This window comes from Hypanus sabinus, chromosome 13, assembly GCF_030144855.1.
Source record: "Hypanus sabinus isolate sHypSab1 chromosome 13, sHypSab1.hap1, whole genome shotgun sequence".
NCBI classification, from domain to species: domain Eukaryota; kingdom Metazoa; phylum Chordata; class Chondrichthyes; order Myliobatiformes; family Dasyatidae; genus Hypanus; species Hypanus sabinus.
Window position 1 is genome coordinate 48375948 of NC_082718.1, and position 72089 is coordinate 48448036.

Sequence of the window (72089 nt, forward strand, 5' to 3'; positions counted from 1 at the left end):
ACATCTCGACATCTTGATTGTGATATATCATAGGGAAAAATGTTCATTTTTAAAAAATATATAAGCTGCCTATTTACAAAGCAATCCGTAACCTGCCGTATAAAACCATCTCTCCATTTTGTTGCAGCCGGATATGTGGTTAAGCAGGGTCCGATAACAGACCGTGAGGTCGCGAAGCAACGGCAGCCGGCATTTCTCAAATGTCTAATATCATGTACCTCGCGCTATTAAATGGGCATCTCTGGTAATCCAATGGTCTTAAAATGTTATGGTTTTCCTCTCTGCGAACCAAAAATCGCGTTTTTTGAAATGGCCTTGTTTAGGGTGGACCTGTTGATAAAAAAGATCCCAGGCGAAGTTTGATTACTTCCAGGAGATAAACGAACACTTCTGGGCTCCGGGGCAGTAAAGAATTAAATTACCGACACGCCTGCCAAATCACACTGCTACTGTTATATTGATGAACGTCCAAAATTGCTTTGCACCAACGAAGCGGTGATTTAATGACATGCTGACTATGTATGCAGGCAAAAACTGGCTCAAGTTACCTAGAGTTGAAATATCTGATTCCAGGTGAAAATGGGGACAGGTCATTTCTAATTATCGCAGGATATGCCCGCATAAACTCCTCGGGCCAAACGCGTTTATTCTTCCTGTCCTGCACTGAAATAAAGTGATTCTTTCGGTAGTGACCTCTGCATGCAGAACGAAGTGCGCTGCACGGTAGCGACAGCCGAAGGTGTGTGTAAGTTAAGCGGTAGTTGTTGAAAACCCATTACTTCGTGTACATCTGAGGATGAGTGAGAGGGTGGAATAGGCCGACAGGCAGAAGGAAAGACGGCAACTGTCAGTGATTTGGGAAGCGGTGGGTAAGGGCGGCGTGGGAGAGAGTGATGCTTGGGGCCAAAATGAATCGAGAGCAAGCACGAAAGTAGAAGAGAGCAAAATTGAGTCAGAGAAGTTGAGGATCGGGACAGTTTTTTTAAAATAAAAAAACTAATTGGGAGGGAGGAAGTCACAGGTTGGGAGCAGCTGGAGGCGAGAAGGGCGAGACGGCGAGGGAAAGGCAACCAGGAAGGGGCAAAACCGGATGGAGCAGGAATAGGAAGGAGGGACACAGAAAGTGGGGCGGTAGAGAAAGAGGGGGAGGTACAAAGTGAGACGGGACATAGAGAAAGAGGGGCAGAGGGAGAGAGGAGGAACAGGGACAGAGTTGCAGGGGAGAAAGAAAGTGAAGAGGGATAGAGGCAGAGGGGCAGAAGCAGGGTATAGAGAAAGAGAGGGAGGGAGGGAGGGAGAGAGAGAGAGGGAGGGAGAGAGAGAGAGAGAGAGAGAGAAATGCAACAAAGCAAATAGATAGTAGTGTTAATGTTTGGCTCAAACCCTGTAGCCCGCAGCGCTGAAGTATAAAGTTAATGACGCAAGGCTTCGACTGTTCTCACACGGCGGCCTGTTGACAGGAGTTTGCTGGCGTCTTTCGAGCTAAATCCGTTTGCTGAAAAATGAGAATTTCTAAAGCCTTCAAAAGGAACGCCGCTTAACTCTGCACCTCCCCACCTCCAGAAACCCGCGGCCCTGGCGGACTGACGGTTCTTAGCCTCGGAGGAATCGCGTCCGAGTTACGTGTCCGAGTTCCTACTGCGCCGGATCTGGGATGATTAAATGTTTCTCCTTAAGGAAGTGGCCGTTCGCTTTTGAAGAGGACAGTGCGGCGGATCAGTACCCAGGACAGCGGTTGGCGGCAGTCTGCCACTGGCCCTTGCGGCGGAGTTAAAGTTAAAGGTCACGGCAGTTTGTGTGTTAATATCGGAACAGAACCATTTGACTGGTTGCTGGTGAGCGGCGCATTTCCGAGATATCTCTCTCTCTCTCTCTCTCTCTGTCTCTCTGTCTCTCTCTCTCTCTCTCTCTCTCTCTCTCTCTCTCTCTCTCTCTCTCTCTCTCTTTCTCTCTTTCTCTCTCTCTCTCTCCTCTCTCTTTCTCTCTCCCTCTCTCCCCCCCTCTCTCTCCCCCTCTCTCCCTCTCTCTTTCTTTCTCTCTCTCTCCCTCTTTCTCTCCCTCCTCTCACACTCACTCCTCTCACAACTCATCCACAAGATGAGCTGTCACCAGCTGCGGTCGGACACTAGCTCAGAGAACTGAAGCCAACGCTTTCATAAGACACCTTCATGCCCACGCACATCCACGGATATATACGGATGCCATGGTCAGTTCTGTTACGGTAAGGAGTTTACTGTTCGTAGTATTATGCATGCTTTAGTGTTGCAAAGTTGGAAGGGGAGAAAAGGGTTTAATTGCGCTGCGTGAGCAAATGTTACTTATTGTGCAGAGGAATTTGGTTTATCCGATATATATTCTAAATACTTGGAGACGTCTGGAATGCATGCAAGGCGGTCCGTGCAGAATACATACGGTTTGGATTAAGGGCGCAGTTTCTCTTAAGGTTGCAGGGCTTGTGGCGGGGGGGGGGGGGGGTGACTGCAAAACCAATTCCCACACCTCCAGAAGTGGAAAAAGTCCTTCAGTACATGGATAGGGCGAGGGCAAGGGCGGCCTGGGCTAGAGAGAGGGGTGTGAGTGAGTCCCAGGGGCTGTGTGCACGGTGCGTTAAGTTAGAAAGGTGGAACTAGGGCTGGAGTGAAGCAGACCGCAGTCTGCTATCCATCGCTGCGGGTCTGGTGGGCTGAAGAACCGGCTTTATATCACACTAAATCCATCAGCCTACTCTCTGGGTTCGATGGCGCTGATGAAATGCAAATATAAAATACCTACTTGACACGTTTGGCAAAGCGAAGGAATGAGGCACAAACCTCCGATGGGGAAGGTCCTGTGAAAAGAAGCGAACCCCTTTTCGCTTCCCAGTTAAGTTATTTTAAATAAGTTTCGCTTGAAAATAAAACAACCTTCAGAATAACGTGCCGAAGAGCGGCGGAGAATTCCAAGAAAACCAAGTAAGAGTTCAATTCGCTCCACGACCTAGTTTGTTTTAAAGAGTAGTGTTTGGTTTATAATGGGACAGCGGATCAGCGCACTCTGCCGACCACCCCCGCCCCTTTCATGTTGGTGTAAAGTAATTTCAGCATTGGATTAGAAGTCCGGAAACGACCTGCAAGGGCAGGAGTCAGGCAGGGACGCCGAGCTCCCGAGCTGGGCGTGCAGTAACAAGGTCCATGTGTCCCGCAGACGCGGTAGGACTGATCGATGTAATCAGTTCTCGGAACTCCGCATCAAAGAACCCGCAGCCATTGTCAACAACCCATTTTTCTTCCACCTTTAACAGATAAGCCATAAATGTTTATTTTATTCTTACGTGACGTTACGCCTTGCTAGGAACATTAACAAAGAGATACGTTCTGTGCATAGTGCTCGTTCAGAGAACGAATCTGGCTAAAAAGTCAGGTCAAGAGCCCTCCACGCTTTTAACTAAGTTTATTTTAAAAACGCTGGTGTTTGAAAATGTCCTCGATTGCAACGAGATCACGAGTCGCATTTGGTAGTCGAATCCTACACTTTTACTTTCAGGGTAATTCCATATCCTGTTTCTGGTCATTAATCCTACATTAGACATGCTTGGCCAGGTTTGAACATGACATCCCTTTGAGCGTAGTTTAAATTTTAACATACCGTGACAATCCTAATTTGCAGTTTGGGTTACTGCATGGTATGAGTTCAGTCCTCGGCAGTCAAGGGTGAGATCAATTTTTAGAGCCTCTTCCTCCGACTTTAAGACACAGCTGCCCAGCGGCGGTTTAGAAAGAGACTGGAGCTCAGTGAGGTTACGATTGCACTTTCTGGGTTGTGTAGTTGACGCCGAATCTGGGCAGGTCCCCGACTAACACCATGGACCTTTCCTCCTTGCTGGCAGTCCTGTCAGTGAGAGTGTTTGGGTCGGCGCACGAAAAGTCAGTCTCCCAAAATTCTAATTACCAGATATTCTGCAGACGCTGTAAATTCGGAGTAGCACACACGAAATGCTTCAGGAATTCAGCAGGTACCGATGAAGGATCTTGCCCCTTATTCCGTTCCATGGAGGCTGCCTGACCTGCTGAGTTCCTCCAGCAGTTGGTACTCCAAAAGTTCTAATCGTGAACATACCACAGGGGAGAATATCACTTTCCCCACTCCATTAAAATCAAATCCATCACAAATATGTCCTGACACCTGGAGCAGCCCCTGAGTGAAGTCCGTGTTGCAGGCCACTGTCTGCGACTGCTGATGTGGCGCCGCACATACCGGGACAGGACTCGCAGCTCCTGCAACACACATACACTGATACTTGTAGAGTGCAATGGAGCACGCAGCCCGGAGTGACCAGAGCAGGAACAACCTGCATCTGCTACTTACCTGATGGCTCTTTCAACCACCCAGCCTTCCCGGGGGAAAGGACTATTCCCCACCCGCACCGCTGTGTTGGTGGCAAAGAACCCAATGTTTGAGTATACACCGGAAAATCAGCATGAAATCTCTGTGTAGGTATCATCCAAGTAAAAGAGACCCTCTGAGAAATCCTCCAACACACTTGAAAGATTAATTAAGGTTTCAGCGCTACCAATCACCAAGGCAAACGGAGACATAATCCAAATGTCGATAAATGTACGCAGTAGATTAACGAGGATGTTGCCTGGATTGGGGAGCATGCCTTATGAGAATAGGTTGAGTGAACTCGGCCTTTTCTCCTTGGAGTGAAGGAGGATAAGGGGTGACCTGATAGAGGTGCACAAGATGATGAGAGGCATTGATCGTGTGGATAGGCAGAGGCTTTTTTCCAGGGCTGAGATGGCTAGCACGAGAGGGCACAGTTTTAAGGTGCTTGGAAGTAAGTACAGAGGAGATGTTGGGGGTAAGTTTTTTACACAGAGAGCGGTGACTGCATGGAATGTGTGATGGTGGTGGAAGCAGATACGATAGGGTCTTTTAAGAGACTCCTGGACAGGTACATGGAGCTCAGAAAAATAGAGGGCTATGGGTAACCCTAGGTAATTTCTCAGGTAAGGACATGTTCAGCACAGCTTTGTGGGCCGAAGGACCTGTATTGTGCTGTAGGTTTTCTATGTTTGTATCGTGTGTCGAGGGCTGGACATGGTGAACCGAAGGAAGCCACCAGAGATTGTAGATAAACTCTAAGTATTCCACGGATGCGAGAAATCTTGAGCAATATACACAAAGTGCTGGAGGAACTCAGCAAATCAGGCAGCATCTATGGAGGGGAATAAACAGTCATTGTTTCAGACTATGAGCCTTCATAGAATTGGAAAGGAAGGGAGAAGAAATCAAAATAGGATGGGGGGGGGGGTAATGAATTGAGACGGCAGATGCTGGAATCTGGAACAACAAAACTTCCTGGAGGAACTCAAGCGGTTGAGCAGCATCTGAGAGGCGAAAAAAATTTCCGTGATCCAGGGTTCCAACCAGAAACGCCCACAGTTCCTTCCCTCTCCCCCACCCCCCAACAGATGCTGCTCAACCCACTGTGTTCCTCCAGCAAATTGCCAGCAGGACCGGCCTGTTTTTGTAATGGAGACTCTGCAGCTCAGTTTATACTTCGGGAAGTACTGGGGAATGGGGCAGGATTTTCCTGATTGAGTGGACTGACTTACGTGTCAGGGTTCTAGTCTCTGGGACCCCCCCCCCCATTCGAAGCTCAGTACATCAGGATGTTTTACTTATGGGGGAGGGTGGAGGTCAAAAAACATATGCACGGAGTACCGACAACTCTAACTTTTATAGCCGCCTCCCCTGGGAATCTCTGCAGTGGGAGAGCTTTTGAGAGAAGTGTCCAGTAATGTAAATTGTGCAGCAAACCACACCTGATGTATAACCATAATCATTCCCCGTCCATACTCAGTTAAATCTAACTGAGTTTCTGTTGTTTAACGCCCCCTACCCCCACTTCCCGCACGCACATATCCTTTTAAATCTGCCAAAGAAGTATTAAAAGCATCAGAGACAGCTCGTTGCCTAGAATATTTGCTTTGTCTCCGTCTGCCACACGGACAGAGCAAGCAGTCTGAGAAATTACTTAAAGGGAGAGCAAAAGGTCAAAGCGAATAAAAACAGGTATTAGGCCCCACAGGCCAAAACAACACACGCACAACTGTTTTTTTTTTGTTATGAGTGAACCTATGAAAATGCCTCTCTCTTCTCCAGTTCACATCATACAGAATGACTGGGATAAACATTAAACAAAACAAAAACATGAATCATATCCATGTTCTGTGGAAGTGGAACACCAGAGGTTTCAGCATGCAGCCGTGGGTGAAACGCGGATCAGCTCATCGGGGTCACTGAGTTCAGTGAACATAATTCACAGTGGCCAAAACGCCGTAAAACTTTACACAAAATACTTTAATCCCGTTGGCAAATCCAAAGATCGCCAGGTTGCTAACCGGACGCTAGTGTGCAGCGATATGGCTATCTCGGGGAATTAAGTTTCAAGTTCTCTCCGACAGAACTCAATGTGATCTTCCCCCGGTTTTTGGCGGATTTCAAAGATTTAGTTAGCGAACTAGGAATCCATTACCATCAATCCCCATGCCAAGTGTGAATCGTTGTAATTATAATCTTCATAACATTATGCATTGTATTTTTAACTGAAACTGTTAATGAACGAGTGAGGGAGACCATTGGAAATTCGAGGATCTCTCAAGACTTGTTAGTTTCTCAGAAGGCGAGTCAGATGAATATTTTCAAACTATACCTGTTTCTGTTTAAAGTTTGAGTGGTGCTGTAAAGTTGTTTCAGGTCGGTCAGGATCAAATAGCCTACAGGGAGCTGTGCGCCACCGCCGTTCGGCGTCGTTTCTCTTTCGCAGGCACGTTTGTGTAAAGGTGACCGCTGAGACTAAACCGTCCCACTAAAATGTCTTTTAGTGGTACTTCGTCGCTATTTGCAGAGTGCAGTTTGAATGGACGAGAGAGGATGGCGGGGTTTTTGTCTCAAGAGAGGATTCTCTCGGGAAAAGGAAGTTTTTTATAAAAAAGGAAAAATTATTTCACTGGGAAAGAGCGACACCTTTCGACGAATCGGCTTAAGTCTAGTACCTCAGATCAGATGCTAAACCGACCAAAATATTTTTACACCTGCTAAGTAGTTATGTATGTCTAATTTCTTCGAAACAGAAAAATAGCGCTGCTTCCCTTTAAATGTGACGTCATCACAGTCTAATTATGTACATATAGCCTTCCCGACGTTATGTGAGTGCACTCCGAACCAGCTGTGTTAAAGTTACCGCCCCACCTATCCTTTTGTCTCTGCCACTTTACTTCATAATTTAATCCGTCTCCTAACACATTAGCGTCATAGAAGTACAGGTAACACACACAGGTCGCCACACAGAGAGGGAAAATGTGGGGGAACTTTTTTAATTTTTAAGACAAACAATTAAGATCAGCCCTTGGGGTGTCAACAGAAGTTCTGTTTATAAAGAGGGTGGATGCAAAGATTAATATTGTGCCCAAGTTTCTGATTCATAAATCTGTAGGATCATATGATTGAATTGTTATTGAATACATATGTTTTGTGTGAGATCAGAGCATAATTGGTGCCATGTTTGATAAGGGTAATTGTCTTTCTTGAGAATCTCCACCATCAGTGCATGGTGAACATCAATTATACTGTGTGTAAAAATGCCTATGTAGCTTATTCTACACATTTTTATGCACAGTATAATTTGGCTGTTGTGCAGAAAAATGAAGGGGTCGCATAGCAGATTGACTTCAACTTCGCAGATTGACTTCAACTTCACAGGATGCAAAAAGTGAGAAGATTTCTGTCCTGGGGTGTTCAAGGACATCGTCAATTTCCACTGTTGCAGTACAAGGTCTCCACCAGCTTCAGAAGGACATCAATCATACCAGTGTACAAAAAGAGCAGAGTAAGCTGTCTCAATGACTGTTGCCCAGTAGCACTCACACTGTGCTGAAATGCTTTGAGAGGTTGGTCATGTCTGCGTGAGCGGAGACCTGAAATTTGCTTACCACCACAACAGGTCTGCAGTGGACACAATCTCACTGACTCTCCTCTCTGCTTTGGAGAACCTAAACAGCAGCAAGAGATACATCAGGCTGCTGTTTACTGATCACAGCACAGCATTCAGCACCATCATCCCAGTACTAATCAATGTTGGACTCTGTAACTGAATCCTTGACTTACTCATAGTTACCTAGTGCAGATCAGTGATAGCATCTCCTCCTCGCTGACAATCTATACAGGTGAACCTTAAGGATGTGTGCTTAGCCACTGCTCTACTCTCTCTCTCAACACTTATGACTGTGTGGTTTGGCTCAGCTCAGACACCATCTCTAAGTTTGTCAATGTCACGACTGTTACTGGCAGAATTTCTGACAGCAACGAGGAGGCATAGAGGAATGAGGCAGATTGCCTGAGTTGAGTAGTGTTTCAATAATACTTGGCACTCGACATCAGTAAGACCAAGGAATTGATTGTGGACTTCAGAAAGGGGAGGTTGGGAGAACACACAATGGCTCTCTTTTAGGGGATCAATGTAGGAGGGTAGAGCACCTTAAAGTTCCTGTGTGTCAACATCTCAGGGGATTTATCCTAATCCCAACTGTCATGATGTGCGCTGACAATGTTGGAATGCAAGTGCAGAGGAAAGACAAACTCCAATGTAAAGACAACTGGAGCTTATTCATAAGAATTCCAACAGAACATTGGTGGTTCAGCCAAGCAGCACCGCAAGATGCAACATTCTCAGAAGGAGGACCCCGCGATTAGTCCTAATTGGGTAGCTGCTTAAATAATACAAGTAACATGGAATCCTCAAGCCTACCAAAATAAACTTTACAAGCTTAAACAGAAAGCACCAGGAGTCGCTTGAGAAAACACAAGGAAATCTGAACGATTAAGAACTCTTATTAAACAACAATTAACCAATTCAGGTGCTCTAAAACCCTCAGAGCCCAACACTCTCCAGCTCCCCACACAAGCCTGAAGAGTTCATTACACCAACACATTAATGCAATCACAAGGAAGACACACTCAGGTATGCTTCATTAGAAGTTCGAGGAGATATGTCACCAAAGACTCCTGCAAATTTCTATAGATATATAGTGGAGAACTTTATGATTAATTGCATCACAGCATGGTATGGGGCCTCCAATGCATAAGATCACAGAGGGTTGTAGGCTCAGCCAGCCCATCATGGGCAGAACTGTCCCCACCGACAAAGGCATCTTCAGAAACAATGCCTGAAGAAGAAGGCATCCTTAGTTGAAGATCCTCACTATCCTAGACATGTTCTCTTCTTATACTACCTTCATGAACTACACTCAACATGTCGATAACAGCTTCTTCCCCTCTGCCATCATATCTGAATAATCCATGAACCCATGAACACCACTTTGCTTCTCATCTATGCACTATATTTTTTGTAACTTGAAGTGATTTTTATGTCTTGCTCTGTGCTGCGCCACAAAGCGACACATTTCATGGTAAATGTCAGTGATAATAAATCCAAGTTTGATTCTGCAGAGAGTTTGGAGGAATTGGGATTGTAATCTGAAAAGCAATTTAAAAGCAAAGTGTAGTTTCTAATGTTGATGACTCGAATTGATAGAAACTCATAGGAAGATTGACATTTGAGGAAATTGTTAAAGCATCTCATTGAGAGTAAAGAGAAGTAAACAAACTTTTCACAGTAAATTGAACTTACATTGTATTTGAGATGAAAAGTTATTCTCCAGGCCATCAGAAAAGACCAGGGATAGGCATTAGTTGGATTGTTTGTTTGTTATATGCTGTGAGATACGTCTCTACCAAAGGAGTGTAAGGTGCTCCTTCCCTCCGCTAGCCTGCAGGCCACCATTGGGCAAGATGTTGCACCTGCTTAGCCACCCCTTCCCCCACCCCAACAATGGTCATACAAGCAGCTGGTGCATATAACAAGTGCTGGTTATGTGACCATTGACAGACCAGGCTGACAAACTCTGCAGAGTATTGATAAGGGTTGAGGTCACCCATCTTGTGAAGACACTGCCAAGAAGAAGGCAATGGCAAACTACTTCTGTAGAAAAATTTGGAAAGACCATGATTACCTAGGTCATTAGTTGGACATTGCTTTCAAAAAGCCAGGTGAGGCAAAATTGAACCTTCCTAGCTACTGAGTTATTCTGCAGAGGTAAGGAGTTAACATTATTTGGCATAAATCCACAATTACAGATTGTGCACTGATACTTCCTTGATTAGCATTAGTGGTCTATCATAACCTTAAATAAAGCCTATCGTACTCTGACATAAACAGTAGTTGCATAACATTATCATAGTTACCCCATTTCATAGACAGGAAATCAATCCTGAACAGCAGTATGTAAAATAAGATCAGAGTGGACAAGAACGACTCAGCAGGTCAGACAGTATCTAAAGAGAAAGCAATTGTGGTAATCACTTATTTAGTTAATTGCCTAGAAAAAAAAACAAAATCAGATTTTTTCTCAAATTCTAATAAAACTATTTACTTCATTTAATTGTCATGCAATTCAGTTTTTGTTTCAGATCAATGACTTTCAATAGAAAGGGCTGATGGAGAGATCTGGATCTGGAATTGAATGCCTGAAATGTTCAGATCATTAAGTCCAAGGATGGAATGCAATGACTGCAGGATAAAGGAGGGACATTTTGAATCATTTAATTAATAAAGAGTAGTGCGATTTCCATCAGTCCTGGCCAATATTTGCCTGCTGGCCTTCAACACTGAACTAGATTAGCTGACTGTTTATGAGATCTTACTATTTATAGATTACTTACCACAGTTACCTCTAAAATAATAGTGAATACACATCCAGGGCAATGGAGAATGAATGCAGCAACTCTGAAATAAAATTAGAAAATGTTGGAAGCAGCTTTGCCAATAATCGTACAAAATAAATGGTATAAATACTTCAAGTCAATATTCTTTCAAAAGAAATGTTCCAAAGAAGCTGACAGACCTGAAATTTTGACTCTGTTTTGATTTCCAGTGCTGATGCCTGACCTGCTGAGCATTTCTGGGTATATTTTTCTTCTTCGGCATGTTGCAATGTGTTGACAGTGATGGCAATGTGTTCACAAAGATTGTTTGTTTTCCACTCTCATTGAAAGAACAAAACAAAGCAGACTTTGAGGCAAAACTAGTGGAAAGATGATGCCAGATTAAGCTGCTTGTTCTACAAAGTTTAAAGTAAATTTATTAGCAAAGCACACATATATATCACCATATACAACCCTGAGATGAATCAGGCGAGACATGATGACATTTTGCAAGCACCAAGCAAAACTACAAACTATCCTGTTAATTATACTTCTTCTGGACTATAGTCACTGCAACCTGCAGCCTGTAATTTCCCTTTGAGAGTTGTGCCTTTGAACCATCTGTATAATCTGTCGTTTTTGCGGTATCCTGAAGGAATCAGTGGAGTGGACTCTCGAGAATGCAAGTACCACTGTTGCAGCCATTGCTGGAGTGGACCAGGGGCTGGATTGAAAATTTGGACCTAAATGAAGCAGTGGGACCTGGGCCCAAGTGTGGAAAATGAATCAATGCTTAGATGATTTAAGCACTGAACCAGATTTTAAAAGATTGAGGCGCTGAGGCTGAGGATAAAGGATGAACTGGTGCTCAGCTCCTATTGCAAGAGGCTTTACTTACCTCAGTACTGAACTGGTTCTGTGGCTGTGACCTGCAGCCATGAGGCTTCTGGGCAGCTGCAGCACAGAACTGGCTCTATGGCTGTGGACTCACTTCTGGGGACTCTATGGTTCATGTTCTGTGTGTTATTCATTTACTATTTTTATTGTTTGCATGATTTGTTCTTTTTTTTGCACAGTGGACGTTTCATGGTCTTTGTTGGTTTTTTAATGGATTCTATTCTGCTAGTTTTGTGGCTACCTGCAAGAAGCTGAATCTCAAGATTGAACATGGTACATATACTTTGATAATAAATACTTTGATACATTATCTTGCAGGCATTCACAGTAAATACAGAAAAACACAATAGGATCAATGAAAGGCAACACCCAACAAGATGGACAAACACCAATGTGCAAAAAATAACAAACTGAGCAAATATAAAAATATTTAAAAATAAATATGGAGAACAAGAGGCAAAGCGAGTTCATAGTTTGTGGGAACAGTTCAGCAATGGTGTGAGTGTAGTTGAGTGAAGTTAGTCCCTTTGGTTCAGGAGCCTGATGGTTGAGGGTTAATAACTCTTCCTGAACCTGCTGGTGTGGTTCTTGAGGATCCTGTACCTCTTCCCTGATGGCAGCTGCAAGAAGAGAGCAAGGCCTGGATGGTGGGGGTCCTAGATGATGGATGCTGCTTTTCTGTGACAGTGCTACATGTAGATATGCCCAATTATTCCGAGGTCATTACCCGTGATGGACTGGGCTACATCCATTACTTTTTGTAGGCTTTTCCGTTCAAGAGTGTTGGCGCTTCCATATCAGGCTGTAGTGCAATCAGTCACAGACTCTCCACTGCATATCTATGGAAGTTTGTCAAAGTTTTAGATGACATGCCAAATAATTGCAAATTTCAAAGAAAGGAGAAGTTCTGCTGTGCTTTCCTTGTAATGGCCCTTGCATGAAAGACCCTGGACACATCCTCTGAATGATAGCACCAAGGAATTTAAGCTTCTGACCCTCTCCTCCTCCAATCCCTCAGTGAGTACTGGTTCATGGTCCTTTGGTTTCCTCCTTCTGTAGTCAATAATTAGCTCCTGGGTCTTGCAGACATTGAATGTGAGGTTGTTGCTAGGGCACCATTCTCTCTCCTATATGCTGATTCATCACCACCCAATGACAGTGGTGTCATCAGCTAACTTAAATATGACATTGGAGCCATACTAAGCCTCACAATCATAAGTATAAAGCATGTAGAGCAGGGCACCCGTACTGATGGAGAAGCGGATGACGTGTTGTTGCACATCTGAACTGACTGGAACCTGTGAGGAAATTGAGGATCCAGTTGCACAAGAGATATTGAAGCCAAGGTCTTGAAGCTTATTGATTAGTTTTGATGGGATGATAGTATTGAATGCCAAGTTGTAATCAGTGAGGATGCATATATCAATGAAGAACATACTGAGGTATGCATTTTCACTGTCCAGATGTTCCAGAGTTGATTGAAGAGCCAATGAAATGACATCTGCTGTTGACCTGTTGTGATGCTAGGCAGAATGAAGTGAATCCAAGTCACTACTCAGGCAGGTGTTAATATGTTTCATCACCAAACTCACAAAACACGTCATCACAGTGGAGTAAGTGCTATTGATCAGTAGTTATTGAGGCAAGTTACTGTGTTTATCTTATGCCCTGGTATAACTGAAGCCTATTTGAAGCAGCTGGGTCCCTCAGACTGCTGAAGTGAGAGGTTAACACTCCAGCCAGTTGATCAGCACAGGTCTTTAGCATTCTGCCAGATACCCAGTCTGGGCCAAATGATTCACCCTCCTGAAGGATGCTCTCATGTCAGCCTCAGAGACTGAAATCACAGGGTCGTCGGGGCTGTGGGATTTCGTGAACTTGTTTTGGTGGTCAAAGCAAGCACAGTGAAGCATCACCTGTGTGTTTGCTCTGAAGTAGGTTAGGAAGCCAAAAGACTTTATGCAGCTATAAGTAATTGCCCCATGTTTTCCTTGTTCAGTTGCCTTGGAATAACTTTGTTCTGCTTGTTAACTGAGCAATATCCAGGAATTTGCATCTCTTGCATGATACAATCATTCTGTCCCTGCAGTAAGTTTATAATCCAGAATTTGGAAGTCAAATTTATTGGTGATATCACCAAGATCAGACATGCATTGTGTACCATGATATGAAAAACCATGCCTGTATTTGGAGCACCTGATGTGGGATATTCATATTACACTCCTTTTATTATTTTCTTTTTGTGCTAGTATAAAGTGATTACATTTTAGCACGTGAAATGATGAAATATTTCGCCATTGCTTTTCTGTGGACCTCATGATTGGTTTTATCAGTTCCTCCTATCTGTAGTGGATCAATCAGTCAGTCATTGTACCAAGAATGACACCAACTCTTCCTGTTTTGGTGTTTGAATTAAAATCATGGAATCATAGAAAACCAATTTTTGGTCACAGAATGAAGCCCATCATGGGGCGGCTCAGTAGCGAAGTGGTTAACACAGTGCATTACAGCACCAACAACTCAGGTTCAATTCCCACTGCTGCCTGTAAGGAATTTGTATGTTCTCCCTGTTATCGTGTGGGTTTCCTCTGGGTGCTCCAGTTTCCGCCCACAGTGCTGGCTCAGTTGCAAAGATTTTGGGTGACACTCAACTGTGGTATAAGCTGATATGAGGAACATTTGGATCCCTCTGACACCTTACCATCTTTCTTTTATACCATAACTGTATCCTATTTGTGGAAATGGCAGAACATAGTCATTTGGCCGAAGGGCCTGTTTTCATGGTGAATGACTACAATTCTAAGTCTCTGCAACTCTAAGGCTGTTAATAATACCTCTGCTTTGACAAAGGCAGAGCGTGGTCACAGTTAGGGGAAATCATAAATACATATTTGTATCTAACCTGTGCATTCATTTTAAATGCATTCATATTCACCAAAACTGATGCACTCTCAATTTTAGCACAGAGTCGTAAGGCCAGGAATCAGGCCCCACAGCCTAACTGATCCATGCTGACCTTGTTGCCAGCAAGCTTGTCACATTTGCCTGTGTTTGACCCACTAAACCCCTGCTATCCACGTACTTACAGTACATAGATAGATTTGAATGTTGCTAATGTACCTATATCAACCAGAATTTCTGGCAGCACAATCCAAATATGCACTACACTTTGCGTGAAGAAGCTGTCCCTAAAGTCCCTTTTAAATCTCTCACCTCTGATCTTAAACCTGTGTTCTCATGTTTTTAGCAAACCCCCTCTGAGAAAAAAGACTACCTGCTTTCACCCTATCTATGCCCCTCTTGTGATCTTATATACCTCGATCAGGTTGCCTCCCAACCCTCCGAATCTCTTATGTTCCAGGAAATCAAGTCCTAGTTCATGTAGCCTGCCCTTGTGACTTGGGCGTCCAAGTCCTGGCAGCATCCAAGTAAAACTTTTCTGCACTCTTTCTAGTTGGATAACATCTTTCCTGCAACAAGGTGTCTAAAACTGTACACAATACCTCAAGTACACCCTCACTAATATCTAGTGGATAACTTCACTCACCTCAGTGCTGAGTTGACAGCACAACCTATAAACTCACTTTCAAGGACTCAACAATTTATGTTCTCAGTATTATTATTTACTTTTTAAATTATTTATACAATTTGCCTTTTGTACCTTGGTTTTTCGTTAGTCTTTATTTGTGTATGTCTTTTCTATTGTATTTCTTTATTTTTCTTTACATGCTTGCAAGAAAAAAATGAACCTCAAGGTAGTATATGATGATATATATATATATATTGCTTTGTATTTGAATTTAATGTAACTGCAATATAATTTACCAACTCCTCAATACCATGTTCAGTTTCTGAAGGCTGTGAACTATCTCCTGGCTAAGATCTCAAATCTGACCTAATTATTGAATATGCAATGCTTCACATAAAGCATGTTGTATTCAGGATCATATTAAATGAAGTAATTATTAAATGAAATATTAAATGAAATAATTCTATATATACCCTTTTCATTGAAGGAGCCATGATGAAGATAATAAGGGGGCTGGTACTAGAGTTTATGTTTTTACAGGTAGAGGAGATTGGAATGTGATGTGTTCTGCCAGGTGAAATTCAGAAAAAGCTAGTGAATGGCCACAGGCAATCAGCAATTTTTCCAGCTGCTTCTTCTCCTGTCTGTATTTGTACTCTGCTGTAACCCTGGTCAAATGTCCTCACTACCTGGCTGATATACAGCATGCTGATCAGGTATGAGAAATCAGTCTTTTCAAAACCCTTGAGGTCCTGCCAAATGGGTGAGGAGTGAAGCACAAAAATACTTTAAATATCCATCATATTTTAGGATTGAGAAATCAATGTAAAGTGATATATTTATTGTGGAGGTCACCATAAAGATACAGAGGAATGGGGGGGGGGGGCACAGGAATTGAAGATTTGCTTTAATATGGCAATGCTATACCTCTCCCCAGATGCCTTGCACTTACCGTGGAAGCATAGCGACTCCTGGAAGCACAGCAGTCAATATGTGACATTGTCCAAATGATCACATTAACCTCCGCTGGCTGCCATTATCAGTTACAGTCTGTTGGTGTGAAACTGTTAAGAGAATTAAGGGGTAACACACACTAAATGCTGGAGGAACTTGGCAGGTCAAGCAGCTTCTATAGTAGTGGCTCCCAAGCTTTTATTATGCCATGGGCCCCTACCATTAACTGAGGGGTCTGTGGACCCCAGGTTGTGAATCCTTGATCTATGGAAATTAATAAATAGTTGACGTTTTGGGCCAATATTCCTCATCGGGTATGAGTCCTGATGAAGAGTCTTGGCCTGAAGCCTGGACTGCTTACTCCTCTCCATACATGCTGCCTGACCTGCTGAGTTCCTCCAGCATTTTGTGTGTGTTATACTAGATGCAACCTTAATCTATATGAACCCTGGATTAAATGCTCTGGGCCAAGACCTTTCATCAGGACTAGGGAATTATGGAACTGAACTGATAACATCCCGATTCTGCTTTGAAATATTGCAATGTGATCTGTTGCATGCGCTGAGAAGGGAGATATGGAGTTGATTTATTGACTCATCCCAGCAGACAACACTCTCTGCCAACTTTACAGGAGGGTTAGGCTCAACATTGTTGCAAACTGCAGGCTGAAGGAGACAGCCTGTCCTGGGGTTAGAGGACTTTGTGTGTGGGTGGGCGGAAGGGATGACCGAGTTTTGCTTTGCTGTTGTTGCTTGGTATGTTCTGTTGTGATTTGTGTTGTTCTGCTGAACATTGTGGGCATGCTATCTTGGCACCTGAATAGAAACATAGAAACATAGAAAACCCACAGCACAATACAGGCCCTTCTGCCCACACAGCTATGCCGTACATATCCCTACCTGAGAAATTACCCAGGGTTACCCATAGCCCTCTATTTTTCTGAGCTCCATATACCTGTCCAGGAGTCCCTAAAAAGACCCGATCATATCTGCTGCCACCACTGTCACCGGCAATCCATTCTATGCACTCACCACTCTCTGCGTAAAATACTTACTCCTGACATCTCCTCTGTACCTACTTCCAAGCACGTTAAATTGTGTCCTCTCGTGCTAGCCATTTCAGCCCTGGGGAAAAGCCTCTGACTATCCACATGATCAAGGCCTCTCATCATCTTATACACCTCTATCTGGTCACCTCTCATCCTCCTTTGCTCCAAGGAAAAATGGCTGAGTTCATTCAACCTATTCTCACAAGGCATGCTCCCCAATCCAATCAACATCCTTGTAAATCTCTTCCGCATCCTTTCTATGGTTTCCACATCCTTCCTATAGTGAGGTGACCAAAAATAAACACAGTACTCCAAGTGAGGTCTGACCAGGGCCCTATATATAGCTGTAACATTACCTCTTGGCTCCTGAGTTCAATCCCATGATTGATGAAGGCCAATGCATCGTATGCTTCCTTAACTACAGAGTCAATCTCCACAGTAGCTTTGAGTGTCCTATGGATTTGGACCCCAAGATCCATCTGATCCTCCACACTGCCAAGAGTCTTGCCATTAATACTATATTCTGTCATCATATTTGACCTATCAAAATGAACTACCTCACACTTATCTGGGTTGAACTCCATCTGCCACTTCTCAGCCCAGTTTTGCATCCTATCAGTGTCTTGCTGCAATCTCTCAGCCCTCCACAGAATCCACAACACCTCCAACTTATGTGTCATCAGCAAATTTACTAACCCATCCCTCCACTTCTTCATCCAGGTCATTTATAAAAATTACAAAGAGGAGGGGCCCCTGAGGCACTCCACTGGTGACCGACCTCCGTGCAGAATATGACCCGTGTACAACCACTATTTGCCTTCTGTGGGCAAGCCAGTTCTGGATCCACAAAGCAATGTTCCCTTGGATCCCATGCCTCCTTACTTTCTCAATAAATCTTGCATGGGGTACTTTGTCAAATGCCTTGCTGAAATCCATATACACTACATCTACTGCTCTTCGTTCATCAATGTGTTTAGTCACATCCTCAAAAAATTCATTCAGGCTCGTAAGGCACAACCTATCTTTCACAAAGCCATGCTGACTATTCCTAATCATATTACGCCTTTCCAAATGTTCATAAATCCTGCCTCTCAGGATCTTCTCCATCAACTTACCGACCACTGAAGTAAGACTCACTGGTCTATAATTTCCTGGGCTACCTCTACACCCTTTCTTGAATAGTGGAACAATATCCACAACCCTCCAATCCTCCAGAACCTCTCTTGTCCCCATTGATAATGCAAAGATCATGGCCAGAAGCTCAGCAATCTCCTCCCTCGCCTCCCATAGTAGCTTGGGGTACGTCTCATTTGGTCCCGGTGACTTATCCAACTTGATGCTTTCCAAAAGCTCCAGCACATTCTCTTTCATCCTCTACATGCTCAAGCTTTTCATTCCAATGTAAGTCACCCGACAATCGCCAAGATCCTTTTCCGTAGTGATCACTGGGCAAAGTACTCATTACGTACCTCTGCTATCTCCTCCAGTTCCATACACACTTTTCCATTGTCACACTCGTTTGGGCCTATCCTCTCACATCTTATCCTCTTGCTCTTCACATACTTGTAGAATGCCTTGGGGTGTTCCTTAATCCTGTCCGCCAAGGCCTTCTCATGGCCCCTTCTGGCCCTCCTAATTTCTTTCTTAATTTAGCTCCTTCCTGCTAGCCTTATAATCTTCTAGATCTCTATCATTACTTACCTTTTGAACCTTTCATAAGCTCTTCTTTTGCACTGTTACGTGTTGGCTGTTTGCTCAAACTACTGCATTTCACTGTATGTTTCGATGTACATGTGATAAATAAATCTGAATCTGATCAGTTGAGTGGGACTTGTGTTCTGAGCCTTCCGAATCTGAGACAAAAGTGCTAACAACTGAGGCTAACAAGTAAGAGAAGGTGGTTCAGTCATGAGTGAATAGTAGGAATTTGAGTATCAGGAACTTGTCATTAGTGCGGGAGAAAACCTGGGGGATGGGGGGGGGGGGTAATATTAACCACAATTAGTCCTGATCTAGTTTGGAGTTAATGGAAAGAGAGATACATAATGTTAAATAAAATGCAGAGAAAAATAATAGTCTTTGATTGACCTATTCAAAAAGGGCTTGTCAGCAATGATGCTCTGCACCTAAGCTCACCAACGGTTATTATAGAGTCTTTGGCTGTCAGAATTGTGTTCAAATTGAATAATCATGATTAGCATTTATAATCCCTACAGTCAAATCCCCCATACAGAACATAAAAGATAAAAATACACTTTAAAGAAATTAAACTGTTTTTAAGTACTGAGACATAAAAAGTGCACTTAAAGATACAACTGAATATTTAAATTAAGTGAATTAAATGAAATTAATCAGACTTTCTACCATTCTGCTGGTAACTGTTTCTGCCTATTCATTTCAATGGAGCCTTTGTCCTTGGGCAGGTTGAACCTGACACAAGTTCAGTGGGAAGATTTTCCTGTCTTAAAGCTTCTAAATATGTGGCTTTGGTGCTGTTCAGAGAGTCCACAAGCCCAGTGTCAGGTGGAGGGAGAGGCTGTTAGATGGAGTAGCAAACTGCGCTTCAGCCTGGAGCTCCGATTCCTGAGCTCCTTAATGCCTGATTAAGTTAATTAATTTAAATGCATTCAATTATTTTTGTCAGTGTTCATTAATATTTGATTTAAAATATAGTGTTAAAAGCTCACAGATCCAAGCAGATCTGCTGGATTGTAAGTGGAGCTTTTTTTTATTGTAGCTGGATAGGCATTGTCCTAACAACTCTGTTTTTAAGTGATTATCATGTTATGCCCTTTAGTCAGCTTTGAACTAATATTTCCTTATTTGTTAATAAAAATGCAGTCTAGTTTTAAACTAAGATATTTGATACTCATGAGCAGAATTTCAGTTTTCTTATCTACCATCTATAGTTAACAAGATTTTGTGTATGGAAGTGTCTGACCAATTTTATAGAGTATTTCTAGGAGGTTACCAGGAAAACTGATGAAGGAAAGGCTGTGGACATTGTCTACATGGACTTTAGCAAGGTCTTTGTCACAGCCCCACATAGGAGGCTGGTCCAGAAGGTTCATTTATTTGCCATTCAGGATGAAGTTCTAGTAAATGGATTCAACATTGGCTTAACAGGAGAAGCGAGAGAGTGCATATGGTTGCTTCTCTGACTGGAACTATGACTAGTGGTGTACAGGGTCTGCTGTTATTTGTCATCAATATTAATGATTTGGATAATGATATGGCAAACTGGATCAGCAAATTTAGAGCCAACACAAGACTGGGGGCCTAGTGGACAGCAAGGACGATCTATCAAAACTTGCTGCGGGATCTGGACCAGCTGGAAAAAATGGGCTGAAAATGGCAGATAAAATTCAATTCAGTAAGTTTGAGTTTTTACACTTTGGAAAGAGAGACCAGGGCAGGATTCATATAGTGAACAGTAGGACACTAAAAATTGTAGTAGAGCCAAGGGATCTAGAAATACAGATCCATAATTTCTTGAATATTGCCTCACAGGTACTGTAGACAGGGTTATAAAGAGAGCTTTTGGGCACGTTGGTCTTCATAATTCAGAGTACTGAGTACAGAAATTGGGATGTTGTGTGGGAGTTGTATAAGATGGTGGTGTGGCCAAATTTGGAGAGTTGTGGATAGTTCTGGTTACTTACTTACAGGAAAGATATCAATAAGATTGAAAGAGTACAGAGAAAATTTACAAAGGTGTTGCCAGGACTTGAAGACCTGAGTTGTCGGGAAAAATTGAATAGTTTAGGACTTTAGGAGTATCAGGAGAAGAATGAGAGGATTTTTGATAGAGATATACAAATTATGAGGGAAATACATCAGATAAACACATGCAGGCCTTGAGTCGATATTAAAATAGTAATGAAATTAATATAAACACAAGAGATTTTACAGATGCTGGAAATCCAGTGCAAAACACAAAATGTTGGAGGAACTCATATAGAGGAATAAACAGTCAGTCCTAATGAGGGCCTTAATCTGAAATGTTTACTGAAATTACTACTGATTGTTGTAATTTATGTGCAAATGGAAATGTAACTTTAGATATGCCAATGAACCCAGTCTAAATGTGCATTATGTCAACATTAGTTACACAAAAATGTCATGTCGCAGTATCCAAATTAAAATTGGTCTGCAGTTGCTGCATCCATGCATTAGATTTAAACTAAATTTACTTCAGTGACCCCTCAGCCTTTGTATAGTTAGCACTGTGATATATGTACGTTCTCTGTTTGTGAAAATTAACTATTATAAAGTATAGAAATATTCCTTTATTTTACTTGATAAAAATTGCAAAACTGTAGAACTTTACATTTTTAAAGGAAATGTTTTCTGTTCTGGTTTTAATTTTTCCTTTAATCCCAGTATTCCCTTCCTTTTGTTATGTTGTCCTTGCATACTGAAAAGACATTGAAATGACTCAGTTCTGATTTGATTGGTTAAAGAGATAAATTTAGATCTTAGTCATGCCCATTCCAAATTCCCTGTTCCCTCACTGCACCATTGTTACTTTGCTCTTTCAACAATAGGTGTACAAAAACATCAGTGAGTGAGACGTGTTCTTGTGTGCCCCCATAGTAAATTGAAAATATGCACTCTAACTCTGGCCAAATCACTGAATCGCACTTTTCAACACTAATTTTTTTGCTCCCATACCTCACTGCCACTTATGAAGCCTAGGCTTTACAAACTCATCTGCCTTAATTCTTCTAGTCTATCTTATTATATTTGTTTGTGTGTAGTTTTGCATTATTTCTTTGTTCTACTGTGAATTCCTGAAAACAAATGAATCTCAGGGTTGTATATGTACTTTGATAACAGTTTTACTTTGTACTTTGAACTTAAACACTCCATTCCACTCCCTTGCCCTTATCCCCACCACCTTCATTTTCCTGTTAATTGTTATTATCTTAAATATCTGTGCCAATTTTTTTATATAATCTTCTCACCTTACTATAAAGTAGCTCACCCTCTTCTTCATAAGTAATCTCACTTTATATTCATATTTGTTGTTTTTGGACTCTGTACTTAAGCACAACTATAAAACTCCAGGGTGTCAGACTGAAACATTGACTGTCTGTTGTTCTGTATTAATTCTCTGTGCTATCTTTATTGGCCGCGATATAATGTGTCATTCCTTTCACATTTTGTACTTCAGTTTTATCACCAAATAATATTTCTGTCACCATAAAGTACTTTTTGTCAAAATCCCTATGAACAATAAGCACGGTTATATTATCAGAGATCTATTGCACTTGTTGGACATGCCAAGGCCATTGGCAATATATGCTTGTTATTCTAACTGGAGTATGTCTTCCCGATAGACAACTACAATTATCTTACAATCTCTGGTAGTTTATTAATTGTAACTGTTTATTTTGTGGTGTTATTGGCAACACCTGTGTTTATTGCCCCTTCCCATTTTCTCTAAATTGACAAGACATTAACAGCCACTTAACAGGACTTAAAATCCATGTCTGGAAAGCTTCTCTCCTTAAAGGACATTAGCTAACCAGATGGGTTTTTAACGAAAATCCAGTAGTTCCTTGATTATTGCTCCTGAGATTGTATTTTTTAAATTCTAGTTTTTTTAACTACTAGAATTTTATAATGCTATGGTATGATTCAAACTAATATTGCTAGGCTAAAGGCTTAATGGTGCAGAACGCTAGTTCTCATTTTATAACCTAACCACTACCCTGTTAAGTCCACTATCACTCATCTCCTACTGAATGCCATTTTTCCATTTATGATATTCATTAGTGCCCTTAAAATATTAATGTTAGTTATGGTCATTGCTTCTCATCTTTTATTTCTTCTAATTTTCCTCATCTGTCTCACTGCATTCTTCAGTTCATGCTGTTGTGTCTTGTTTTCAGTCATTGTTAATTATCCTTAATTGTTTTCATTCCAGTTTTGCTTGTACCTTGTTATTTCTTCATCTAAATTCTTTGGCACAAACTGAAGGAAAATATATTTCTTCAGCATCATAGAAATCACATCATGACCCAAAATTTGTTTCTTTACTATCTTGAAAGTACCCCTTTTTTCAATTAATCTTAACATTAAGTGTTCATAAAATTTGTCACCCATTGTAATTATGTTATTTCTGTCATTTTAAATCTTGTTAATTTAATTGCTCTGTGTTTAGTCATCTTTATATCAATTTTTACAAATAATATATCAGCCCCTCAAAGAAGTTCCGTACTTTTGCTGCACTGAAGTTTTATCGTGTTACCTGATCATCCATTGGATTGATTCTCGTTGCTTATAATCTGTCTTGTTGCCACGTTGTTTTAAGTAATTATCTAGCTCATCTTCTTAATTGAATTTAGCCTTCTTACAGCCACTAAAATAATTCCTTATCAATTTTTGTATCACATTCAGGTATAAAAACCTAATTAATTCCTTTGACCTCCTTTTACTGCCTGTCCAGGACTGTGGCTTCAGCGACGGCAGGTAGTGACAATGTAGTGTTGTGCAGCTGTGGCCAAAAGGCACAGCTTCGGTCTGTACACAGCCATGCCCCAAATCAGGGACAGAAGTTTTGCAAGTCCAGGAACTAATCCAGAATTACAGGCTTTGTTTGACATTTGTGGATAACTTCACTCACCGCAACTCTGAACTGATTCCACTTCCAAAGAATTTACAACTCATGTTCTCAGTATTATTTATTTGCACTTTAGTTGTCTGTGAGTCTTTGTTTATGCATAGTATTTCATAAATTCTATTGTACTTCTTATGCCTTAACATATACATACTTCAATAATAAATTTATTTTGAACATTGATATGCAATCCAAGAAATTAATCCTTCAGTGCTACCTTCTGTGCTTCCTTTTTTATTCCCTTATCAAATCCACATTTAATGATTAAAGACGCAACTTGGCTTGCACCAGAACTGCAACTACTGTTGATTAAAAAGAGCAAGATATCCAAATGAAAGATCTTTAATTGCTCTTTGAGGGTCAGATTGGGGCTTCCATTGGTCATTTAAGTACAGTTTCGATGCATGTTTCAAAATTTTCTTGAGTTTTAAACTGCCACTGACAGACGAACAGCAGATGTCGGTTCATCTCGTCTTAAAGCACCATGAATGTATATATTTACATTAAAGCACTTTTGGGAAATGAATAGTAAGCAATATGCTAACCAGGCATCTGTGCCAGAAACCTCTTTCAATAATGGCTAACATCTCCGTCAAAATTTAGGAAAAATACCTCCTCGGTCCATGCATGGCAATAAATAGGAATGATCATTGAAATGACTTTTAGCTTTACAACTTAACGATAAAATTACTCAATTATCAGGTATAATGTGCTCATAGCCCATTGTTCGTTATGTGCTTAGATAATCATAGATAATTATGGCCTTTCCATGACCATGATTGTTCCTGGCAAATTTTTTTCAGAAATAGTTTGCCTTTGCCTTCTTCTGGGCAGTGCCTTTACAAGACAGGTGACCTTAGTATTGACCTTATCAATACTTTTCATAGGTAGTCTGCCTGGTGTCAATGGGCGCACAACCAGGACTTGTGATATGTACCAGCTGCTCATACAACCATTTAACATCTGCTCCCATGACTTCACACGACCTTGATCAGTGGGGGGAGCTAAGCAGGTGCTACACTTTACCCAAGAGTGACCTGCAGCCTAGTTGAGGGATGTAGTGCCTTACATCTCCTATGATAGAAACATATGTCCATGCCACCACCCACTCATTGCAGTACCGGCTCTATAACTGCTAAACTATGGATTCAAAACAGAATTATCTTGTTTCCCAGACACTGGGCTGAGGGCTGAGTAGCAGGGGAATGGGGATTACAGGTTGGTGGTGGTTGGGGATTGGTGGTGAAGGATTTGGGAAGGCTGAGTCTTAGTAGATAGAACTTTGTCATAAAGTTGATCATCCAATGTTAACAGAGCTTGTCAGAGGATTGAGGGGAACAGAATGAATATTAAATTTGATTGAAGAGATTTTGACACAATTCTTTCTTTTCATTGAATTATCATCTAAACACTAGTCATCATTAAGTTAATGGAATATGCATTGAGTCCAAAATTTAATGAATTAAATGAGACTTTTTCATTTATAATTATTCCTAGCTTGGAAAATGTTTTGAAATATATGAGAGAATTTTCATAAAGATGGATTTCTGTAACTCAGGTCATTGATGCCCTTCTGTATTTAACTGAAGAACTCAGTTCAGAAATAAAAATGTTGGGTTCAAGCTCTTGTTATAAACATTTCCAAATAAAATTTCTTCTTTTGTAACTGTACGTGTTGGTTTGAAGTTAAAATTATGATCTCACCTGGTTGTCTTATAGACAATAGACAATAGGTGCAGAAGTAGACAATTTGGCCCTTCGAGCCTGCACCGCCATTTTGAGATCATGGCTGATCATCTACTATCAATACCCGGTTCCTGCCTTGTCCCCATATCCCTTGATTCCCCTATCCATAAGATACCTATCTAGCTCCTTCTTGAAAGCATCCAGAGAATTGGCCTCCACTACCTTCTGAGGCAGTGCATCCCAGACCCCCACAACTCTCTGGAAGAAGAAGTTTTTCCTTAACTCTGTCCCAAATGACCTACCCCTTTTTCTCAAACCATGCCCTCTGGTACTGGACTCTCCCAGCATCTGGAACATATTTCCTGCCTCTATCTTGTCCAATCCCATAATAATCTTATATGTTGCAATCAGATCCCCTCTCAATCTCTTTAATTCCAATGTGTACAAGCCCAGTCTCTCTAACCTCTCTGCGTAAGACAGTCCTGCTATCCCAAGAAGTAACCTTGTGAATCTATGCTGCACTTCCTCTACAGCCAGGATGTCCTTCCTTAACCCTGGAGACCAAAACTGTACACAATACTCCAGGTTTGGTCTCACCAGGGCCCTGTGCAAATGCAAGAGGATCTCCTTGCTCGTGTATTCAATTCCTTTTGTAATAAAGGCCAACATTCCATTAGCCTTCTTCACTGCCTGCTGCACTTGCTCATTCACCTTCAGTGACTGATGAACAAGGACTCCTAGATCTCTTTGTATTTCTCCTTTACCTAACTCTACACTGTTCAGATAATAATCTGCCTTCCTGCTCTTACCCCCAAAGTGGATAACCTCACACTTATTCACATTAAATGTCATCTGCCAAGTATCTGCCCATTCACCCAGCCTATCCAAGTCACCCTGAATTCTCCTAACATCCTCATCACAGCACACTGCCATCCAGCTTAGTATCATCAGCAAACTTGCTGATGTTATGCTCAATCTAAGTCATTGATGTAAATCGTAAACAGCTGTGGTCCCAATACCGAGTCCTGTGGCACCCCACTAGTCACCACCTGCCATTTCGAGAAACACCCATTCACCGCTACCCTTTGCTTTCTATCTGCCAACCAGTTTTCTATCCATGTCAATATCTTCCCCCCAATGCCATGAGCACTGATTTTACCCACCAATCTCCGATGTGGGACCTTATCAAATGGCTTCTGAAAATCGAGGTACACTACATCCACTGGATCTCCCCTGTCTAACTTCCTGGTTACATCCTCGAAAAACTCCAATAGATTAGTCAAGCATTGGTAAATCCATGCTGGCTCGGCCCAATCCTATCACTGCTATCTAGATATGCCATTATTTCATCTTTAATAATGGACTCTAGCATCTTCTCCACTACTGATGTTAGGCTGACAGGTCGATAGTTCTCTGTTTTCTCCCTCCCTCCTTTCTTAAAAAGTGGGATAACATTAGCCATTCTCCAATCCTCAGGAACTGATCCTGAAGCTAGGGAACATTGGAAAATGATTACCAATGCATCCACAATTTCCAGGGCCACCTCCTTTTGTACCAGATGCAGACCATCTGGACCTGGGGATTTGTCAGCCTTCAGTCCCATCAGTCTACTCATCACCATTTCCTTCCTAATGTCAATCTGCTTCATTTCCTCTGTTACCCTATGTCCTTGGCCCATCCATACATCTGGGAGATTGCTTGTGTCTTCCTTAGTGAAGACAGATCTAAAGTACTTATTAAATTCTTCTGCCATTTCTCTGTTTCCCATAACAATTTCACCCAATTCATTCTTCAAGGGCCCAACATTGTTCTTAACTATCTTCTTTCTCTTCACATACCTAAAAAAGCTTTTGCTATCTTCCTTTATAATCCTGGCTAGCTTGCGTTCGTACCTCATTTTTTTTCCCGTATTGCCTTTTTAGTTAAGTTCTGTTTTTCCTTAAAAATTTCCCAATTGCCTGTCCTCCCACTCACCTTAGCTCTGTCATACTTACTTTTTTTTAATGCTATGCAATCTCTGACTTCCTTTGTCAACCACAGTGGCCCCTTTCCCCCCTTTGAATCCTTCCTTCTCCGGGGGATGAACTGAGTTTGCACCTTGTGCATTATTTCCAAGAATACCTGCCATTGCTGTTCCACTGTCTTTTCTGCTAGGCTATCCGTCCAGTCAACTTTGGCCAGCTCCTCCCTCATGGCTCCATAGTTTCCCCTGTTCAACTGCAACACTGACACCTCTGAGCTGCCCTTATCCTTCTCAAATTGCAAATAAAAACTTATCATATTATGATCACTACCTCCTAATGGCTCCTTAACTTCAAGATTGCTCATCAAATCTTGTTCATTACATATCACTAAATCCAGAATAGCCTTGTCCCTGGTCGGCTCTCATACAAGCTGTTCCAAGATTGCATCCTTTGGGCACTTTAGAAACTCCCTATTCTGGGGTCCAGCACCAACCTGATTCTTCCAGTTCACCTGCATGTTGAAATCCACAACAACTACTGCGACATTACCTTTGTCACATGCCAATGTTAACTCCCTATTCAACTTGCATGCAATATCCATGCTACTGTTTGGTGGCCTATAGACAACACCCATTTGGGTCCTTTTGCCCTTACTGTTCCTCAGTTCTATCCACACAGACTCTACTTCTCCTGACCTCATGTCCCCCCTTGCAAAGGACTGAATCTCATTCCTCACCAACAGGGCCATCCCACTCCCTCTGCTCACATTTCTGTCCCTACGATAGCACGTATACCCTTGTACATTCATTTCCCAGGTCTGATCTCCCTGCAGCCATGTCTCCGTTATCCCAACAACATCATAGTTACCCATTCGCACCTGAGCTTCAAGCTCATCTGCCTTATTTCTGACACTGTGCATTCAGATATATAATTTTTAGCCCATTTCTTCTCTCTCTGTTTGAATCTCTGCCTATTGTGCTTAACCCAGCTCCCCAAACTCCCATCGGGATATACGCCCCTAGAATTTTGTTGTCCTTCCTACATTTACTTATTCTTTCTGCACATTTAACTCCATGTTCCGTCAGACCATCCCTCTGTACATGTGTCCTCCTTATGACTTGTTCCGCCTCACCTTTCACTATTACACTCTTAATATTCCGGAACCGTGTAGTCCCCACCTGTCCTTTATTCTTCATCTCGCCATCCTCTCTCACATTCTGGATCCCCGCCCCCTGCAAATTTAGTTTAAACCCCACCAAGAAGCACTAGCGAACTTCCCTGCAAGAATGTTAGTACCGCTCCAGTTCAGGTGTAAACCGTCCCGTCGGAACAGATCCCACCTTCCCTGGAACAAAGCCCAATTATCTAAAAACCTGAAGCCCTCCCTCCTGCACCACCCTCTCAGCCTTATGGATATAATATATAGTTTGTACTGAATTGAAAAGCAAAATAATACTGCAGATGGTGGAAATCCAAAATAAAAGCTTGAGCTTACTCAGCAGGTCTGGTCATCAGAATCAGGTTTATTATCACAGACTTCTGACATAAAATATGGTGTTCTGTGGCAGAAGTATGGTGCAAAGACATAAAAATCTGTAAATCACAAAAATAAGTTAATAGTGCAAAAAAAAGAGAGTAACAGGGTAACATTCATGGGTTCATGAAATGCTCAGAAATTTGATGACAGAGGGGAAGAACCTGTTCCGGAATCATTGAATGAGGGTCTTCGGGCTCTTGTACTTCCTTACTTGATTGTAGTAGGCATGCCCTGGATGGTGACAGTCCCTAATGTTTGATGCCAACTTCTTGAGGCACCAGTTCTCCTCAAACTTCTAAAAGCTGCTGGTGTGCCATCTTCATGATTGTATTAATGTGTTGAGCCCACTATGGATCCTCTGAGATATTGATGGCCAGGAATTTAAATCTAGTCATGCTTCCAGCTGCTGACCCCTCAAAGAGGACTGGCATGTGCGCTCCTGACTTCTCCTTTCTAATGTCCATTGTCTTGCTGATGTTGAATGCGAGGTTGTTGCGACACCACTCAACCAGCAGATCTAGCTCACTTCTGTATGCCTCTTCGTCATCATCTGAGACTCAGCCAACAATAGTGGTGTCATCTGCAAATTTATAGATGCTGCTCATGCTGTATCTATCCACACTGTCATGAGTGTAGCCAGAGTAGAGCAGAAACTAAGCACACATCTTTGACATGTGTCTACGTTGATAGTCAGTAATACCGGTCTGCAATGATTGTGGTCTCCCAATAAGGAAGTCAATGATTCAGTTGCAGAGGCAGATGCAAAGGCCCAGGTTTTGAAGTTTGTTTATTATTACTGGGGGGATGATGGTGTTGAATGTCAAGCAGTACTTGATAAAATACAGCCTGACATTTGTCTTATCTAGGTGCTCCACAGCAGAGTGGAGAGCCAGTGGGGTTTCATCTGCTATCGACCAGTTCCAGTGGTAGACAAAATGCAACCTGTCAGGTCCTTCCTCAGGCAAGAGTTAATTCTAGTCATAAGCAAGCTCTCAAAGATCTTCATCACTGTAGAAGTGAGTACCACCAGGTGATAACCATTCAGGCAGCTCATTCTTGGACATTGGTATAATTGATGACCTTTTGAAGCAAGTAGGAACCTCATATTGCAGTAGGGAGAGATTGAAGATGTCCCTGAATGTTCCAGTCAACTGGTTGGCACAGATTTGTCATACCTGGCCAGGTACACTCTAACTCATTGTGGGGTTTTATCCTCTTGAAGAATGTTCTGACATTGGTCTCTGAGACAGTGAATGTAGAATTACTGAATGATATGGGGATTTAACGTATATAGGAGTAGCATTATCCTTGCTTGCAAAGCAAGCGTAAATCACAGCTATTTAGGCTGTTAGGTTTCACTTCATAGGACGTGCTGGGATGTCAACCCTACCACAGCTACCATGCATTTGATTGTAGCAACAGTGGTAGTAACTCAGGACAGAGAAATAATATTAACATTTTAGATTGAATGACCTTTTGTTAGAACTGAAAAAAAATAGGTAAACGGGTATATTTTAAGTTCAAAATTCAAAGTAAATTTATTGCCAAAATACATATATTATATCAACCTCAAAATCAGTCTGCTTACAGGCAGCAACATAAACAAAGAAACCCAATAAACCTATTTAAAAAGACGGTCAAACATCCAATTTGTTTTCTTTTTATTGTTTGCCTGAAAAAGGAGCAAATTATACAAACAATAAAAAGTAAGCACAATAGTCAGAACTAGAAGTCCTGAAAGTGAATCCACAGCCACGCGGCCAATTCATTGCAGCTCAGAAGGCAGAGCTGAGGGGTGAGCTAAGGGATGTCTTCGATAAAGACCAGTGTCAACTGAGAGACTGTGGTGAGGGGTTGTGAAGTGCAGCTAATGCATCTGGAAGGGATATCAAAGGTAAGAGAAAAACAAAATAAAAGAATTGCTGGAAATGTGGGATAGAGAACACCATATTTGCTGGGAATCTGATATAAATGGGAATGTAGGAAATGTCCAGCAGGTCAGGCACATCTGTGGTGAGGTAAATACTCATCAGCCTGCCCACCATATTGGAATAGTCTAGGCTTCCCACCTTTGTTCTAGCTTCCAGGGGAGCTATCCGGTTCAACACATACCAAATGCTAGAGGAAAGTTGACTATATTCATCTGCATTGATGCTGCCTGACCTGCTGGGTTCCTCCGACATTTTTTATAACTCACTATCCACTGTAGTTCTATTTTCCATCTCTTGGTTCAAAGTTCTGTACATTATGCTTCCTACAAAAACCCTTCAAGTGCAGGGAGAGCTCCTGCCTTTAACACTGTGTTAAGCAATGTTATTAACCAGTTAGTTATATCTGGTTTTTCATATTCCAGATTATTAATTAAATTAAATCGCACAGCTCTTCTGGTGAAATTCAGACTCAAGTCTCCAGAGCATTCATCCAGGGCAGGGTTCCCAAGCCTTTTTTAATGCCATGGAGTCTTACTGAGGGGTCCGTGCATGCCAGGTTGGGAATCTCTGACCTAGAGGAAGGAGGAGATGTCATCAAAATAGTTGTGAGTGCCTTCGGTCTTCTAATGGATTTTGGTCACTCAATTGTCTTCTGATATAGAAATTAAAGAAAGAGAATGGTGGAGTCTGCAATGGGTGAAGTGAAACTAAGAGTAAGGTAGAAACTGGCAGCCAAAATGATAAAACTGCAAGTTCTAAACAGGAAGCAACACCAAAATGTCTCCAATGTTATAGCAAAAAGAGAAAGGGAGGAGTCCTGAAGAGAACTGAGACAGTGACTGTACCACATGCTCCACAAAAACACAGGCAAAGTATAAGGACTTACATTTGGGTTTAATGTGTGTGCTGTGGTTTCATTTCATCTGAACATTCAAATAAACAATTAATGCAAATCAAAGCAGATGTAGAGACCATCATTTTTGTTTAGAATTTGTGCGTGCAGATGCAACATGTGCAAAGGAGTCCTTAAAGAGGCAGAGACATTTTAAGTTATTATTTTTTCCATTCCTGTTATGGAGTCAACATTAATCTAAATAGATGCATTCAAACAATTTGTAATGCACTATGCTATGCATTTAGAAAATATTTATGAGAGGGATTATTGTTTTGTACAATGCTTTAGCGGAAAACAGCTAGGGAGTTGTAGTACTGTGTATCTTTTGTTGCCATAATTGATGAGATCATACCTTTCTGTAGGATACTGATGTAGTATAGTGGACAGACCAGAGGTATGTTACTACAGGTTTGGACACTGAGTGGGCGGGTCACCATAGCTCAAGGACAACTAAGGTTATCTTTTATGTAGTGCACAGGTGCATATATTATCTTGGCAGGGGAGTTAGGGTTGGTTACCTGGATGTATAAAGTCTGTCCTGAGCCTTATAGGCTCATCAGGCCAGTGCTTATGCTGGTTTCTGTGGCGTGAAGCAACTGAGAGTATGAGACTACCCCCCCCCCCACCCACACCCAGATAGGACGCCAGTCTATTGCGAGGTTAACTCCCAACATTTTGCCGGTACCCATTTTCAGCTGGGTGGACTGGAGCAATGTGTGGTTAAGTGCCTTGCTCAAGTAAACAACACACCGCCTCAGCTGGGGCTCAAACTCACGACCTTCAGATCGCTAGTCCAATGCCTTAACCACTTGGCTACGCGCCACACACCTGGATGTATGGTGTTAGTTATTTATATATGATGTTCTGGTGACCTATTGCATTGGTATAGGACATTGATGCCTGTGGTAGCTTATGACAGAAGATAATAGTCATTTTGCCTCTCTATGATACCAAAGAACATGCTAGATTTTTACAAGGTATTGGTGATCCTTCTGCACACCACTGTTGTTAAACATGCCCTGCCAAAGCATCTCGGCCAGAAACATTGACTGTACGTTTTTCCATGGATGCTGCCTGGCCTGGCCTGCTGAGTTCCTCCAAAATTTTGTGTGTGTTGCTCAGATTTCCAGCATCTGCAGGTTTTCTCTTGTTTGTTCAGATATGTGGTTATTTGAATTCCTGCCACCTCCCTGTCAGGTGGAATCGGTCTGGCCAGTCTCTCTCGACCTCTCTCAATAACAAGGCATTATCATCCACAGAACTGCTCCTCACAAGATGTTTTTTTTTAAGTTTTGTTTTTTTTTGCAGCATTCTCTGTAAACTCTAGAGATTGGTGTATATGAAAATCTAATGAGATCTTCAGTATCTGAAATACTCAAACCACTCCATTTGGCACCAACAATGATTCCATGGTCAAAGTCATTGATGTACATTACACTTCTTCCCCATTCTGATGTATGGTCTGAAAAACAATTGAACCTCTTGACAATGTTTGCATGACTTTATGCATTGAGTTCCTGCCATATCATTGGATGACTAGAAATTTGAATTAGTGAGCAGGTGTACCTAATGAAGTGGTCACTGAGTGTATATTACAATGTAGTGAAATTCTAAAATTCTAGAGTTACAGTTTCATTGAGAGATACAATAAAGAAACAGACCCTTTGTCCCATTGAGTTTGTATCAGTTATTAAGCATCTATTTAATAATCCTGCATGGTCCTATCTTTACACTCCCCACATTCTGCCAATCATTCACACACAAGGGGCAATATGCAGTGGCCAATTAACCTACCACCTTACTCGTTTCTGGCATGAGGAGACCCAAGTGACTGCATGGAGAATGTGCAAAAGCATTGGAGGTCGGGATTGAACATGGGTCACTGGAGTTATGAGGCAACGCCTTTCCTTACTACAGCCATGCCTCCGTACCACCCAGACTGATGGGCAACCTTACCTTAGAGCATTTTACCAGTGCTAGAAATGTCTCCCTACCAATACCATTCTTTTATTAATATTTTTAATGCGATACAGCACGAAATAGGCTCTACCAGTCCTTCAAGCCACGTTGTCAGCAATCTCCTGATCTAGTCCTAGCCTAATCATGGGACAATTTATAATGTACCAATGAACCTTCTAACCCAGAAGAAATCCACATGGGTGGAGAACATACAAAACTCCTTCCAGGCAGTGGCGGGAATTGAACCCCAATCAACTGTACTGTAAAGCATTGTGTTAACCACTACACTACCATGCAGCCTTGCCTATTATAGTGCCTTAATCATAACAAAATCCCTTACCTTAATGCCTTCTAAATGCTAACGTTCTAACTAAACTTCTAGGAAGGATCTAAAGGGAGGTTTCTTTTCTTTTGGCGGGCCTGGCATTTACAGATCATTTTTTGTTCTGAAGTCACATGTTCTGCGAGGGAAATTTGTTCTTCACTTTTAAAGTTTTGGAAGAGGCGCTCTGAATAGACTTGTGGCCGAACCGGAATTGCAGCTGTCTTAATCCATGGGCTGTAAATAAACTAGCAAATTACACATTTCAGGGAGATAGGAAATATATAATTCGGGCCTGTACCAAGAAATTCACTTGTGCTGCCGAGGGCAGGTACAAAATCTGACAATGGCCCACTTGCATAATCCACTTGCAGAACCATTTGCCCTGTGTAAATGTTATAAACTTGGTGCTCCTGCCCATGAGCTATGCTGGATAGATACTTAAATCAGGAAACTGAGTACTCAGTATCTTTGCTACATGCTCTTACATAATCCTTCTTCCTTATGTACGGTAATCTCATGGGCCAGAAGCTCTGACTGTCACAATCCATTCTAGATCACTGAAATTGCCTCAAAGTGCTGATATTATTTATCAGAGATATGGCTTTCAAAAGGCTTCCAAAGGAGTTGAGACGCAATATTTCCTAGTGTCATAGGATCAATATCCATGAATGGTTACGTGACAGTCCAGTTTCTGTGCCGTTTGACTCTGACAGGAAAATGGAGGGCGATGTAGGAGTGAAGGGTTAGATTGATCTCAGAGTAGGTTTGAAGGTCAGCACAACATCATGAGCCGAAGGACCTCTACTGTGCAGTAGTGTTCTATGTTCTCCGGTCCATAATTCTATAGTGGGCAAGAACAATCTGGGGTATGTCTTATTGATATATTTCTTAAGAGTTAGCATTAGAGGAACGCAGCAGGCCAGGCAGCATCTATAGGAAGAAGTACAGTTGACGTTTTGGGCTGAGACCCTTCGTCAGGACTAACTGAAAGAAGAGATAGTAAGAGATTTGAAAGTGGGAGGAGGAGGGAGAGATCTGAAATGATAGGAGAAGACAGGAGGGGCAGGGATGAAGCTAAGAGCTGGGAAGTTGATTGGTAATCACACATATTAATTCCACGTTCCATTCCTATTCTGATATGGCCTCCTCTACAGCCAAGGTGAAGCCACACTCAGGTTGGAGGAACAACACCTTATATTCCGTCTGGGTAGCCTCCAACCTGATGGCATGAACATTGACCTCTAACTTCCGTTAATGCCCCTCCTCTCCTCCTTACCCCATCCCTTATTTATTTATTTATTTGTTTGTTTGTTTGTTTGTTTGTTTATTTATTATTTTTCCCCTTTTTTCTGTCTCTCTCTGTCCCTCTCACAATCACTCCTTGCCTGCTCTCCATCTTCCTTTGGTACTCCCCTCCCCCTTCCTTTCTCCCTAGGCCTCCCGTCCCATGATCCTCCCCCTTCTCCAGCTCTGTATTCCTTTTGCCAATCACCTTTCCAGCTCTCAGCTTCATCCCTCCCCCTCCGGTCTTTTCCTATCATTTCGGATCTGCCCCTCCCTCTCCCACTTTCAAACCTCTTACTATCTCTTCTTTTAGTTAGTCCTGACGAAGGGTCTCAGCCCGAAACGTCGACTGTACTTCTTCCTATAGATGCTGCCTGGCCTGCTGTGTTCCACCAGCATTGGGTGTGTGTTGCTTAAATTATTCAATCTTTCTTTATAACTCAGGTCCTCCAGACCCGACAACATCCTTGTAATTTTTCTCTGTACTCTTTCAACATTGCTTACATCTTTCCTTTAGGTAGGTGACCAAAACTTCACACAATACTCCAAATTAGGCTTCACCAACATCTTATACAACTTCAACATAACATCCCATCTTCAGTACTCATTACAATTCCATTGACAAAACTATATGATCAAACCAGGGACTTGGCGGTGTTGAAATTTCCCGGCAATCAAAACTGAAAGGAAATTAATTCTCCAAAATCAAAGAGGATAATAAGATGATGATCATATTATTAGTCAAACAGATGGTCTTTGAGCAGGATCTTAAAGGAGAGGACTGTAAGCAAAGATAAATTCAAGAGGCAATTTTAGTGATCAGGGATGTGTGCAGAAATTTAAATATGAGTGTTTATGTCGGGCCACATGAAATAGCCAAACACAAATACAGTGAGTATGCATTATTGAATGAGTGGCAGGTTGAGTGTGGTGCAGGTACCTACCTCTGTGCATGTTTCTATTGATTGATCCAGGGAGAGGACGGTGTTAAAAATGCATAGCTAAAGTAATCCCCACAATAATTGTGCAAACCTTTTCAAATAGAACATTATAAGGTTCAGCAGCTCCCATAGAGCAAGGTGAAACACTTAAGATATTATGTATTCTTTAAAAACTGTTCTATATAGGTTGATTTCTATTTAAAAAAAGCTACTTCACACTGTTCTCTGCACCTGAAATCTGTGGATCCAAATCCCACTTCAGAGAAAACTCTAGGCTGGTGTGCCAGTGCTAGCTTGTTTCAGATAAGCCATCAAGGATCAAGAATCAACTTTATTTGCATGTACAGTTTATTTACATGTATTAGGAATTTGCTGTGGTGTGTTGGTTAAGGTGCAACATGCAACTAAAAACATGAACATCCAACAATTATAAAGTTAAAGGTTAAAGGACTAATATAGAATTAAATGTGCATAAATAAATAAATACCAGCATATATTTACATAAGAACATAAGAAATAGGAGCAGGAGTAGGCCATCCTGCCCACTGAGTCTGCCCCGCCATTCAATAAGATCATGGCTGATCTGTCCGTAAACTCAGCTCCATCAACTTGCCTTTTCCCCATAACCCTCAATTCCCTTACTATATACAAACTTATCTAACTGTTTCTTAAATATATTTAGTGAGGAAGCCTCAACTGCTTCCCTGGGCAGAGAACTCCACAGATTCTCTGTCTCTGGGAAAAGCAGTTTCTCCTCACCGCCATCCTAAATCTTCTCCCCTGAATCTTGAGACAATGTCCCCTAGTTCTAGTTTCATCCACCAATGGAAACAACTTTCCTACTTCTGTATTATCTATCCCTTTCAAAATTTTGTATGTTTCTATAAGATCCCCTCTCATTCTTCTGAACTCCAGAGAGTACAGTCCCAGGCGACTCAATCTCTCCTCATAGGTTAACCCCTTCATCCCTGAAATCAACCTGGTGAACCTCCTCTGCACTGCCTCCAAAGTCAGTACATCCTTCCTCAAGTATGGAGACCAGAACTGCACACTGTACTCCAGGTGCGGCCTCACCAGTACCCTGTATAGTTGCAGCATGACCTCCCTGCTCTTGAATTCAATCCCTCTAGTAACGAAGGCCAACATTCCGTTTGCCTTCTTAATAACATGTTGTACCTGCAAGCCAACTCTTTGCGATTCATGAACAAGCACTCCCAAGTCCCTCTGCACAACAGCATGCTGCAATCTTTCACTGTTTAAATAATAATAAAAATATTAATAATAATTTACAATGTAAATGGAGGGAAATGTAAAATTTCCGTTGGTACTACTTGAAGGAATGGAGCGGAGCTTCCCTAATTTTACGAGTATTACTTGATTATCAGTCAACAGCTCTAAAATTAATCCCTACTTATTATCTCGGCAGTGGTTATGAGAATTTCTTGGTATTAGAAAGCATTCAATGGGACATCTTCAGAATCACAGGACACGTAACTCTGTTGTGGACTTATATGCATATATTCCACAGCATTACTCAGAAGACCTATATTCCATTAAAATTTGTTTGTGCATGATTGCATAAAGAAACTGCGCCCTTCCAAGAAACTTACTGTGAACTGCAGGCACTCTGATGCGTTGCTTAAAGATATGATAATGCATACTGAGAAATACTTCTGCAACAGACATTGGTCCATTGTTTCTTGAAGGAGGAGGAGATACTGCATGTTTTGTATTTAACCTGGATGTATTGTGTAACATGGGGGCACTGTCGATTTCATACAAATTCCATTCAGGTGACATAAACCAAGTACCTTATTAAAGACACTTGCTCATAAATGAATATTGGTGTATATCTGTCAATGTGCCTAATGAGCAGACATGGTTCATGTGGAGATCCTTTCATGACATGTCTGGTGTTTAGGTCTTGTAAGATTAATGTTAATTCATCAAGATTAATGTCTTCCATCAAGGATGGTCTCTGAAACAATCTTTCTGCAAATAATCTGCAGTAATTAATCCTGTTGTATGAAATCGTGACATTCCCAAATGAAACTGAAAATCAAGGACCTGCAGATGCTAGAAATCTGAAATAAAATCAGAGAATACTGGAATACTTAGGTCTGACAATATCTATAGAGAGATGAAAACATAGTTAATATTTCAGATTGCAAACCCTTTTTTTGTATTTCTGATCAAGGTTCTTATCAATCTGAAACAAAAGCACTTATTTTCCTTTAAAGACCTACACATTTCTGGAGGAACTTGGCAGGTCAAGCAACATCTCTGGCAAAGAATAAACAGTCAGTGTTTTGCACTGATATCAGTTATCAGGACTGGATCTCAGCCTGAAACATCATCTGTTTATTCTTCTCCATAGATTTTGCCTGACTTCCGGAGATCCTCCAGCATTTTGTGTGTCTAGATTTCTAGCACTTGCAGAATCTCCTGCGAGTTTTCTTTCTCGTTCTTCAGATATTGTCTGACCTGCTAAGTGTTTCCAGCATTTTCTGTTTTAATTTTCTCAGTAAGTCAGGCAGCATCTCTAGAAAGTAAAACAGAGTTAACATTTCAGGTTGCTGACTTCTCATTGACACTGAAGAAAGTCAGTAATCAAGCATGAATTATGTTGCAGAGAAGGGGAGACATAAGGTGAGCTAAGAGAACTCCTGTGAAAAACAAAGCTCTGTTTTCACTTTTCATTTCCAGCATTCTGTAGAAATTGTTCAGCTTAACTTTGGTAATATTGTTGCATGTGTCACTTTAATGCAGCTTGATAGAACTGGTGCAGCACAAATCGATGTTGAGCTGTTTTACACCAGAAATATAAGGTAATGAGACGTTTGACTGGTTGAACATGATGTTTGAAACAGGCAGGTTGCAATTTTGCAGGGGCATGCACATGAACGAAACCTTAACCGCTTTTAGGGTGGAGATGCATATTACACATTCTTACTCTGTTAACTGATTACTTGAGGGGCCGAGGGGCCTTGGCTTGTGTGCAGTGGAGATTAAAGCCGTGAAAAGGGTTGACATTACTGAATATGGTAATGGCAATTTCATCATATGCCTTTTCATCTCCCCGTCAAACAACCCTTTCCCCATCCCTGTTAGTTTTGAACAAAAACTGTTCAAAGGGCATAGTGACATCTGTACAGTCTGGTGATACAGTGTGATTTATTTCCCCTACTTGCTCATGACATCCTTCATTCCTGGGCATTCCAGGACTATCCCAGAGAGTTGCTAATCCTCCTCACACACATTCTCATAATAGATGCAGGTATGGAGTATAACACAAAGTCATGGGCTAAGCAATCAGCAAGGGAAAAGATGGGTTGTCCAGTCCCTCTTCTCAGTCCCACCCCCCTACAAACACCCCTTCCTCCTCTGAGAATACTTCACTGATAGCCGCAAGATGACATTGACCTCTAATTGGATAATTTAGGTAACGAACCATTTAAGTTTCAAGCTGCTTAAAAATATTCAGTGAATTCAGTGCCCTAGCGCACAGGGAGGGAGGGCAGGAAGCACCTGTCAAGTAATCATCATGGCACACTAGGAATCTTTAACCATTGGTTAGGTGTATTTCTCTGCCTTCAACCTACACATAGATCAGGGGCAGTCCTTTTGTTATGAAAGGCACAATTTGTAACTCAAAGTCAAAGTAAATTTATTGTCAAAATAGGCATAAGTCAACCTGAGATTTATTTTCTATACTACCTTGAGATTTATTTTCTGAGAAGAAACATAGAGCCATAGAAAAGTGCAGCACAGAAACAGGCTCTTCAGCCATCTAGCCAATGCTATTCAACTGACCTATCCCCTCGACCTGCACCCTGAGCATAGCCATCCATACTATTTTAGCCATCTTGCATGCATTTACAATAAAGAAATACAATAGAACTTATAAAAGCCATACACAAAGACTGACAAACAGCCAATGTGCAAAAGAAGACGCATTGTGAAAGTAAAACAGGAATATGAGTTATATGCAAATAATTCAAATCCAGTGACTCTGTGTTCGTTGTGTGCATGGCCTATATTAAATCAATTCATAGGGCGTTAGTGTTAAACTTCTGTATTCCGCCTGGTTCTGATCATGAGGAAATGTGAGTAGATGTTTAATGGGAATCATATCATGGCGAACAACACAAGTAGAATGAGAAAAATGTGACTAAAACAAAAAAAAATGCAAGGAACAGATCTGTAGATAGGGAATCTGTTCATCAATAGTTTCTCTTTCCCCCGAAGCCTCTTGACTCGCTGAGTGTTTTAACCCAGCACTTTATATTTTTGATTAAGAACATTAGCATTTTTAAAATGTTTTATTTATTAACAAAAGTCTAGCATTGACGGGGACGTTCTGTGGGGCTAACGTTAGCACGGTTGGGCTGGGGTGGGTTGGCGGCCGGCATCAGGTGCGAAGGCAAGTGTTCCTGAAGTAGGGGCAAGTAAGAGGCTCAGAGTGACCCTTGTGATGTGCAGGCGTGCCTCCTCCGCCGACGTGGACTGACCGGTGTGTGCTTCCCTTTCAGATTTTACAGGTGAACAAAGTAATGTCTGTCCTGTTTTACGGCATGCTTCTCACTTGTCTCGGTGGCATCCAGTCTACTGCCATGGACAAGGAAAGTTCTTCCGAGGACTCCGTGAGCTCTCTCATCATCAAGATCCTCCAGGCGGACATTCTGAAAGGAAGACTTTCCAAGGAGAGCGAGGGGATGGAGGAGAAGGACCAGGACTCCCGGGCAAAGAGTGACGCTGAGAGGAACGCGGGCTCCTTGGGAAATACAATCTCTGACTTCCAGACGCTGGGCTCGGTCAGCGCTGAACTGCTAAAGCAGAAGAAACGCTACCACTCGCCCCGAGTGCTGCTCAGCGACCGCCCGCCTTTGCAGCCCCCGCCACTCTATTTAATCGAGGATTTCGCGGGCGCCGCCGAGCTGGCCAACCGAACAGCCAGGAGGAAACGGTACTTGGACCGCCGGGGTCACCGTGGCGAGTACTCGGTGTGTGACAGCGAGAGCCGCTGGGTGACGGACAAGACGGCGGCGATCGACATTCGGGGCAGGCAAGTGACTGTGCTGGAGGAGATTAAAACCGGCAATTCTGCCATAAAACAATATTTTTACGAGACGCGATGCAAAGAAGCCAAACCGGGCAAGAACGGCTGCAGAGGCATCGACGAGAAGCACTGGAATTCCCAATGCAAAACCAGTCAGACGTATGTCAGGGCACTGAGCAAAGAGAACAATAAGTATGTGGCGTGGAGGTGGATCAGAATAGACACCTCTTGCCTCTGCGCATTGTCCAGAAAACTGGGCAAATCGTGAGTCCTCCACTCCCTCTCTCACCCTTCCCTCTTACTGTGTAAATATATAAATTATTACTTTAAATTATATGACTCTGCATGCAGCATATGAATGTTTATATTATAGTATAGTTCACAGTTCTTATTTATTAAATAAAACATCCGATGCAGAAAGCTTCTTCCAACTGGCCAAATCAATATTTCTAAGTTGTGCCTTGCTTTGGTGTCTGGCGCGAGCCTTGGCCCGCCCTTGTCACTCCCTCCCAACCCATTTAAAAAAAAATCTTTACTTAATTCGGTATCGGTGATTTGGAAGGGTCGGCGATAGGAGGTAACTCCCAGTCACTGAACCGGCACCGTTCATTCGTGAAAGTGCAGGTAAAAACGCGGGGCATCTTGAGAGCGGCGTTTGCAGCGAAACTGGGAGGAGGAAGCTGAGATCAGAGAGATTGCTGGCGTGGCCATCTGTGTACATCAAGCTGTTCCATATGCTTCACCCAGTCCCGGAGAGTTATGCAGTGTACCATCGTTGTAATACTGGCAAAAAGACTGCTGTGATCCCCTCCCCCAATCCCTCCCCCAACCAATTACTCTGCACACAATCTAATTTCGACCTTTTCCTTCACCGATTTGCTGTTTTAAACCGATTGGACTCTCCTTGCTACAAATCCTCTCCCCTATTAAGTCTCTTAAAGTCGGCCCCTCATTCGGAGAGAACTGGACCCCTTGTCAACCTCCCGTTTCCCTCACTTGACACCGAGTTCCAGGTTAGCTCAGCCCTGTGATTCCACTCCTCAGGAGGTTCAGCCTGCGGAATGGAAACTGCTGTGTGGTGCTATGAATTTGAATGCTTTATATTTTGTACTTTGCAACAAGCTGCTTAGTACCGGTGAGCATTGTGGAAGATAATCCCCGTATGCCACAATGCCAACCCGCCGAGGTAAAAGGCTGAATCTTTTCAGTGTTATCCTTGGAATAACATATGGGTTCCAAATTTGAAATTCTGCCAGTCAACCAGTGTAACATTATTCTTTGGTATAGAAAATTCCACTACAGCTGGAAGTTATTTGTAGAAAAATGTTATTACTTTAAAATTTCTCGAACAGAAAAGTAATCACAAGATGAGGCACATACTGTATATTCCTTTCCCCCTTGGTGAAATTGATTTAGATAATGAGGCCACTTGACTGAGCAAAGGAGAGCTGGGTCAAACTCAGTCACAAATTGGGTGAAAACCTCGCAATTAAAATTATAATGACTCTACCTTCCCACAGAGGAGCACTTTTCACTTCTGTTGTGTTTGCTGTAACACAAAGAGCATATCCACAGGTCATGTTAGTGTAGCACAGCAGTTTTCTTCTTTAGCTCACCTCACTTTATTCTCCAGGCGACACAGAGAAGTTAATGTTTATTGTATCACAGTTCACCAAATTGCTCAGTTTTGAGATTTAATATGAGTCCCCAATCCAAAGAAATGTAATCATAACAACATGAACCATCAGGCTTCTTTGATAGATTTCTCAGTATGGTGTTTGATTATTCAGGCCAGATTGCTTCCACATTTTTTGCTCTGTGTTGAATTAGCTACTCTCCGTCATGGACGGCGAAGGCTCAGGTGAAAAGTGTGAGCTACTATACGATGGACAGGAACTGAGGGAATGCACCAGAAAAAAAAACATCAAACTGTAGAGATGCTAAATTTGAAATAATATTTGTAGTCAAGCATTTTTATGCCCTAAATCAGGAATGGAAAAAATGTCAAACATTGGTTCTGGGTCCATATAAAATTCGGATGTCGGATCCTCGCCTCCTTACAAGAATACCCTTTCCAGGCATGAATTAGGATGACGTTTGGTGTACAAAGAAGGGCATTGCCTTTCATGTCTGATATTGAAACCCATATTAAGGGGATATAATCAAAAGATTTTACCAAAAGATTGTTACTTTCTGCCCATGATCATAACAATAAGCAATATCGCTGGGAAATATATTACTGGCCCTTTGCACCAGCTGTAGGATCTTGCAGTGGGTAAACTGGGTGCTGCATTTCCCCGTAAAGATCACATTCTCAAGCTGCCAATGGATGGAAAGTGGTTTGAGATATCCTGAACTGGTAAAGGATTTATGCATGGCTTCTGGGACATCTAAAGGGAATTACACTTTTTCAAATTCTAACCACAGTTCAACACTTAGAAAGACTTAATAATTCTTGCAAATCAATTAAAATGTATTTATAATTCCATGTAACAAATGTTTTGGTGATACTTCAAGCTAGGATATATTACTAATAAGAGCACAGATTGAACACAAAACATTACAGAAAGCATCAAAGGAATTCTATGAATTTTTACCCCCGTTGTCTGCTTGTGCAGATTCTGTGACTAACGAAGTGCTTTATTTGACCCTTTGAAGTGACACAGGCATTGACATGTTCACCATAATGCTAACCATCCGTCCATCTGTATCTGGTGAAATGGGATCAATTTAAATGAACATTAATAGATTACAGAAAAACAACATTTAAACTTAGGATCTAGACCACAAGACATAGGAGTAGAATTGGGCCATTTAGCCCATCATACCATTCTATCATATAACAATTACAGCATGGAAACAGGCCATCTCGGCCCTTCTAGTCCATGCAAAAATCATGGCTGATTTACTATACACTCTCAACCCCACTCTTCTGCTTCTCCCCATAACTTTTGACACCCTGATTAATCAAGAGCCTATCCACCTCCACTTTAAATATACTCAATGACTTGGACTGCACAGCCATCTGTGACAATGAATTCCATAGATGCACTACCCTCTGGCTGAAGAAGTTTATCCTCACCTTTGTTCTAAGTAGGTTTCCCTTTATTCTGAGGCTGTTCCCACTAGTCCTAGACTCCCCCTCTATAGGAAACATCCTCTCCCTATCCACTTTATCTAGATCTTTCAATAATGGATAGGTTGTAATGAAATCCCCCCTCATTCATCTGAAATCCAATGAGTACAGGCTCAGAGTTATCAAATGCGCCTCATATTTTAACTCTTTAATTCCTGGGATAATTCTTGTGAACTGCCTCTGGACCCTCTCCAATTCTAGCACATCTTTTCTTAGATAAGGGGCCCAAAACTGTTCACAGTACTCCAAGTGTGATCTGACCAATGCCTTATAAAGCTTCAGTATTACATCTTTGCATTTGTATTCCAGTCCCCTCAAAATGAATGCTAACATTGCATTTCCCTTTCTTACTATGACTCAACCTGCAAATTAATCTTTAGGGAATCCTGCATTATGACTCAAAAGTCCCTCTGCACCTCTGATTTTTGAATTTTCTCCCCATTTAGAAAATAGTTTATGTCTTAATCCTTGTGCCAAAGTACATGACCATGCACTTCCTTACATTATATTCCACCTGCTACTTCTTTGCCCATTCCCCCAAACTGACTGAGTCCATCTGTAGACTCCCTGTTTCCTCAACAGTACCTGCCTCTTCACCTACCTTTCTGTCGTCCGCAAACCTGGCCACAAAGACATCAATTCCTTCTTACAAATCATTGACATAGAATGTGAAAAGAAGCAGTCCTAACACGGACTCCTTTGACACACTACTAGTCTCCAGCAGCTAACCAGAAAAAGACTCCCTTTATTCCTAATCTTTGCCTCTGGCCAATGAGCAATTTTCTGTCCATGCTAGTATCTTTCCTGTAACACCATGGGCTGTATTCTTGTCATCAGCCTCATATATGGCTTTGTAAAAGGCCTTCTGAAAATCCAAATAAAGAACATCCACTGACTCTTCCTGATATTTGTCTATCCTACCTGTTATCTCCTCAAAGAGTTCCAAAAGATTTAGCAGGTAAGATTTCCCCTTTATAAAACAATGCTGATATTGGTCTACTTTATTGTGTGCTTTCAAGTACCCAGAAAGTTCATTCATTAATAATAGACTCCAACGTCTTTTCAACCACTGAAGTCAAGCCAACTGGCTTATAATTTCCCATTTTTTTACTTTCTTCCTTTCTTAAAGAGTGGAATGACATTTGCAATTATCCGGTCCTCGGCAACTATTCAAGATCCAGTGATTCTTGAATGACCATTACTAATAACTCTACAATCTCTTCAGCTATTTCTTTATGAACCCTGGGGTGTAGTCCATCTGGTCCAGGTGACTTATCTACCTTCATGTATTTCAGCTTTCCAAGCACTTTCTCCTTAGTAATAGCAACAACACACACTTTTGCCCCTTGACACTCTCGCATTTCTGGTATTCTGCTCGTGTCTTTCATAGTGAAGACTCATGCAAAATACTTACTGAGTTCCCAAGCTGTTACTTTTTCCCACATTACTACATCTCCAGCAACATTATTCAGCTGTCCAATATCCACTGTCGTCTCTCTTTTACTCTTTATGTGTCTGAAAAAAATTCTTTTATATTATTGGCTAGCTTGTCTTCATATTTTATCTTTTCTCTCTTTATGCATTTCTTAATTACCTTCTGTTGGTTTTAAAAATTTTCCCACTCTACCTTCTTACTCATTTTTACAATATTATATGCCCTCACTTTTGTTTTTATGCTGTCTCTGACTTCCCTTGTCAGCCATGGTTGCCTCATCCTCCCTTTACAATACTTCTTCATCTTTGGGATGAATCTTTCCTGCATCTTTTGAATTTTCTCTGTAAGCACACGCCATTGCTTTTCTGCTATCATCCCTGCTCGTGTCCTATTACAATTAGCTCATCTCTCATGTCTAATTCCCTTTACTCCCTTCAATTTAATCTTCTCCTCAAGCTGCAGGGTGAATTCTATCATATTACGAGCACTGCCTCCTAAGGGTTCCTTTACCTTAAGCTTCCTAATCAAAACTGGATAGCTCCCAATCCAGAATTACTGATCCCCTAGCAGGCTCAATCACAAGTTGCTCTAAAAAGCCATCTTGTAGGCATTTTACAAATTTCCTCTCTTGGGATCCAGTACCAACCAGGTTTCCCCAATATACCTGCATATTGAAACTCCCATGATTATCGTAACATTTCCCCTTTTACATGCCTTTTCTATTTCCCATCATAACATGTGCCCACATCCTGTCTACTCTTTGGAGGCCTGTATATAACTCCCATCAGAGTCTTGTTACCCTTGCTGTTTCTTAACTCTACTCACAAGGATTCTGATCCTATGTCACCTCTTTCCAAGGATTTGATTTCTATTTCTTAATCAAAAGAGCCACCCCAACCCCTCTGCCTACCTGCCTGTCCCTTTGATACATTGTGCATCCTTGGATATTAAGCTCCCATCTTTGATCTTCTTTCCACATGCCTGCCAATCTCTGCACCACAAGATTATCTACTTTATTCTGTAGACTCTGTGCATTCAAATATAACACCTTCAAAGATGTATTCATCACCCTTTTTGATTTCGACCAATGTTACATTTTAACATCCCACTATCTGCAGTTTTGCCCTGTCCTATCTCACAGTCTCATTTCACACTGCAGCTAGTTGCATACCAGCTGACCCATCACTCTCGTTCCTATCCCCCTGCCAAATTAGTTTAAACCCACCCCCTCAGCTCTATCAAACCTGCCCACAAAGATATTGGTCTCCTTTGGGTTCAGGTCTAACCTGTCCCTTTTGTACAGGTCATACCTTCTCCAGAAGAGATCCCAATGATCCAGAAATCTGAAACCCTGTCCCCTGCACCAATTCCTCAGCCACACATTCATCTGTAAACTCAATCTATTCTTACCCTCACTGGCACATGGCACAAGCAGCAATCCCGAAATTACTATGCTGGAGTTCCTGCTTTTCAGTTTACTGCCTGACTCCCTATATTCTCTCTTCAGCACCCCATCTCTTCTGAGTCACAGAGACAGACTTAGTGCCAGAGACCTGGTCACTCACCCTAACTCCCCCAACAGTATCCAAAGCAGTGTACTTACTATCGAAGAGAATGGCCACAGAGGTAATTTGCACTGACTGCATATTCCCTTTCTCTCTCCTGATAGTTACCCACAGACCTGCCTCCTGCTACTTAGGGGTGACTGGCTCCCTGTAGCTCCTATCTATCACCTCCTCATTCTCTGTGTGAGTCAAAGGTCATCGAGCTGCAGCTCCATTTCCTCAACACAGCCTCTAAGGTGCTGCAGCTCGGTGCACTTTGTGCAGATGTAGTTATCAGGGAGACTGGAAGTCTCCCAAGTCTGTCCCAAGTCCCTGAAAATAAGATGGTAGAAACAGCGTCACTCACTCCATTTGCTTTATTTTGCTGTATTGGTCCATATGCATGATTATCTAAGTGCCTCTTTTGTTTTCTAATGTCCATAGTAATAAAGAAACAGATTTGGCCCACTGACTCCATGTTGATCATCAAGCACACATTTACACTAATTCTACACTACGCATATTTTATAGAACCCCCCCCCCCCATTCCCATCAATTCTCTGCCCTCTCAATTCTATCACCCACCAATTAGTGGTAATATACCGTAGTTAATTAATTCCTGCAATCTAGAAGCCCATAATCCATCGGAATGTACGAGGAAACCGGAGGACTCAGAGGAATCACAAAGAGAGCATGCAAATTCCATACTGATAATTCTGGAGTTCCGAATTGAACCCAGGTGATTACAGCAGTGCAGTTCCAGCTCTGCCAACTGTACCACTGTGTTGCCTTGTGCCATTCTGTTAAACTAGGAACTTGCTCTTTCTTATTTGATGTCTGCATTGAATCTATAAAATGTTTGCTGTAAATTTCACTCATCTGAAGTGTAGAATTAAACAAGTTATTTATCCAGAAGTTGTTGAGGCCTATAAGAAAATCTCAGCAATAGTGATCATTTACCTCATTATGAAGTGGTTTAATAAAATCACCTTCTTGATATATTAAGGAGGTTTAGTAAAAGTAATGTTTCTTAGAGGTGGGGTAGGCATCACAGAAATGACTGATAAGATGTTAAGAAGATGAAGCATCAGAGTCTAGGTAGGTAAGCCCTGCTTTGTGAGTAACATTGGCTCATCCTCTAATCCCCTTGCCAAATGACTGCTGCTTTCAACTCATGAATCCTGAGGAACTATAGAGCAGAGCTGGGAACAAAGCCTTCACTGGGCCATGCCCTTTAAATCACTTCAAAGTTTTATTTGCTGATGATAGAACACGTTATCCACAACCTTTTTAGGAAGAACAAGAATGTACAGTCTCAAAATAAAGCATTCATTATTCCACAGAAAAGGACTAGTTGTGGAGACAGTTCAAAGCCAACCAATACACATGCCATTTCCATTTTTTTTAACGTTTTAATATTAATCAAAAATAGGTAGGCCACTAGAGAGCAGTATTTCCTTAGCTTTAAGCAGTAGATAATCTGATAAATTATTTAATTTCTTGAGGCACTATTCTACTTTATTATCTTCAATGGTAAACAAACCAGCCATCCAAATGCAACTTCAGTTTTGAATAAATGATTCAGATTTTTCAGATCTGATGCCAAAGTAAGTGGAAACAATTTCCCAAAGAATACTTTAACTCAGCTTGATCACCAGTGATATCTAATACGACATTAAAAATTCATGTAAGTTGAATGGTCTCTGAAGTACTTACTCACCATGAACGTAGCATCCTTTATCAGTTAAATTTAAACAACAGTATGTGAACATCTGACCAATGTCAAGGAGAAAATTACGTAAGTTTCAGGTGTCATTGTAAATTACAAAGGCAGTTGAGTTAAGAATGGAATCTAAACTTTTGTTAGATTGAGTCACTTTTAAACTCACTTTGGGATAATGTGTTTTAAAATATATAATCCTTTTCATTTTCTTATCAGTGAGTTTTGTAATTGGAACATATTTATCATGGGGTTCCATTTACCTTTTCATTAGGAAGTATTTCAAGTTCAAACACCAGTTTTTAACATATGGATTCATAGTATGCATTAAAGACATTGAATTTTCTCTAGAAGGCTTGGCCAAGATTATAAATGAATCAGATAGCAGAAAGATTGTATTTTACCCAGGCATTCATATTACTGTTAATAAACCATTCAGGCATAAACATTTGACAGATGTACATCATGGAAAAAGGTTTGAACAAAATAATTATCAACTTTACTTCAAAGTTACAGGCAAAATATCACAATGCCAATCACTTAAGATCTAAGAGGTACATTAATATCAGTCTTGTAAAAGTCACTATGGTACTGACACAGCCAATATCAGCCGAGAATTTTATTACACATTCACGCTCTACCTTGAAAAAAAAATGGTGTTACAGGCAATATGTCACAATGTCAATCATTTAAGATCACAAAGAAATATGAATTCTGGTCCTTTAAAAGTCACTATTGTCTACAATCAATATCGGCGAACTATTTTGTTACACACCTACATATTACATTCAAGGGGAAAAAGAGTTTGGAACCCTAATCCATTTGAATTAAACCCATCTATGTTGCATTGTTTGTCAGGAAAACTAACACAAGGTTATTAATGCAAGAAGTGTATGCTTTGAGTACATCTGAATAGCAATTTCCCAATTATTCTACTGTGTTTTAATCAGAAGTACTCAAGTGTTAAAATGGACCATGTATAAACTGAATCCTTGCAGCCACTGGTATGTTTTGAAGGATCTGTGCATTAGTTCCAAATGTATACTTTCTATACATACTTAAATCAAAACAGAAGCCCCCCCTTTAAGTTTCTTCCTTTCCCCCCCAAAAAAGCCAATAAATTATAATCCTCTTGATAAGTAAAGTTTCTTATCACAAGTATACTTATACTTAAAGCTGTGTGGAAAGACTTAATCCCTGGTAACCCATCTGAAAAGACAGCCAAGTTGTATAAGTGCAAAATAATTAAATAAGGTATGTAAATAGCTTTTATTCAAATTGTAATTTATTTTTTCAGTGTCTGAGAAACTGAAATTCTTTATTTTAGTACAGAAGTTGTAAGTTCTCTATTTTGTATGCATTGCCTGCTTGCAGTTGTTTTCCTGATTTGTAAAATGTAATAAAATATCACTTGGAATGTAAGCCCAGAAGAAGCTTGCCATTGATCATGAAACATTATGAAGCCTGAGGCCTAGACATAAATGTCTGTCAGCTTTAAAAAAAAAGCAAAATGAGTAAATGGCACCTCTTGTTAATATTCAATGTTCTTCTGTTTAAGAAACTAAGACTTGGTTGTGATGTTTATGGAAAATAATGCACCTTTAGCACAATTGCTGTACAAAAAAAAAAATCAAATGTCAGTACTTCCTGTAACTTCAAAAGATTTATTACTAACAACCTAGTATTGATCAAATGTCTATTCCAAGTGACTGCACTATTTATATCTACCATGCAGAAATAAAACATTCTAAGTGTTCTCCAAGTGAATAGTGTCAAGAAACTCATATTCCTTCTTGCAAACTTTAGATTAATTCTAGTTTAATTTGAATGTATTGGTATCTGAGAACACATGGGTCCAGAGACTATGTGACTTCTAGGCAAATTATTGAAAGTGTAATTTGTAATGGGGAAATGTTTTGCAGTAGGATCAGCTTTTGCAAGTGTATTTTATTTCTAAGGTGCTTTGGAGAAAAATATACAGGAATATATTCTGTACACTCTTGAGGCACTGTCATACTTTCATTATTTTCACTTTTACTTATTTTTTATTTGACTTTTGAAATACGGCGCAGAGTAGGCCCTTCTAATCCCTCAAGCTAAGCTGCCTCAGCAACCCCGACAACCCAATTAACTCTAACCTAATCACGGGACGACTTACAATGGCCAGTCAACTTACCCTGTAGGCCTTTGGACTGTGCGAGGAAACTGGAGCAGGAGGGAAAGTCCATGCAATCCTGGTGAGGATGTACAGAGTCTCCTTACAGAACATTATTGAACTCCTTATTGAACTCCAAACTGCAGAACACCCCGAGCTGTAATAACATCATGCTAATTGTTACACTACTGTGGCTTTTGATGAAAGTCTGTACCACTGGGCTAATTCTTCATTATCACTGTCACATACGTTTGTCCACATCAGTTTGTGTGATTACTTCCACAACTGAAAGAGCAAAATGTATTTGGGAAACTGGATCAGAATATATATTGCTGTTTAAAACCCCTTGACAAATAGAAAAATTTGAGACCAGGGTTAAGAGAGGAATCAGGGTATGAAATAGATTTGCCAAGCTGGGTGAAAGATAATACCAAGAGGCTCTTCAGTAATATTAACCATAAAGGGTGACTATAGAGAGAATTTGTTCTCTTAATGACTATCATGACTACCTATGTGTGGAGCCGCAGGAGACAGCTGAAGTTTTTAATGTCTGTTTCACTTTAGTGTTTACTAGGAAGAATACAATAGATGTCAAAGCAAACTTCCATGTAGCAGGTTGATCTGGAAGTCTAGGTCTCATAAGATTCATGGGAGTGAGGAAAGTAGGTTCAGTATTGGTTCAATGATAGGAAATAGAAGGTGACAGTTGAAGGCCAATTCTCCAACTGGAGGCCTGTGTCTAGTGTCGTGAACTCTGATATTAATGATTTATGTAAATGATTTGGATAACAATGTGCATGGCATGCTCAGTGAGTTTGCTGGTGATATTACAGTAGGGGTTCTTGTTGATAGTGGAGCAGGTTGCAATGAATTTGCAAAGATATCTTGATCGGTTAGTGAGATGGGCTGCGGAATGGCAAATGGATTTCAGCTGAGCTAATTATGAGATTATGCACTTTCAACACAGTCAAACTGGGATAGAAAATGTACAGTGAATGGCCGGATCTGGGATGGCGGGTATGATTTGTTGAAAGCAGCCGTGCAAATAGACAGGGTGGTCAAGAAAATGCTTAGCATGCTGGTCTTCATCAGTCAGGGGATTAAATTAAGGAGTAGGGACATTATTTTGCAGTTATATAATTCAGTGGTGAAACTGCACTTTGAGTATTGTGTACAGTTTTGGTTACCTTGTTATAGGAAATCCATCTGTTAAGCTGGAAAGGATGCAGAAGAAATATATCGGAATACTACCTGACTAGAGGGCTTGAGTTATATAGCGAGGTCAGCCATGCTGGATCTTTATTCCCTGGAGTGCAGAATGATAAGTGACCTCATAGAAGTTGTTAAAATTATGAGGGGTTTTGACATGATGAATGGTTTTAATCCTTTCTCCAGGGAGCCCAAAACTAGAGGGCACAGATACAAGATAAGATGGAAGAGAGTTAAAAGAGAACTGAGCAGTGACTGCTTAACGCAGAAAGTAATGAATACCCCAAATGAGTTGCCCGAGGAGGTGGATGAGGCAGGTACAAATGCAAAATTTACGTGCATTTGGAGAGGTACATAGAAGCCTTGGAGGTTTATAAACTGAATGCAGGCAACTGTGAGTAACAGGGAGAATGCTGTAGTCAGCACGGCCTAGTTGAGCCGAAGGGCCTGTTCTATGCTGCATTTCTTTGTGACTCAATGACATAACACTTAATGCACTTGAGAACGCATTCTTATGCATGTCATTTTCTTCTCCTGCAATCATTAGCTTCTGCTGACAACTTTTAGGTTGCCTCTGGACCCATAAGCACACTCATTCTGTAAGGGAGTGAAGACTTTCTGCTTTCAGGTGGTGGCTACTATTTATTCTATTGTTCTGCCTTCCACTTTCAATGCCAGTGATATTCCGAAAGTCAGCAAAGCCTCAATTATTGTGAGTTTTAAATTCCTTCTTGTTCAACAAAAGAGATGTGAGAAGTGTCATATTACTAGTTCCACCCTTCAAACCTATACAATGATTTATCAAAGCATTTTTTCTTTAGTTGCTGTATATTCTGTCTGGTTTCATTGAGCAGGTTGCCAACTTGTACTGAACAGTGGACGTTTCTGACTGTATCTATTAAAGTAGTGTTTCCAGGGAAACACATTTGCTATACAGTAGGATGAAATATGTTTCATAATAGTTACCATTGGATTGTACAGTAATGACAGTAGATGTTGTAATGACAAAAGTATTTGGTCACCAAGGTCAATCAATTTTTAAGCATTTATTTTTTTAAAGAGATGTCATTCTGTTTTTGGTGTTTTAGGCTGATGAATCAGGGAAACAATCATCATGTTAACATAGAACAGAGTCACATTTCTTATCATTTTCAGGTGCCCCTTTTGAAGATAAAATTATAACAACGATTTTGACTTGGCCCCTATATGATCGTAGGAAACTAAATCCATTAGACTCCCCTGTGAGGAGGAACAAATAATACAATATTTTAAGCATTAGATCTTATTTAAGTCAAATAATTATATCACCCTGGGTGAACCAGACACTCTAAAGTGCACACCAGATCCAGAAGGCATATTCACTGTCTGCAGTCACTCCGATTGGTCTGCTGCATATTTTCAGAGTTTTGCATACTAATTCTAATTGGTAGTGTTTTAATTTTCCTTCTCTTCATCACAACACTAACTGTTAGGTTATGATGGTGGCTAATATTAGCTGTTAGGTTTTCTGCCTTTGTATGACCAGATGTTTGACCAGATGTCAGGAAATTCCAAAACAAGGCTCTTTTCCAGACACACAAATCAATAAAGGCTGGGCTACAGTTGAATAGGCTGGGATTAGAATTCAACAGACCTTGCCAACTAATTTAAACTTAATTGGCAAAGGAACAACACCAAAAACTCAATGGAGAATGGAAAGTAGAGGGGAAAATTGGTTTGGATTTAATGAGATATGTTAGTTTACTTTGTAAAATGTTTTTACTTTTGAATGAAATCTATCAAGCATGATTTCTGAAGACCATCTCTTCCTTGAAAATTAAGCTAGAGTTTAGGTATTTTTAGCAAAATGCCAATTATTGAAGTAGATTAATGAGATACAGATGTTGACGAGACTTCTGCCATATATTTAGAGTTACAATTAACATATGGGGTGACCAGCTCCCTCTTTGACTACTACGATTGTCCTTAGGTTTATGCCATTGCCTGTTTCAACAAGTCAAATAATTTTGATGGCATGTCATACCTGGGAAAGAATGGAAGCCTTAATTGTTCACTCTGCTCCTGTCAATGTACATAATCTTGTTGTAGCATGCTTGCTTGCATCTCTACAATAGTTTATGTAGGAAAGGAACTATTTAATTTTCAGACACTTGAACATCTCACAACTGATCCACTTTGCAACAAGAGACGCAACTAATGGCAATGGTTCAGATGAAAGTAGATCCTGAAGCCTTCCTTAACATTTTTAAGCATGTGTCTACACCTCAGTAGTTATTTTTGATTTAGCACTTCCAGAGTTCAGTGCAAATTTCATGTTCTTGTGCTCCGTGGAGAAAAAAACTCATGTAAAATTAGTTGGAGAAAAGTCGTTTCATTTAGTTTGACTATACTTCTTTGACACCCAACTCTCTCTGTTTATGATCTAAGTACTGTAATAATAGTTAGATATGCTAAGTAGCCACTTTATTGGGTACAGGAGTGTGGCCTTCTGCTGGTGTAGCCCATCCACTTCAAGGATTGATGTGTTGTGCATTCTGCTCACCACTGTTGTAATGCGTGGTTATTTGAGTTACTGCTGCCTTCCTGTCAGATTGAACCAATTTGGCCTTTCTCCCCTGACCTCTCTCATTAACAAGGCATTTTCATTCACAGAACTGCTGCTCATTGGATATATTTTTTTGCTTTTCACACCATTTTCTGTAAACACAAGAGACTGTTATGTGTGAAAATCCCAGGAGATCAACAGTTTCCGACATTTTCAAACAACCCTGATTACATTCTATGGTAAAAATCACTTTGATCACACATTCTGATGCTTTGTCTGAGTAACAACTGAACATCTACATGCTTTTATGCATTGAGTTGCTGCTACATGATTGGCTGATTAGATAGCAGATGGGATGGTGTACCTACTAAAGTATACCATCTTTATTAGAGCGTATATAAAGATGTGCCAGTAAATTCAGTATTTTATGTATTCCACCTTGAATTAAGGTTCTGTAGTGTTTTTTGACTAACTATATCTACGGTTTTAAATCAATGAGGTTTGCGGAAGGAAAACTGGCAAAGGAAATATTGCTGGGAGGAAAATATTGGCCACAATATCAGAAAGAATGTAAATAATTAGGAAAAGTTACTTGTATTTACATACAAATAAGATTTAGTGATGTGATAATAAGACGTAGAAACCCCAATACAAACATGTCACGTAATCATTTTCCAATTTAAATTCTCACAGAATAAACCTGCAAACAGAAGCATATTAAACAGAATTTATGAAAATGTTCACATGCTTACTGGAGGTTTGTTCTAAAACAGTTTGAACTGGAAAATGATTAATTCTCATGGGGCTGCTGAGGTATCCCTACCTGCTGCCATGATCTCTACTTTCTAGTTAAATAAAAGTAACTTTCCTACGCCAGTGATATTCTGTCTAATTTTTCCACTAATGCTCTTCTCCTCTCAGGAATTTTCTATTTGCTAAATACACATGAGCCTTGAAGTAAGGAAGGCAAAGCTAATTGATTAAAGACCCAGAATAATTTTATTCTTATATATGAATTCTGGATATAGGTATAAATAATCCATATATAAAATTAAATGGAAGAAAGTAAAAGGGGAGGTGGGAATGAAGTAGTCGTAGTTCCAGAAGGAAACCAAAGGTGATTAAAAACTGGAAATTATATTTTAAAGTACTGGGTTAGTTGTTGCTAATACCATAAAAATGACAATCAAACTGTCAGATTGATGGAAGCATTATTTAGAGATGGGAAGGCTCTGTCTCTACCTTCTGTGCCTAAACATGATACATTCCAATGAATACCCTCTAATATTACATTCACTTATTCCAATAATCTCTTAAAGGGTCATCATTATTGCCATCTTATGTTTTGACTGAGTATGGCATTGCCGGCAGAATCTATGCCTGTATCCTAAGTACAACCAAAATCAAAAAGGTTGATCTGGGAAATTTAGCAAAGTAATTAGAACATTTTCAACTAGCGTAAGGTATTAGGTGAAATATATTGTTCTAAAATGTGAGCAGCTACGTAAATGGTGACTGTGGCATTGAATGCAATGGTGAGCAGAATAATGGCTACCATTAATTACACATGTACTAAATTCCACAGGGAGCTTTTGTGTCAATGCAATCGACATTTCACCAGCATGATAGGTTTATGTAAAATGAATAGGAACCTGTAACATTCAAGAAAATTCAACATAATTTAAACATAATTCCTGTACTTGGTGGTGCTACATCCTAAAATAATGTGCTTCTATAATCAACATGCAGGTATGGATAGTGGCAGGATTGTACTTGTCTCCGTTCTTAACTTCCACTAGTGCCTTTGATGAAACGATTTCTCATTAATGATTCTTTTTTTTTGACTTTCCTCAACTCATCACTATCCCTGCCTCTCCCATTCTCTGACTACAGTTTATTTCAAAATAAGACAAGTATAATTCGTTATTTCATTAATAGCGGAACAAGATCTCAGTGAAACACAAGTGCGCTGACATGGAAACGGTACTCCTGCCAAGTAACTCTTACAATCCAGGTAGATAAACAAGCCGGACAGACAAGGTGAATGGTTGTTGCTATTGCACAGTGCTCAAGATTTTTGCAAAACCCGTTATGCCTATCCAGTGGTAAAGGGGAGAAACGTGCTCCATCTGGTCTGAATCCTCACAGTATCCGAAATATTTATGGTGAACTGTCTCCATAATGGCAGCACCCCCAATGACGTTCATAGTTTGCCACACCTTTTTGGACTTGTAGGTTTATACCCAGACATCTCTTCCAATGGAACTTCTATGTGCTTACATTTTCAGCATATGAGACTGACTGGACAGCTGTCCACCATTTCACACAGACAATATTTCATTACTTTACGTTTACTTACTTTTCAGCTCATGTATTTTTGAAAGGCTGGAACAAATCTTGTCATTGTTACTTCCTTTCAACTCTTTCCATTTTTTCTGGAGCTCCCTGAGGCTTCTTCCCTGCAGCATTTTCCCTCAAAACATTGGCAGGGTTCCACTTGAAGTCCTAAATTAGGCCTAAAGCCTGTGGAGACAACATGACTAGTCAAATCATGCAAGGTTGCATGGCAACAGTAACTTCCATTTGTTTAGGATACTTTAGATCAAAATAAATGTCCTAATATTTTCAAGTTAGTAAGGAAACCTGGGTGCAGAAACAAGTATTGGGAAGAGTAACCGAATATTTATAGATGTTTTAAGAAATATTGTTACGGTTTTATCTCTCAGAATTTAGCGCCCTGTATCACCACCCATATTGTAATGTTAGTGTGCACCTATTTAAAATATGAATGTCATAGGGTATTTGATTATGATAGGTACTGTCCCCAAGTCTGTCTTATTTTCTTCCAACACCCATATAATTTCTAGGAAAATCAGCCAGTGTGCACTCATTAGCCTCGGGAACAGAACCTGGAAAGGTACTTAACGGGATTCATCTGAGACTGGTCCCGAGTCCTCAAAGCCAGCAAAACAACCCAGCTAGTGCTCTGGATGAAATTAGCTAACTTGGCACAAATTGACCAGTCAGATATTAAATTAAATGTAAAAGATTTAGACAGTTTCTCAACCCAGCAGATGTGTCCTATTACATACTGGGTGCTGGGTAAAACATGTGCATGCCTTGTGGAGCAAGGTTGAGCATCATACACAAATGAACTATTCAATCTTCCTCACCTTCCATTTCAGTTCAAAGACTTTGAAAAGCTTTTGTGGAATATAATATTACAATAAATGGCTTATCAGTTTGGCTGACAAAGCCAAGGAATGGAGCGTGTAAAGGATTTTCAGGATGTATGTATGCTTGCGGTTGTCTGTGAGAAACATATGATAGTTATTCTCCAAGCAGTTTAATACCATTGAAGTTCATTTGCTCTGACAGCCTTGGCAGATGGGCCACTAATTTTTGCAGTTGGGGCCTAGCACACAATAATGTGAAATTCATCTGTCTTACAATAAATGTGTTTGCTGTTTAATGCTCTTCCTCATCACATCTTAATTTGTTCTCTGCTGCTGTAATTCTATATTGTGTTACCTTGATAAGTCAAGGGAAAAAAGAATTGAAAATAATTCAGAAAAGGTCCCCACAATGTTTGAAAGTCTTGACGATATTCAGGAGTTGAACAACAAATCGTCTCTAACTCTAAACATGACATAATGTTGTATAACCATTAAGCATGAGTAGGAGGAAAAACATCTTTCCATTTAAACAAAAGTGCCCTCCTAGCTATAAGAGAGCGAAAGGCCAAAATATGTAAATCAGATGCCTTCAGCTTAATATCTTGTCCTGCAATAATACCAAATAAGGCCGTCAGAGGGTTAGGCTTAAAATTGACTTTAAGAAGTAAAGGAAAAGTTTGAAAAACTTCCTTCCAATATTTTTCAAGATTTGGATGTCCAAAACATATGATTTAATGAAGCTTCTCTTTTATCATATCTGTCACAGTAGCGAGATATATCTGAATAAAAACGATATAGCTTATCCTTAGTCATATGAGCTCTATGTACCACCTTAAATTGTATGAGGGAATGACGAACTCATAGCGATGAAGTATTAACCAGTTTAAAAATTTCATTCCAAGTTTCCTCAGATATTGATGTCTGTAAATCTTGTTTCCAGAGATTCTTAATTTTGTCTGAAGGAACATTCGCCGTCTCCAGTAACATACCATAAATATTAGATATTGAACCATTATGAAAAGGTGTCCAACTAAAAATTATGTCTAGTAAGTTCTTATCTGAGCTTATAGGGAATGGACATAATTGAGATCTTAAAAAGTCTTTGATTTGTAAATATCTAAAAAGTGAGTTTTGGGTAAACTATATTTAGCTGACAATTGCTCAAATGTAAAAAGGTTTCCTCCAACAAACAGATCCCAAAAACATTTAATACCCAACCTGTCCCATTCCTTAAAAACTAAATCAGTTATGGAGGGTTAACAGCTTTTTTAAGAATACAATTTTTATGCCATGGAAATGACTTGAAAAACTGTGTTGGAAGTGGGCCCATAATTTATCATATCATGAAATTTATGCAACAAATCTTTCTCTCACTTGCAGCACACTTCTATTTGAATGTCTGTTCTATTATAGATTTTGACATACATATTTAAAAAGATACTGTATCAAAGTTATGATGGTGTGAGATCTTCCTGTCAATGGAAGACAATAGCATTCAGCTGACGTCTATTTTGGAAAGAAAACCCTGCACTCTGACTAACTCAACCTAATTGCTACTTAAGTTATTGGAAACTTTGCTACTTAAGCCATAAATTAGAATAAAATGTTCAATTACAATATAAAAATGAAAGAAAGTATAGCTCCAGATTGACAACTGAATTGTCATTGGTTCTTCCAAGCCCTCTAACTCCCTCATAGTTGTTGGTCCTAACTTTGTGTATACATTGCTGCAATACTCTTTAATAAGCAATGAAATATTCTCACTTCTGAAAAGCCTATGACATTCCTTGCAGAATATCCCAAAAGGAGGCAATTAAGTACTTTAAAGGTGGAATCCCCATCAGACGAGGGAGAACACGGCAGTCAGCTTGCATAGAGCCATGCAACATGAACCAGATAATCTTTATTTCAGAAACGTTGGCTGAGATGAAGATATTAATCTAAAATGAATAGATATTTGAAAATGACAGCACAGCCACAACAGTATCACCATACAGCTCCAGGACCCAGGCTTGATCTTGACTTTGGTTGGTGCCAGTATAGAGTTTTCAGGTTCTTCTTATATTCATATTGGTTCCTTCTGGTGAACTGGTTTCTCCCACATCCCAAGAATGTGCTGAGAGGTTAATTGATGATTGTACTGTGTATTTTCACTCAGTATTAGTAAGAGGGTATGTGAGAGGGATTAGGTTGTAGGGTCATGGGAGAATTGAACAAAAGGGAATTGGACTGAAGTGGCTGGACATACTTGAAGACAGCATTGACCAGAGACAGAATGGTCTCTTGCCTTTTGCTGGAAAATACATCTTAAAAAGTGTGAAGGAAAAGCAAATGAGTCCCGTGGAACAGTTCTTGAAGAGAATTAGTTTAGAACTGAGAAATAAATTGCATCCTTCTGCAATGGCAAATTATAGGAGCAAAATCTACCTCTGCTTGCCAATCTCACCCGTCAGTATTTGATTATACACTGAGGTCAGTGGAAAATATGTCCAGAGCTGAGTACATCCAAAGGTGATCCTCATAGCCTTTGTGAACACGGAAGAATTTCATTAAACTGAAGAGGCTGATTATAGTCCCTCAGTTTTGATTAAAAGTCTCCCAAATATCCTTCTTCTCAATGAACAAAATGTGAATTTTATTTTTTTAAAACTAATTTTAATCTATCTGGAAATCAAAAGCATCAAAAAAGTTACTGGTTTTATAACAGAAGCAGTACCTAGGTTAAAAAAGACTGTTGGAAGAATTCAACGTGACAAGCAGCATTTGCTTGGGGAAAAAGGTGAGACTTACATTAGGTCTGCTGAGTTTCTCTGATAGTTTATATTTTTGCTCCAGGTTTCAGCACCTGTAATCTTCTGTGTCTCTGTTATCTGTGTTTCTCCTTCCACAGACACTGCCTGACCTGCTGGGTGATTCTAACATTTTCTGGTTTCCTTTCATCATTCCAGCAACTGCAGCCATTTTGATTTGCATTCGAATTTGTTGGATTAACTTCTGTGGCAAGATTATGAAAAAATTCAGCAGCAAACATTCCATTCCGAACTGATTCAACATAGTCCGATGCCAGGCGCTCTCTCGTGCTCTACTAGCATTTTCAGCCATATTATCTCTGCTTTGATGAATTCTATATCGTGAAAGGCAGATGCAGTTCATTGCTTCACAGCTCCAATGACCTGGTTTAGTCCTGATTTACAGTGTGGCCTGTGTGGGATTACTAACTGTCTGGGATTCCTTCAGATGCTCTGGTTTTCTCCTGCATCTCCAAAACACATGGGCTGATAGGTTAACCTGTTCCAGTGTGCAGGCAAGGGCTGGAATATGGGTGGAGATTTTGGGATTACAATGGATTTAGTATATAAATGGGTGTTTTCTGGTCAGCGTGGACTTTGTGGGCCGAATGGCCTGTTTCTAAACTGTTTCTCTCAGTGACTCTAAACTTTCTTTTGTTATCAGTGTTACATATTGCTTTTATTGCATTCAGGTCCCAGAGAGTTCTTCCGCTGTTCAGCTCATATTGGCATTGCTGAGCAAACAGGGTAAAAAGACCCTGGTTTGCTGCTCCGTCTGCACAATGTATCCAGAAGCAGAGGGCCAGATTACACGTGTCTAACATCTAGCAAACTACTCATTAAATCATTACACATAATATTATGAAAAAATACCATTTCATTAAAAGTAGATTGAAACAATATCAAGTATTTTATTAAATTTAAAAAGGGGAATAAAGAGACTAGTGAAATCTTATCTGCACTTACCTTTCTCACAGGATCTATGCTCACTTTCAAATGGAGAGGTACAGTAGCTGGACCTGCTTTTGGGGCCTGTCTTCAGTGGGTCACCCTTCCACTATAGTGCTCAGGAGTGCCAGAACAGACCGTTAGGTGCAGTCAGATCCGACTTTCAACAGGTTGCAACTTTCGTGTTTGACTACAAGTGTACAGCAGGCATGAACAGCAGAATTCAGCCCAAACTCATTCTATACCATTGTGAAATAGAGCTGCTACTATTATATCTCTATTATTGCTTAGTAGCAAATACAGACCACTCCTTTGCAGCATAATTCACAACAGTTAAAGATTTTGCGATGTGAAATCATTTTGTTGCACGTTTATATGAAGCACTTTTAGTGAAGCTATCACATCCAATGTCATATTTTAAACATCTGTACATGAATTAATAAATCTGCCTCTAGTCTGAAGGAGAACACATCAGGTTAAACAGCCCTTGTTCATACTGAGGTACATCTCTTTGATGTTACCCGTAAACTAAAAGTAAATGTTTTCAATTAACACTGCATCAAGATATTGTTCCATACACTTTGCAATGCCCATTTTGTATTTGCTGCTGGAAAGAACACTTAACCCATTTATGAACAGCAGTGCAGGAAAAGACAAAGGAAGAAGCCAGTGGAATTTTGGCCTGGAGCTAGTGTGAAGCCCCAGAACCTTCTAACACAATCCTTACTCTGTTCCATTGCCTGTCATAATTCACTATGAAAAGAATTTTACTTGATGCACTTGCTTTTAGATTAAACTGGAATAGGTATAAATAATATATGTGTATGAACATTGAGATCCAGTTTCACATTCGGTGATAGTATGCATTCTTTCTACCAAAACAACCTGGAGAAGAACTGGATATCTATGTCCATAACTGGCTGTATATTTAATTAATTCACTAGATGCATTGCCTATAGGACTGTAAATTAAAGAGTAAAACCAGAAAAGTAGATGAAACCAGTATTGTACCTGAACACACATACTCAGGCACATGGCAATAAACTGAATTTTGACTCAAACAAAATAAAGGGAAGAAGGTGATGATGGGAACTGGAAGAAGGAATGGGGAGATCAGGAGGGTGGAAGAGGGGAAAGGGAAGGAGTAAATTTTTCCTGTTCCTGCTCTTTCCACTTTGATCACATAGATTCAAATTCTAAAACCAGCTAAAACCAATTATTATCCTCCTCTTATCAGCCACCACTCCTTGCCTGCATTTTTTATATTGGCTATCTCCCACTTGCTTTCAAGTCCTGATGAAGGCTCTCAACCCGAAACATCGACTGTCCATTTCCTTCCATAGATGCTGTCTGTTCCGTTGAGATCTTCCATCATTTTGTGTGTTACACCAATAACAAAGCTATGCAAAGGAAAGCTTGCTGGAGGAATTCAGTGGGCTCATCAGCAGGATCTGTGTTTCAAGAATTGTTTCAAGCTGTAAATCAGCCTTGGGACCATGAAGCTAAATTTGACACTTTAGAGAGGGACTGATTTGATAAGAACTGCCCACACAATGTTGTTTGACTAAATGAAAGACGTTGAGTAATTTGAAGGTTAATCTGACCTGCATTAAGGAGCAGGTGCTGTTAAAAGCAGAGATAATGCACATTGAATAATTTGCTGGAGGCAACACACCGATGAAGACAGACACGCAGCCTAACTTTAGTGACCTATCAAAGTATGGTCAGGAAATGATTTGAGGCTAAATTGGAGCAAAACTGAAAAAAGTAGATAAGCATCGACTTTGCAAACAGTGAACTTGTAACCAGTTATTTCATTTCTAAACTTGAACACAATGTGAATGAAACATTAGAATTTTTACAATTTTACATCAGCACAGAAGCTATGTGAAAATCACTATGCAGTCATGCTGTGTCCTGTAAGACTGAATTGGCACCTTGACTAAAATGTGATACGGAAACAAAGACGGGAAATATGCAGCCCATTTTAATCATTTGTTAACCGGAGGCAGCTTCGATGAAACATTTCAATAAAATGTGATGTTGCCTCACCTCCGGACCTCAAGCAGCAGCACAGAAGAACAAACTGAAAATAGTGATGGAGAATCAACAAAACTAAAATAAACAGGCAATAGAACGTGTTAAATTGTTAACAAAAATTAGGAACAAAATAGCACATTGACCTTGCTCCCCATAAAAAAAGATCATGTTTGACCCATTACTGTAAGCACACATCTGTCCTCTAAGTTCTTCAATTTCCATAATATCAGCATTAAGTAAAGACATAAATGGTTATGATAAAAGAAAGATGCAGGGCTTGAAATGACTTGGAGAGGCAAAAGTATCCAAATATTTGCCGTGAACTTGTCCAAAGTCACTTTGCTTAAGGCATGTGGATATTTCACCAATGTGGAACACTGAAGTTGCATGGAAATGAATTTAGGCAGACATTTTGATGTCCTAGCTTCAAAGTCACAGAAAAATATAGCAGATAGGTGGCATTGACTGCAGGAACTTAAGCCAATTATGAAACCAAAGAAAGAATTATCATCACCTTATGCATCTGCTTTGGATCTGATGAGATTATAGACTTGAAATCGCTCCATTGCCTGTCTTTTATTATGTCACTAGACTTGTAATTTGGTCCCTGTTTGTGGTGTTAGCACAAAACTTCAGATGTTGGAAAGAGCACAACAGAGCCTTCTAAGATGGACATGTACTAAGACAGCGAACGAGAAGATTTTTTTACCAGTTAATGCTTTAGTTGCTGGACCCTACTTTTTGAAGGTGGGCTGCCCGCTAAGCATTTTAATGAATGTGACATCTCCATGGCTACACATTTGATTTCCTGATGTACCTTCACCTGGGTGAGACAACAAACTGGGAGAATTTGTGGAATTATTCATTATAGTCTCACCCAAGGTGGAATTAAATAAAATATTGAAGGGAAAAATACCGATGAATGTTGAGAAAAGGCATAGAAATCAGATGGTAAAAGAATACACCTGGAATAATTATTTACTGATTATTTAGTTGTTTATTTATGGTTACTAAGGATTAACCAATGCATGTTTCCGTTACTGAGTAGGAGTACGCTGTCTACGATATTCTTGATAGCTCAGCACCACAAAGGTGGGTGGTTGTCATGGACACAGATAATGATTTATTTTATGCTTTATATTTCATAAAGTTGCTTTGAAATAAAAAGATTGGCAACTGTGAAATAACTATTGGAAACTTGTCAAATATTAATTAATGAAATAGTAACATTTTTATAGGGGCCAAAGTTTCATCCCTGGGTTTAGGAGCATCTCTGATTTGTGTATCAGAATGGGTCCATCAATTGGATTTCCCAGGTTGAATATGGAATGGCCACAAGAACAGATTCTATTCCATTTTGAAGAGGAGAGTGGGGTAACAATAAGGATTGCAAGAGGATGCTAATATGAGAAAAGGATAGCACAAACAGATAGAGTATCAGAAAATAAGGGCCATAAGTTAGCAAGCAGAGAGGAGAGAGTGCTGAAGACAGAAGTTGTAAGTGTTTTGTTTAATCAAAGGCCTCTGTGCTTATAGTGACATAGAAAGAAATATGAGAAAAAATGAGACCAGGGAAACAAGACCCAATATTCTTCCGCCTCATGTTGAGCAGAACTATTGAAATATGTTATGCCTGAAGTAGCTTGAGGACTAAAGGGATACATACAGTGCATTGCTTCCAGGTGAGCTTTAGAAATGATTTCCTTGTCTAAAACAAGATTTGATATAGTTCTCAGCACTCAAAATCATGATTTGCTTTTCCTAGTCAATAGCTAAACCCTGACAGTTAAAGATTTATGCCCTAGTGTATGATGATAGCTCCGACAAAGACTACTGCCATACTGCACCGAGGATTATATGTGACAACAAGACTGCTCTAAGGAACTGATATATTTTTCAAGAAGCTTGAGGAGATAGAGCATATAACTTTTTCACTCTCCATCATGTTAATAATGACTGCCTCAGTCACAAGGGCCAATTTGAATGTTGTTTATTTTCTTCACACATAACCCGAGAGTGAATTCTCTGTTGAGGTGACTACAGAGCAAGGCTGAAGAAGATCAAGTGCAGTGTTCTCTGATCGTGAGTTGAGTGGACCTATCCAGATTTCCTGAGATCAGCCACTTACTAGTGGAAATTTCCTAGTCTATTTTGCATCTGGCTTCACTTAAAAGCTTGGGCGCATGCTTAGCAAACCAAATTATGACACCTTTACCAAAGGTTGCAAGTCAAATATTTGTTAGCCCTACCAAAAAGTGTAAGGGGCAAAAGTAATGATGGGCAAATCCACAAGGGAAAGCCCGAGAAATGTGAACAAGTGAAGAAGCTGCAGAGCATATCTCAATCCTTACAAATTAATTAGTGTGATTTAATCCAATCTGCATTCTTCATCAGTAAAATGAACCTCCTCTTACCACTGTGTGTGTAAATGCTATCCTGGGAGGACAAATGAGTTCTGCAGCACCTGATTCTATTCCAGACACACAAGTTGTGAAATTAAACCATCTAATCATAAATTGATATTATCCTGGTCAACCGTTGATCCATTAGGGGCTTGGAGGTTGCATTGAACAGTTGTACTTGTAGAGGTAGCCGTTATCTCTAAGATGCCTACATCAGGATGCTCTTCATCGATTACAGGTTAGCATTTTACACTATGATCCCCTCAAAATTAATCAGTAAACTCCAAGCCCTGAGCCCCTGGTGCAATTGGATCCTGGATTTCCTCACTTGTAAACCCCAAGATTGGCAAAAGCATCACAATCTTCCTCAGCACAGGAGCACTGCAGGGATGTGCACTTAGCCCTCTACTGTGCTCGCTTTACACCTATGACTGTGTGGCTAAGTACAGCTCTAACACCATATGTAAGTTCGCTGACAACACCACTGTAATGGACTACATTGAAGATGGTAATGAATCAGCATACAGGAGGGAGATTGAAAACTTGGCTGAGTAGTGTAATAACAATAACCTCTCACTCAATGTCAATAAAACCAAGGAACTGATTGTAAACTTCAGGAGAGGGAAACCAGAGGTGCATGAGCCAGTAATAATCGGAGGATCAGAGATGGAGAGGGTCAGTAACTTTAAATTCCTGGGTGTCACGATCTCAGAGGACCTATCCTGGACCCATCATATAAATATAATTGTGAAGAAAGCATGACAGCGCCTCTACTTCCTCAGGAGTCTGTGGAGGTCTGGCATGTCATCGAAAACCTTGACAAACCTCCATTGATGTTTGGTGGAAAGTGTGCTGACTGGCTGCATTAAAGCCTGGTATGGGAACACCTATGCCTTTGAGAGGGAAATCATACAAAAGGTAGTGGATTTAGCCCAGTAAATCACGGATCAAACCCTCCCAAACGTTGAATACATCTACATGAAATGTTGGCTGTAGAAAAGCAGCATCCATCATCAAAGATCCTCACCACCCAGGCCATGCAGTTTCCTCACTACAGCCATCACGTAGACCATACAGGTGTCTCAGGACTTGCACCAGCAGGTTCACGAACAGTTACTACCCCTCAGCCATCAGGATAGCTACACTCATTTAAGGACTCTGATATATTGTTATTTCATGTCCATTATTTATATCTGCATTTGCACAGTTTGTTTATTGTTAACAGTTCCTGATGTTTACAGTTTACAGTTACTGTTCTATAGATTTGCCAAGTATGCCTGAAGAAAAGAAATCTCAGGGTTGTACATGGTGACATGTATGTACTCTGACAATAAATTTTATTTTGAAGTTTAAATTATTCTCGCATTTCTCATACATCTACTGTCATTCTCCTTTGGACTAAACATGTATATAGTTCCCTTGGTCCTCACTTTGCAGTTCCCTCCCCTTTCCGCCCAGTCTATTATTCTCGGCCATTTTTGAGGGCTCCAGCAGGATTTCACCACCTCCCACTTCTTCCCCTCGCCTCTCCCATTTTGCTTTCCACAGGGATCACTGCCTCCATGACTCTCTGGTTTGTTCAACCCTTCCCACTCACCCATCCCCACCCCCCAGACTTTCTCCTGCAATTATAGGAGATGCAACACTTGACCCCTCACCTCCTTCCTCACTGTAAACAGCCCTTCCAGGTGAGGAAGAGACTCATGTGCATCTTGCCCAGCCTTTGTTGCTTGCATTGTGGCCTCCTCTACATGGGTAATACCAAGCATAGACAAAGGGACTGTTTTACTCAGCACATGCATTTTGTCCTCGATGGCCATCTTGAGTTTCTGGTTGCACATCATTTCCATTTCCCCTCCCATCTGACCTTGGACTCCTCTGCTGCCACCAAACACAAGCTAGAAGAACAGTCTAATGGTATGAACTTTGAAATTTTCGGTTTTATATAACCCACTCCACATGTTATTTGCTGATTTTCACCAGTACACCTATGTTCTCGAGACCTTTCTTTACATTTGCCACCCAAGCCCATCCTCTTTTGTGATCAGGATCTGTTATCCTCCCCCACCTGCTATTCACAAACCTACCCCTCTACCCGGATTTCTGCTTCCTTGGTTCAATTTTCTTATGGATTCATAACCCCACCCCCATATGGTTCCATCTAACACCTGCCAGTCTCAGTTTCATACCTCCTCTCACTTCTGTATAATGGCTATTTTACCTCCATGTTTTCAGTCCTTCATCTGGAACGTTGACTATCCTTTCACCTCCAGAGATGCTGCTTGATTTGCCAAGAAGCATATTTTTTGCTCCTGATTCTAACATCTGCAAACTCTTGTGGCTCCATTATTGTGGCATTGCCTTCTACAGATTGTGGACATTTTCCAAACAATTATTAGACTTACATGTTTAAATATATTTCCCTTTTATATATAAATAACATCTTAGATATTTCAAGATGTCTCTGTTTATGCAAAGGTTTTGCGTGAAGTTATGTTATTTCTTCAGGGTATATGAATGTTTTATTGCTGACAGAAAGGTATTAACTCACCATGTCAGTTTAGTCTAGTGTAAATCTATATAGACTGCTTGCAGCATTCAGTTTAACCCAATCGGCTTCAGTATGAAAGTTTATGTTACGTTACTGCAAACCCTCTGAGGTGTTTACATTGAAAAACAGCAACTGAAGAGCTTTATACTTTTACAGTGAAAGCTTTGAACAAGAAAAGAATTCCTGCTGTACAAATAAAGGCACATCTAGATCCAGCTGTAAACACAAGTAGGTTTGATCTAATCAGCGATCTTTTGTTTAAGCTTTACTTTTGATTTTGAACATGGCATGAATATAAACACAAGAGATTCTGCAGGTTCTGGAAATCCAGAGCAACACACAAAAAATGCCTGAGGAACTCAGCATACTAGGCAGCATCTGTGGAAATGAATAAAGAGTCGACATTTTGAGCTGAGACTTTTCTTTAAGACTGAGCACTTCTTCAGGACTGGAAAGGAAGGGGGAATGACACCAGAATAAAAGGTTGTGGGAGGGGAAGGAAGGCCAGCTAGAACACAATAGGTGAATCCAGGCTGGTGGGAAAGGTAAAGGGCTGGAGAAGAAGAAATCTGACAGGACGGGAGAGTGGACCATAGGAGAAAGGAAAGAAGGAGGGGCATCAGTGGGAGGTGATAGGTAAGTGAGGAGAAGAGGTAAGAGGTCAGAGTGGTGAATAGAATAAAAGAGAAGGAGGGGTGGAAATAAATTACCAGATGAGCAATTGATGTTCAGGCCTTCACATTGGAGGCAAACCAGATGGAATATGAGGTGTTGCTCTTCCACCCTGGGAATGGCTTCATCATGGCAAAAGGGACCAACAGGTCAGGAATGGAATGGGGAGAGGATTTTAAATGGTTAGCCTCTGAGGCCCCAAATGGAGGTAAGGGAGGAGGTAACTGGGCAAGTGTAGTATATCTGTCACTTGCAGGTATATGTGCCAGGACGGAGATTAGTGCGGAGAGAAGTATAAGTAATTATTGACTATTTAATGGCAGTGGCAGAAGCAATTATTTTCTTGACTTATTAATGGTAGTTTGGTGTAGTACCAATGTCCTTGCTTCTAGGTCAGAATGAATTGGGTTTAAAGCCCATTTTGGATCTCAGCATATCTTTTGAAGCTGATACTTTACCTGGCACTGAGCAATGCACAGTCAGAGAGACACTTTCTTTCAGCATAATTGTTTACTGAAGTACTCTACAGAGTGGTGTAAACACCCAGAGGGCACATCGGAAGAAAAGGACCATCCAGAGAACCTTGTTGCATGTCATCCTCAAGGTCCGACCTCCCTAATCTCAGCTCATGGGCTGCGCGGAATAGAGCAAAATGTGTGCTGGTGATTATTTGATCTAGGAAGATTAGCTATAATTACAAACAGCATAATTTCTTTCTTCACTTGAAATCCATGTCAGCTACAAGATTTTTAGCTCCATTATTTCACTCTTCCCCCTTAATTCTGATGTTACCTCCCTCATATTGGTATCCTACTTTGTTTCTGATTGAATATTTTTCTGTTACCGCAGAACGCGTGAGTTCCAGATCTCTGGGCAATCAGTTACTGAGACCATAGTGTTGGGGCTTCCATCAGACTCAGGGCTGGGATAGTGAAGTGGATGGCTGGCTATTACTGGTCCTGCTGACAGTACATATTATCCAATGCACACCTTTTTAAATGAGAGTTCCTATCTCTTCTTTATAAACCTCAATGGAAACTGTAAATGAGATACAAATAAAATCAGGGCTAAACTACCATCAGACTTAGACTTTCACCTCTGATTACTGAGGCTTGAGCCCATCGTTGGAGATTTCACAAGTGAGGAGAACCTTTTATCGGATCTTATATTTCCAGTGAGGTGCCATATGTAGCAGATGGATAGTTGAATAATAAGGAATGTACTGCCTGTCCTTTATCACAAAATGTACACACCAGGTGCAAAGTGGAAGCTGCAAATCTCACCTAAAGATTTCACCCTCCCTCGCCCGAGGTTAAAGGACATGAGGTTAACGTAATGTGATACTGCTGAGATTTCATCTTGATATGTATCTGGAAGTCAGAACAGAACAAACTACAGTCATGATTTATTAAAGAAAACAAAAAAATCCTTGACTGTGATTTGGATTTAAAAAAATATTTGATTTTAACCTCTAATGGACAAACATAAACATTTCACATTGTCTTTTGCATCTTACATTAAAAAAATTGCATTTCTCAAAGGCAACATAATAGCCAAAGAGAGGGAATACAATACAGCAAAAACTAACCGGAAGATAGACAATAGACAGTGGGTGCAGGTTCAGGAGTAGGCCATTCAGCCCTTCTAGCCAGCACCGCCATTCAGTGTGATCATGGCTGATCATACACAATCAGTACCCCGTTCCTGCCCTCTCCCCATATCCCTTGACCCCACTATCTATAAGAGCTCTATCTAACTCTCTCTTGAATGCATCCAGAGACTTGGCCTCCACTGCCTTCTGGGGCAGAGCATTCCACATATCCACCACTCTCTGGGTGAAAAAGTTTTTCTGCATCTCTGTACTAAATGGCCTATCCCTTATTCTTAAACTGTGGCCTCTAGTTCTGGACTCACCCATCAGTGGGAACATACTTCCTGCCTCCAGTGTGTCCAATCCCTTAATAATCTTATATGTTTCAATCAGATCCCCTCTCATCCTTCTAAATTCCAATGTATACAAGCCCAGTCGCTCTAATCTTTCAACATATGACAGTCCCGCCATTCCGGGAATTAATCTTGTGAACCTACGCTGCACTCCCTCAATAGCAAGAATGTCCTTCCTCAAATTTGGAGACCAAAACTGCACATAATACTCCAGGTGGGGTCTCACCAGGGCCCTGTACAGCTGTAGAAGGACCTCTTTACTCCTATACTCAATTCCTCTTGTTATAAAAGCCAGCATGCCATTAGCTTTCTTCACTGCCTGCTATACCTGCATGCTTGCTTTCATTGACTGATGTACAAGAACACCTAGATCTTGTTGTATTTCCCCTTTTCCTAACTTAACTCCATTTAGATAGTAATCTGCCTTCTTGTTCTTGCCACCA

The 72089-nt window shown here is 40.7% G+C and overlaps 1 protein-coding gene across 1 annotated transcript; it reads left to right on the forward strand.

Moving 5' to 3' along the window:
• Positions 1 to 1318: 1318 nt before the first annotated feature.
• On the forward strand, positions 1319 to 41873 carry ntf3 (neurotrophin 3). The gene is made up of 2 exons (XM_059987572.1): positions 1319 to 2221; positions 40854 to 41873. Exons 1-2 carry the CDS (start codon positions 2204 to 2206, stop codon positions 41646 to 41648), a joined length of 813 nt encoding a protein of 270 aa, XP_059843555.1. The 5' UTR covers positions 1319 to 2203; the 3' UTR covers positions 41649 to 41873.
• The last annotated feature ends 30216 nt before the right edge of the window (positions 41874 to 72089 follow it).